Source organism: Scaptodrosophila lebanonensis, unplaced genomic scaffold (genome assembly GCF_003285725.1).
Source record: "Scaptodrosophila lebanonensis strain 11010-0011.00,11010-0021.00 unplaced genomic scaffold, SlebRS2 tig00000328-arrow-arrow-pilon, whole genome shotgun sequence".
Lineage (NCBI taxonomy): Eukaryota > Metazoa > Arthropoda > Insecta > Diptera > Drosophilidae > Scaptodrosophila > Scaptodrosophila lebanonensis.
In genome coordinates this window covers 23,124-95,212 of record NW_022060650.1, presented here as the reverse complement: position 1 = coordinate 95,212, position 72,089 = coordinate 23,124, and the positions used below count along the sequence as shown (strand labels likewise).

Genomic DNA, 72,089 nt, shown 5'->3' with positions numbered 1-72,089 from the left:
TGGAGAATTACACTTAGGTGAACTTAACGATAAGTTTGCAAGACTCGATCCGTATTGCTCGAACGAAAATATAAGACTCAACTCCTCCAAATTTCGCGATCGCTTAGCAAACCTCGGTTTAGAGCTTTCTTGGTCAAGAGCTTTTTCTCTTGACAATGAATTCCTTTGTTCAATTGGACTTTGGACTTTTGCTCGTCCCGAATTTGAGCCGCGTTGGCAATTGGACTTTGCTCGTCCCGAATTTGAGCCGGACTGGCAATTTGGTGAGAACATACATTTGTTTACAGCATGAAGTGTGGGAGCCAAATTGTTATTGCTATAAATTCTCGGGAGTCTGCTTAAAATCTTTTATGCACTATGATTTTATGTGTACGTGCCGCTGGCGTATTTGAAATTATACATAAGGTGCAAGAGTGGTGCCGTTGGCATATGTGAACTTATATGTGGGTGTATGGGTGTGATGCATATGTCACTTCCCCATCCTTAAAAAATTGGCCTGTCCTCAGGCTAACACTGTAGGGTACAACTTAGGGCTATTTCCTAGTGTTACAATTTCATTTTCCTGAAAGGCATTTGGATTTTCTATCTTCAATTGATCTATTTGTTTCTTATACTTAATCATAATTCTTTGTGGTATTGCCTTGTACTTGTAGGCACAGTACAACATTGCGATTATTACAATTATTGCAAGTGTTGTTAACATAATTATTTGAAAGGTATTATAATTTTTTGTATACTGTTGTACAATTTCCTTAGTTTGAATATATGATAGTGGTTCTAATTTTGTTACATTGTTGCTTACATAGATAGTTTGTGTATAGTCCAGCGTTGTGCCAGTGATTATTATTTCGTCAAGCCGCATGGAGCAGTTAAAAGCTTTCATTACATTATTTCCTTCAATTATTATTTCTCTATCTAGACAATTTTGGTTTAGAACTGTTCTAGGCAGGTTCCAGGTAATTATTATGCTAGGCTCGATATAATTTATTTCAAAACTCTTGTGGGCTTTCGTGTATCTACACTCAGTTGTGAGTTGGTTGAGTATTCCCGTAATACACCTGCTCGTAACAAGGTTTCTGGAGTTGGCCGTGTAGGCTTGGTTATCTCGAACGAAGTATTTGTCATGTATTATTTCAGTCAATATATTATTGTTTTCGTCTGGGTACGGTAGTACCTCGAAGATTGTCAGTTTAACAATTTCTCGTGGAATGTGGGACACAATAAGGATCTCATTTACGCTGGGGTTCAGCCATGTGGAGGTCTTTATGCTCAAGAGCTTGTCCGAGGTAATGTGAGTTATAGAGTCGTGTTTCAGTAACTTTGGATTGAATATACCGAGTGGTGTCAATTGCATGCCCAACTCTATGTCTTCAATGTACTCGGTGAACTGCTGCAAATTAAATATCAGCATAGCCAACCTTTGGTCGTTTTCGTTCACTTTACTCAACTGGTTCATAAGTTCCATCTCATTATTTATAGCGTCTATAACATGGTTCAGTTCGGATGTCTGCACGCTATTTTCCTGCAGGTAATTAATTTTGCTCTCTAACTCTTCTTTATCTTCCTGATCCAATGTGCCGAACAAGTATTTATACACCGTTCCCACGATGTTTACAAGGCCTCTTTTACTTCGCTTAACTATTCTTAGACCATTCATTTCTCTTTCAAGTTTTTTCCTAAGATACTGAATTTGTGTCAATGTTCCGAACTCCTCAGTTTGTCTAACCAGATCTTCATACGTCTGTTCGGTTTTTGTCAAGTTCACGGACAAACAATGATATTGATAGTTTACAGGCAGATCTATTGATCCTGTTTTAAATATAAGGTAGCCATTTTTCGCATGAATAGGGTTAACTTCCAGGCTTTGGCTTCGGACGGAGCTCATCAGCAAAAACAATACTATGATTGCTACCAATTTAGTTGGCAGCTGGCAGTTCAGCAGGGGACGATCTGGAATTATCGTATTTACTCTTGTTACCCTTTTTCTTTCTTTTAAACTTTGATTTATAGTGAATTATTTTTCTACCTCTGTTTGTTTCTTCAAAGTGATTGCTATCTATCTGTTTTAAGCCACCAGTTTTCTTAAATGGGGTTGTTGTTTTACTTCTTACAAGAGGGGATTCTTTATATCTTGTGTCAATTTCGTAACCATTTCGCTCTTCATTCAGTTTTTCTATCCGTTTTATCTTATTTACTTGGGTATCGTATGCCGGTGTTCCAACATATATAAAAATGTCAGCTGGCGTTCTGCCAGTCGTGTTATGTTTTGTTTTATGATTGTAAATATAAAGAATTGTCTCGAATTTGGTCATTCTGACCTCTGGATCGGACTCACTGTTGATTATTCTAAGTTTTTCATTAACTGTTTTATAAAATCTCTCTATGTCAGAGACTCTATTTTTACTTGTCAACTTTATGTTAACATCCTCTGTTTTTAACCACAGCTGTAATGCTGCGCACATGAATGCTGAATCTTTATCTGCTTTTATCTCTATGGGTTTTCCCATTTCATTGAACACTCTCAAGATTGCTCTCTTGGCCTCCAACCAATCTCTACCATTTACTTCTATCAATGATGCGAATTTAGAATAAACATCCACACACGACAGAAACTGTCTATTATCGACCATATAAAAGTCCATGACGTATTTGTCTCGGGGACTGAAAGTTTCAGGGGTTATCTCTAAGGGCAATCCTGTATCTCTGTGTTCAGTCTTTGCTATATTGCATATCTCGCATTCGTTTATAATATTTTGTATCAATTTTTGGTAATCTGGGTAGTAATAACTCTCTTTAAAGAGGGCCGTCTGCTTTTCTATTCCTGGATGCAAAAGATTCCTGTGTGTTCTGACAATGATTTCTTTGAAATCCGAATAAGTCTGTATGTAGACCAATTTTTTGCTTGTCTTCATGACCTTAGTGAGGTTATCCGGGCTAATTATCTCTACATAAGCGCTCTGGAAAACCAAAAAGTCGGCATCATTAGGAAAATAGACAACGCTCTTCTTTGCACACAGGTATTCCTTGATCAATTCCTTAGCATGCTCTGTAGTCATTTCTTTGTATGTGATTATAATTTTTGTTTTGTGAAAATAATTTATTAACTGGACTCCATCCGAGTCGCGTTTCACGAATTCTATCTGTTTATTATAATAATTTAAAGGTTTTTTCGTGATCGAAATGTGAGTTTGGTTGTCTTCTTGGGCACTATGCACTGTTGCCTGGGTTGGCAATGACACCTCTCCCAATACGTTTTCTTCTATTTTGACCCTTGACAGGGCATCTGCCACGCAATTTTTTTTACCGGGCAGGTACTTAATATGATAATCAAACTCATTCAACCTGATCCTCCATCTCTGTAACTTCATGTTTGGTTCCTTTATATTGTTTAGCCAAACCAACGGCCTGTGATCACTCAAAATCTCGAACTTCCTACCGAAAAGGTACAATCGAAAATACTTCGTCGCCCAGACAATTGCGAGCAACTCCTTCTCAATGGCTGAGTAATTTAGCTCATGTTCATTCAAGGTTCTACTTGCATAGCACACCGGTCTATGACTCTGAGAGAGAACCGCACCTATAGCAATGTTGCTGGCGTCCGTCGTGAGTGAAAACGGTTTACTGAAGTCAGGATAGGTCAATATTGGATCTGACGTTATGAGCAACTTGAGTTTCTCAAAAGCCGAATTATAGCTTTCTTCTGCAACATCTATTGTTGCTCCTTTTTTTAGTTTAGAGGTCAAGGGCTTTACAACCTTAGCAAAGCCCGGTATGAACTTACGATAAAAGCCACAAAGTCCAAGAAATGACTTAATTTCCCTGGCTGTTTTTGGAATAGGGAATTCAACGATTGCCCTTATCTTGTTAGGGTTTAGCTTTATACCTTCAGTTGTTATAATGTGACCGAGAAATTCAGTTTCCTTCCTCATGAACTCACACTTGTCAAGCTGAAGTTTTTAATTGACTTCTCGCAGTTTTGCGAAAACCTTTCTCAAAGACACAATATGTTCCTCCAATGAAGTGGAGTAGACTACTATATCATCTAAATATACCAAACAATCCTTATATATCAGTTCCTCCAATAAATTGTTCATGCAACGCTGGAAAGTTGCGGGTGCGTTTTTAAGTCCAAATGGCATACGAGTGTATTCGTAATGGCCATGTTTGGTGGAAAATGCGGTCTTTGCCATTGACCTTGGATCCATTTGGATCTGATGAAAGCCTTTGGCCAAATCAATTGTTGTAAAATACTGGCTCTTTCCCAGTTTATCCAATATCTCATCCATTATAGGAATGGGATATTTATCATCAACGGTTATTTCGATTGAGATTTTCTTTGGCACAATCCAAATAGGTGAGCAATATGGGGACTTAGATTTGCGAATAATGCCTTGAGTCAGCATTTCGCTCATTTGCCTATTGGCCTCTTCGTCGAAAGCTTGAGGGTACTTATATGGTCTCTTATAGACCGGGTCTTCGTGCTTTGTCTGAATTACATGCTTTATCGTGCTCGTGAAAGTCAAATTTTCACCTTCTCGATATTGGATATCGCGAAATTCTGCCAAGACCTTTTTAAGTTTTTCTTTTTCTTCGAGATTCAGGTGATCCAGCCTGAACTCGTTGGACTCTCTCAATTCGTTTTGGATTGAGAAATTAAAGGGTATGTCCCCTGTTAGAAGTGGGTTGAGACATTTAAAATTGTCTTCGTCTGTTTGCTGGTCATTGTCACTATACCTAATCATGAAAGGATAGTCGTTTAGGGTCACTGTCCCTGTTTTATAATCGATGCTAGCCTGGCACGCTTCAAGGAATTCTCTTCCTATTAGCATATCATAGCGATCGGAAAAATTGTGTATGTAGAATTGCTGTTCAGTCGGACACAGTTTACTGGGGTGGAACAACACTGCTTCATTTAACTCTATTGTACCATTTATAGTACGGACTTCTAACGGACAAGTTTTTGACGGAAAGTTAAAGAAATTCTCCTTTAACAAATTGATTGAGGATCCTGTATCTATTACACACCTAATTTCTTTACTATTCATCAGTATTCTGATGAACGGGTTCCTGTATCTGGCTCCGAGGCTACTTGATGAAAATTTTCTGAAGTGTCCATTTTAAAACAAGTCAGAACGCTACAGTCGAGGAAGCCCGACAGTAAAATAGCCTGTACTCTCCACAAAAATGAAAAATTAAAAAAAAAAATTTAAAAAAAATTAAATTATTAAAAAAAAAGAATGAATTAATTAATTAAAATAATTAATTTAATTAAATTAGAATACATGTTTATGTTCAGTTTAAACAGCATACATTTACATCACGTACCTATGCGTGTTTATATGCGTGTATGTATGCAGCACAAAGTTGAACAAAAGCAGCAACAACAACAACAGCTGCGGGCAGCGCTGCCGACAGAGCTGCAGGCAGCGCATGAGCAGCGATTTTACTTATGGCTATAACTTTCTTCAGAATTGACCTATCATGATGAAATTTGGCACACGGACACATTAGTACTAACTGGATGTATCTACCAAAATTGATTTTAAAATTCCGAGAATTACGGAAGTTATAAGAAAAAATACGAATTGCGGGGGAGTGGGGGGGTGTGTCAGAAAAAATAAACAAACTCGTTCTGCCTAGGGCTTATAGAACCTTGATACCAATTTTGGTTATCCTAGCTCTTGTGCTTACTGAGATCCTTGCGCTCATACAGACAGACGGACAGACGGACATGGCTATATCGACTCGGCTTCTCATCCTGATCAAGAATATATATACTTTGTGGGGTCTGCCACGCTTCCTTCTGTGTGTTACATACATGCGCACAAAACTAGTATAGCCTTTCATCCTTTGGGTACAGGCTATAATGACCACTAGTGCTTTCACGCTGCCTTTTGACTGGTGGATTGGGTGCACTCCGAACCTGAGCCGTCTGATGATTGACAGGGTTGTTTACTCTATCATGATGCAATTTTTGTTGCAATTCTTGATGAAATTGTTGATAATTCTCGGTTTGGTGTCTTGGTCTAGTATTATTGTAAGTGTTTGTATGTCTATGAGCATATGTTTGATTGGAATTGTTATTTTGATTCCCATAATTATTTCCCCCATTCGCACGATCATTGCTATGCTTTTGGTAACCTGAATTTTGGGGTTTTGATTGATTCATCGGACCATTGTAGTTTTTATTCCTATCGGAGAAGGTATTTTCATAAATTCCCTCTCTCTGAGCCACTTGTTTCAAGCCTGAAACCGTACTTATATCGTACCTTGCCAATACCATGAACAATCTATCTGGCAGTTTTCTTGTAATCACATCTTTTACAGTTTTGTTTAGGGCGTTTGTATATAATGCTGTGTTTCTACTATCATCTTCTAATGTAAACTTATTTGTAATCAAAAATGACTTATATTCTAATTCTTCCACAAACTTACGGTTCTTGCCGCTAAATTGTGTGTTGTAGAGCCGTCTGAGCAGCTCCTCAAAAGGGGTTTGCGTTTTAAATTCCGATATCAGGACCGCCTTCAGCTCGTGCCATGAATTCGGTGCCGCCAACTGAGATACTCGTTGTGCATCTCCTGTTACTTGCATTTCAACTGTTCCAAACAAGACGCTGCGCTGTCTTGGGTCTGCAGTCAAGGAGAGGCGCATAATGAAATCAATTCTTCTGATGAAAGCGCTCAACTCCTCCGTGGCTCCATTGAACATAGGCACCTGCCTAATCTGTCCGAGGGCTTGACTCAGATGTAGCTCTGTGAGAACGGGTGTGGATTCTGCACCCGTTGCCATTTTTGATGATTTTTATTTGATTGTGATTTTGTTGGTTTCACTTGGTTGATTTGTGGTTGAGTCTTTGACCTGGGACTTTAATTGTCCTTTAATGGTTGTTGATTGTGGTTGAGTTTTTGACCTGGGACTTTAGTTGTCCTTTAATGGTCGTTGATTGTATGACACTTAGTCCGATTTAGTTGTGATACTACACTCAATTGTGCGCGATGATCGGAAAGAATCCAGTCGTTTGGAATTCCTTTCTTAATTGATCATATCACTCACGAACTTTTTAAAGTCTTCGTTTACGAACTACACACGTGGGTTCTTCAGCGGATATATTTCAGTGAATCAATTTGTTCAATTGCGTAGAATGAACAGATGCTGCCCGAGCATTAGCACTATTAACATTCACAATGAATTTAGTTACCGGTTCAAGGATAATGTTAGAATCCTTACGTAGCGGTTATTTGTTCACCTTAGATATATCGTACCAGCTGCGCCAATTAAATATTCAACGTAACATCGATTGAAAAAAAAATGTTTTATTTAATATTCAACACGACATTTATTGACTTAATGGAGAATTACACTTAGGTGAACTTAACGATAAGTTTGCAAGACTCGATCCGTATTGCTCGAACGAAAATATAAGACTCAACTCCTCCAAGTTTCGCGATCGCTTAGCAAACCTCGGTTTAGAGCTTTCTTGGTCAAGAGCTTTTTCTCTTGACAATGAATTCATTTGTTCAATTGGACTTTGGACTTTTGCTCGTCCCGAATTTGAGCCGCGTTGGCAATTGGACTTTGCTCGTCCCGAATTTGAGCCGGACTGGCAATTTGGTGAGAACATACATTTGTTTACAGCATAAAGTGTGGGAGCCAAATTGTTATTGCTATAAATTCTCGGGAGTCTGCTTACAATTTTTTATGTACTATGATTTTATGTGTACGTGCCGCTGGCGTATTTGAAATTATACATAAGGTGCAAGAGTGGTGCCGTTGGCATATGTGAACTTATATGTGGGTGTATGGGTGTGATGCATATGTCACTATATAGATATATATATAATAATAGCAAAAGAAAATGAACCCGAAAAAATATGCCTCGAGATAAATAAGACAAATTTAAATAAACCCAAAATTAACCTATCCATATAATAACACACTAAATAAATATGCATTTGCATATAAATGTATGTGCATGGAATTAATCTGTACATAAAACAACGACAACACCTCGCTGGAGGGCCCTTCATCACTGGAGTCTGTACATAAGTCTGTATTTATCATTGATATCGCTTTTGTTTCTTACATACATACATAGATATCAATTTTAGTACAGAGCTTTTGCTCGACAGTTATCGCATGTCAATTTACTTTCGTCTTATACTAACTTTTTCTCTTATATTAATATGCCTTTGAAAGAACATATGACAATAACTTAAAATGCGGAGGTCAATGAACCCACAAAGAATGCGCTGATCTGCAGCAGTGACCTGCCACACTATCACTCATGTGAGCTTTTAGTTTAGTTTTGTTTTTTTCATTTAATTGCCATTAAATAAACTGCTGCTGATTCGGGTAGCTAAATTTTGAATCGACGTTACTTTAATGCATAAAGAATAACATGGAAATACACAATCAGTTCAACTGTCAATGTGACAAGTCGTGTTTGTTTTACGCTCCGTGAAAAAGTGTTTTTCGCTTTAATATAAACGTCTAGTGCTTAAAACCTTTACACCAAAATTCTGTGGCACTTATGCCTATTTGGCAAACATAAAGTGTCTTAATCTTTTAGTTACAACATCAAGTGGGGCTGTTCTGCCGATGCACATACGTCATCGAAGCAGAGTCAGCCCTTTTTTCCTTCCTTTTTCTTCCTAATCATTACCTACTCCGTCTTGAGCGATATCGGTATCGATAACTTAAACAATTAGATTATTTCGTTTACTAATCACCTGGTTAAAACAAAAACATTAACCAACTCTAATACAACCACAAGTGAAAAAGAAAACAACAATAAAATATTAACGGAACTACTATGGGTGACCCACCTGATCGGTGGGCTCAATCTACCACATTGCCCGCATCAAAGATCATAGACCATTCCATACTGTTAAAAATACCTGGCCCTAAATTCCTCAGCATAACCCGAATCGACAAAAATGAAAACCTAACAAACGTTTCGCCATTTCTTATCAAGAAAAAAATTGACTTTACCTGTGGGGGCAAATCGAGTTTTCCAATAAAACAAGAAATGGTACTCTAATGCTAAAAACGAAAAACAACATTCAAGCCCAAAAACTCCTTAAACTCACTACCTTCTCACCAACTATAAACATAACTGTTAATATTCATGCGACTCTTAATTACTCTAAAGGTGTTATTTAGCAAATGCAACTTTTAGAAGAGAACTTAGGCGAGCAAAAAGACAATCAATCCAAGATTTTTCTTCTGAAATTCATCCTAACTTTTCCTCCTCGAAAATATGGTCCAATATTAAAAGTCTCTTTTCATCTAAACACATACACGGTATTCTTAATCCCATAACTAACCAATTATCCATCGAACCTAGTACTATTGCCAATACTTTTGCTGAATTCTGGTCTAAAGAATCAGAAGACAACAACTTTTCTGAATCCTTTCATAATTTTAAACATCGTTCTATCGCTAATTTCCCTACCCATACTCCATCAAAATCAGCATTAGAAATTGAAACAAATATATCATTCTTGGAATTGCAGTCAGCGCTAAACTCATTAAAAGGTTTCACTCCTGGACACGACAGAATCTCATACTCGTTGATTAAAAACTCATCTTACACTTTTAAAACTCGTATTCTTAACCACTTTAACGATATTATAAATAGTCACATACCCCAAGTCTACAAAAACAGCATCATTATACCTATCCTTAAACCCAATAAAAATAAACCCGAAACCACTTCATACCGCCCAATCTCCCTCAACCCCTGTCTTGCTAAATTATTGGACAAAATAATAGCTAAAAGGCTATGGTGGTTTGTCACTGCCAATAATTTCATTGATAATAATCAATTTGGCTTTAAGAGAGGAAACCTGTTGCGGATGCTCTACTTTATGTAGATCATTTAGTAACCAACGCTCTTGCGACAAGAAGACACATATCGATCATATCTCTTGATTTTGCCAAGGCTTTCGAGAAAATTGGTATTCATTCTCTCATACGCCAACTGGAAATATGGAAATTAGGACCAAGAATGATATCTTATGTTACCCAATTCATGACAAATAGAAAAATCACTGTTAAAATCGGCAACATCCTGTCCACTCCTTTCCCCCTTCATAATGGTATTCCTCAAGGTTCCCCCCTATCGGTAATCTTGTTTCTTACAGCTTTCAATGCACTTACAAAAACTATGACCATGCACAAAGAAATAAAATTCTGTGCATACGCAGATGACTTTAATTTATTAATTGATCTAAAGAAATCTAAAAACAAAGTAATACTGCTTGATCGACTTTTTATGGACATAGAGGAGTGGTGCTCCTACTCAGGTGCTATTTTGTCACTAGACAAATCGCAACATATCCATATTTGCCGCAAACAACTGTATATGCACCCTTCGTACAAATAACGTTACCTTTCCCACGGTCAGTTCTATCAAAATTTTAGGCTTAACACTAAATAACAGATACAACTGGAACTCTTTTATAAATGACCTAGCAACTGCACTCTCTAAAAAATTAGCTATAATCTAACATCTCTAAAACTACAAATACAACTGCAACACATACACAATTATTCAAGTTGTTAAAGCTATTTTATTATCTAAAATAGATTATTGCCTACCTTTCTACGGCTATGCCCCCAAATCGCAACTTAGTAAAATAAAAACGATTCTCAACGCAGCTATCAGAACATCTTTGGGCGCCTTTCGTACAACGCCCATAAACAACATGCTTTTTGAAGCCAATCTTTCTTCTTTAGAAGAACGACGCGACCTCCTTACAGGAAAATTATTTAAGACTTTCTTACAGTCCCACAACAGCCCGCTTAAATTAATTATTAAAAAGCCAAAACAGATTAAAGCATATTTTAGAGTTATTGATAGAGCCCTGAATATCTGCAATGCCCTTGAACTACCCACATCACCAATAAAAACATTAAAATCAAAATTCATCAACTGCCAACAAGTTAAAGATTCAATAGACCTATCTCTCACAGCATTCAATAAAAATTCGACACCCCCAGTATATTACAACACTTTCTTGCTCTTAAAGCTTCATACGCTAATTATAATTTCACCTACACAGACGGTTCTAAAACCAAAGATGTTACAGGTTATGCAATCTCATCAGAAACAGAATTAATCCACTATGGGATTCTACCCCATTACTACTCCGTATTTTTAGCCGAATTCATAGCAACTCAAAAAGCAATCGCAATCTGGTGGTACGGACGGGCCTGGCTCCAGACGCCACGGGAGAGTTGGCCCGTGTCTGAACAGGTGACTCAGGACACCACCTTCGAGCAGCGCACTATACAGGCATATCTCGCGACATTGCCCAAAATGCCTCATTTCCTCGAGCGGTTCTCCAATCTCGGGAGAGCACTCAGGGTGCTGGAGTATCTCCGATGGATGGATGAATATTTGAAGGAGCTGCACAAGCGCAGCTAATGGCAACAGCCACGGGAGGACCTGCAACCACCTATCCAGGCCACGACACGAACGTGCGCTTCGTGGCGCACTGCCCGTGGCGTCATCCGACGGCCAGTCGCCAAGCCAAGTCACTAACATGCCTCACTTTCCTTCTATCAACCGCACCAGCTAATCGCCCTACTATCTATTTTTTAGGCCACACAATATGCCGTCTCGCCATCCAGCGAAAGCTCCTGCCGCAAATGCACCACCAGGGCTGGGCTCTTATCGATGCCGGCTGTGTCGCGGTGTGCACTCCGGAAGTGCCCAGTGAAACCGCTCGCCAAGCCGCAGCCGCACGCCAAGCTGATCACGCACGCCAAACCGCTCTCGCCGAGAAGCTCCCGCCCACCACTTTCCGTTCCGCCATGCTCCAAGCCATTGGCTTTCAATCGAGAGAGCATGTCGGCCACTTCGATAGCGCCCACAGCGTCGATCTACTCTACGGTGGACGGTGAAGGCAGTGCTACGCCCCGACGAGCTCCATTGACCGGTCCATGGCTAGAACACTGGGAATATGGACGCAGATCGTCGAGGGAGTCGAAGTGGGCCTGGTTACGGTGGAATCCAGGACGACCAGCTGGCGCCGCGAGGTATCGCTCGAGGTTGCCCCCGAACTTCGGCATCGGCTTCCTGCGCGGATCATCGAGAAACCGTCGCCCGGACACTGCGGAAACGTGCGTCTGGCAGACGACGACTGGCGCAGGCCAGCCTCCGTATTCGTCGTCCTAGGCGCCGGCGTATACCAGGAGCTCCTCATGCCGGGAATATTGCCTGCCAGCGACGGCTTCCCAGCGGCTCAACAGACCTAGCTGGGCTGGGTCATTTCTGGCGTTTGCCTTTAAATTTTTATTTTCTATATCCTCCGATTTTGTGATTTCATTTTAAATTTTTATTTTCCGCATCCTGCATGGGGGGGAGAATGTTGAAGTGGCAACGCTCTGCTAGCAACATTCGTCGTAGGCTAGTAACAGAGCGCTGCTGGCGTCAGCATGCTCTCTCCCACACACGTTAGTGAAACCTATACAAATGTAATTAGGTTAAGTCAGTACATGATTGCAAATGAATAGAAGTTCAAGTGCACGTACCACTGAAAATTGAGTTGCCGCCATTTTATTTCTCGCTTTTGGGGTTTTTGAAATTTATCCCCATTGCCCCACGTCAACAATATACTTTGCGGGGACTGCCACGCCTCCTTCTGAATGTTACATTTTTCAGCTCCCGCAAACATAATATACTCTTGTTTATTTCAAGTACAGAGCATAAAAACGTCCAGAAGTCAACCATCGATAACTATCACCAATGGGTATTGGTAACTGGCGTAGTCGTTTTTTTCTTCCCAAAACAAATCTCCCGAAGATGAAGAAATTAAATTAAATTTATTCGGTGTAAGCTTAAGGCACAAAACGCTATTAAAATGCGAAGCGAGAAGGGAGCAATCAAATATAACTCATTGTAGTAAAGTATAAGTGTAAAATAAAGTAGAAATGTTACACTAAACATGCATTTCTACGCGAATACATATGGATGTGGTCTCCAATTTTTCCGTAGTGTAGAAAACTACCAAGAGACGACGTAGTATTATTATGTTTAATAGTTTTTAATATTATAGGTTTATTTAGATGTAATAACAATGTTTGTTTGTGTGTGTATGTTTGTGTAATTATCTCTATATATATAAAACAGTTTGTCCTGACTGACTGACTGACTGACTGACTGACTGATTGGAAATCAACGCACAGCCCAAACGGTAAGAGCTAGGAAGCTGAAATTTGGACACAAGATCCCTCTTATAGTGAAAGTGAGCACTAAGAAGGGGTTTCGGAAAATTCGAGCTCCAAAAGGGGGAAAACGAGCTGCAACGTTTGTATGAAAAATCTACAATTTTTATCCGATTAACTTTTATCAAACTTAGTTTGTATACTCTCACAAATATTTTTCCTGCGGCCTGAATAATAATGATTTTCCGGTGGAAAATTCGGTAAACGAAAAGCTATGTGCAATCAACGCACAGCTCAAACGGTAAGAGCTAGGAGGTTACATGAGGAGGACACGTGTTGTCTTCAGTGGTGTAGGTGAGCACTAAGAAGCGGTTTTGGAAAATTCGAACGCCAAAGGGGGGGAAACGGGCTCCAACGTTTGTATGAAAAATCTACAATTTTAATCCAATTAACTTAGTTTGTATACTCTCAAAAAGAATACAAGAAAAACTATATACTTGGTTTTGCACCATTTTTCCTGGAGCATGAAAAAGGGGCGGTTTTCCGTGGAAAAATTGAAACACAATCAACACCCCACAGCCCAAACGGTAAAAGCTAGGAAACTGAAATTTGGGCTCAATTATCCTATCATGGTGTAGATGCGCACTAAGAAGGGATTTTGGAAAATTCGAGCTCCAAAGGGGGGAAAAGTAGCTCCAATTTTGTTTGAAAATTCTGCATTTCTGAATCGATCAACTTTAAATTTGGTTTTTATAATCTATAAAAGAATACAAACAAAACTGCATACTCGGTTTTTCGAAATTTGTGTTGGAGTTTGAATTATTGGGGTTTTAATATTTATTCATTTTTTCAAATGAAAAGTTTGTGTTATAAATTTAGTCCGATCGATTTCAAATTTGGGTAATATAATCTAAGTAACTAAAATTACAACTTTGCATTTAACGATTTTTAAAATATGCATTTTACAAATGCAGGCAGAAAACAAGTAAAAAAGCTAAAGTCGGGTGTCCCGACTTTGAAATACTCTGTACATATGTTTACAATAATTATAGAAAATAAAAAAATTAAGAAAATAAAAAAAAAAATTTGATCGATTTTACCTCTCTCGGTATTCGAACTCACGTAAAGGGTGTATAATTGCACATTTACATAGCAATTGCGTCTGTGTGAGTGTATGTATGCCTATGCGCATCAATTCGTGTATGTGTAAGCATTTTCGCAGTCAACCAAACAGCAACATCAACAACAGCCGCGGGAAGCGCTTGAGCAGCGCTGCAGCAGCGCTGCATCAGCAAATATATTTATGGCTATAACTTCTTGTTAAATTGGTCTATCATAATGAAACTTGGCATACGGACACATAATAACCAACTGGGGGTATTTCCATTATTAAAAAAAACTTTTATTCAAAGTGCACATCTTACAATCCCCCAAAACACAACATTTACAAATACCCGAACTGTACCATGGTGGAATAACGTTCTCGCAAAACTTAGAATCGATAAAAATCATAGTTCGCGTATTTTAAAAAGGCATATTAACAACGAAAACATAATAAAATTTAGAAAAGCAAATGCAACTTTTAGAAGAGAACTTAGGCGAGCAAAAAGACAATCAATCCAAGATTTTTCTTCTGAAATTCATCCTAACTTTTCCTCCTCGAAAATATGGTCCAATATTAAAAGTCTCTTTTCATCTAAACACATACACGGTATTCTTAATCCCATAACTAACCAATTATCCATCGAACCTAGTACTATTGCCAATACTTTTGCTGAATTCTGGTCTAAAGAATCAGAAGACAACAACTTTTCTGAATCCTTTCATAATTTTAAACATCGTTCTATCGCTAATTTCCCTACCCATACTCCATCAAAATCAGCATTAGAAATTGAAACAAATATATCATTCTTGGAATTGCAGTCAGCGCTAAACTCATTAAAAGGTTTCACTCCTGGACACGACAGAATCTCATACTCGATGATTAAAAACTCATCTTACACTTTTAAAACTCGTATTCTTAACCACTTTAACGATATTATAAATAGTCACATACCCCAAGTCTACAAAAACAGCATCATTATACCTATCCTTAAACCCAATAAAAATAAACCCGAAACCACTTCATACCGCCCAATCTCCCTCAACCCCTGTCTTGCTAAATTATTGGACAAAATAATAGCTAAAAGGCTATGGTGGTTTGTCACTGCCAATAATTTCATTGATAATAATCAATTTGGCTTTAAGAGAGGAAAATCTGTTGCGGATGCTCTACTTTATGTAGATCATTTAGTAACCAACGCTCTTGCGACAAGAAGACACATATCGATCATATCTCTTGATTTTGCCAAGGCTTTCGAGAAAATTGGCCAACGGAAATATGGAAATTAGGACCAAGAATGATATCTTATGTTACCCAATTCATGACAAATAGAAAAATCACTGTTAAAATCGGCAACATCCTGTCCACTCCTTTCCCCCTTCATAATGGTATTCCTCAAGGTTCCCCCCTATCGGTAATCTTGTTTCTTACAGCTTTCAATGCACTTACAAAAACTATGACCATGCACAAAGAAATAAAATTCTGTGCATACGCAGATGACTTTAATTTATTAATTGATCTAAAGAAATCTAAAAACAAAGTAATACTGCTTGATCGACTTTTTATGGACATAGAGGAGTGGTGCTCCTACTCAGGTGCTATTTTGTCACTAGACAAATCGCAACATATCCATATTTGCCGCAAACAACTGTATATGCACCCTTCGTACAAATAACGTTACCTTTCCCACGGTCAGTTCTATCAAAATTTTAGGCTTAACACTAAATAACAGATACAACTGGAACTCTCTTATAAATGACCTAGCAACTGCACTCTCTAAAAAATTAGCTATAATCTAACATCTCTAAAACTACAAATACAACTGCAACACATACACAATTATTCAAGTTGTTAAAGCTATTTTATTATCTAAAATAGATTATTGCCTACCTTTCTACGGCTATGCCCCCAAATCGCAACTTAGTAAAATAAAAACGATTCTCAACGCAGCTATCAGAACATCTTTGGGCGCCTTTCGTACAACGCCCATAAACAACATGCTTTTTGAAGCCAATCTTTCTTCTTTAGAAGAACGACGCGACCTCCTTACAGGAAAATTATTTAAGACTTTCTTACAGTCCCACAACAGCCCGCTTAAATTAATTATTAAAAAGCCAAAACAGATTAAAGCATATTTTAGAGTTATTGATAGAGCCCTGAATATCTTCAATGCCCTTGAACTACCCACATCACCAATAAAAACATTAAAATCAAAATTCATCAACTGCCAACAAGTTAAAGATTCAATAGACCTATCTCTCACAGCATTCAATAAAAATTCGACACCCCCAGTATATTACAACACTTTCTTGCTCTTAAAGCTTCATACGCTAATTATAATTTCACCTACACAGACGGTTCTAAAACCAAAGATGTTACAGGTTATGCAATCTCATCAGAAACAGAATTAATCCACTATGGGATTCTACCCCATTACTACTCCGTATTTTTAGCCGAATTCATAGCAACTCAAAAAGCAATCGCAATCTGGTGGTACGGACGGGCCTGGCTCCAGACGCCACGGGAGAGTTGGCCCGTGTCTGAACAGGTGACTCAGGACACCACCTTCGAGCAGCGCACTATACAGGCATATCTCGCGACATTGCCCAAAATGCCTCATTTCCTCGAGCGGTTCTCCAATCTCGGGAGAGCACTCAGGGTGCTGGAGTATCTCCGATGGATGGATGAATATTTGAAGGAGCTGCACAAGCGCAGCTAATGGCAACAGCCACGGGAGGACCTGCAACCACCTATCCAGGCCACGACACGAACGTGCGCTTCGTGGCGCACTGCCCGTGGCGTCATCCGACGGCCAGTCGCCAAGCCAAGTCACTAACATGCCTCACTTTCCTTCTATCAACCGCACCAGCTAATCGCCCTACTATCTATTTTTTAGGCCACACAATATGCCGTCTCGCCATCCAGCGAAAGCTCCTGCCGCAAATGCACCACCAGGGCTGGGCTCTTATCGATGCCGGCTGTGTCGCGGTGTGCACTCCGGAAGTGCCCAGTGAAACCGCTCGCCAAGCCGCAGCCGCACGCCAAGCTGATCACGCACGCCAAACCGCTCTCGCCGAGAAGCTCCCGCCCACCACTTTCCGTTCCGCCATGCTCCAAGCCATTGGCTTTCAATCGAGAGAGCATGTCGGCCACTTCGATAGCGCCCACAGCGTCGATCTACTCTACGGTGGACGGTGAAGGCAGTGCTACGCCCCGACGAGCTCCATTGACCGGTCCATGGCTAGAACACTGGGAATATGGACGCAGATCGTCGAGGGAGTCGAAGTGGGCCTGGTTACGGTGGAATCCAGGACGACCAGCTGGCGCCGCGAGGTATCGCTCGAGGTTGCCCCCGAACTTCGGCATCGGCTTCCTGCGCGGATCATCGAGAAACCGTCGCCCGGACACTGCGGAAACGTGCGTCTGGCAGACGACGACTGGCGCAGGCCAGCCTCCGTATTCGTCGTCCTAGGCGCCGGCGTATACCAGGAGCTCCTCATGCCGGGAATATTGCCTGCCAGCGACGGCTTCCCAGCGGCTCAACAGACCTAGCTGGGCTGGGTCATTTCTGGCGTTTGCCTTTAAATTTTTATTTTCTATATCCTCCGATTTTGTGATTTCATTTTAAATTTTTATTTTCCGCATCCTGCATGGGGGGGAGAATGTTGAAGTGGCAACGCTCTGCTAGCAACATTCGTCGTAGGCTAGTAACAGAGCGCTGCTGGCGTCAGCATGCTCTCTCCCACACACGTTAGTGAAACCTATACAAATGTAATTAGGTTAAGTCAGTACATGATTGCAAATGAATAGAAGTTCAAGTGCACGTACCACTGAAAATTGAGTTGCCGCCATTTTATTTCTCGCTTTTGGGGTTTTTGAAATTTATCCCCATTGCCCCACGTCAACAATATACTTTGCGGGGACTGCCACGCCTCCTTCTGAATGTTACATTTTTCAGCTCCCGCAAACATAATATACTCTTGTTTATTTCAAGTACAGAGCATAAAAACGTCCAGAAGTCAACCATCGATAACTATCACCAATGGGTATTGGTAACTGGCGTAGTCGTTTTTTTCTTCCCAAAACAAATCTCCCGAAGATGAAGAAATTAAATTAAATTTATTCGGTGTAAGCTTAAGGCACAAAACGCTATTAAAATGCGAAGCGAGAAGGGAGCAATCAAATATAACTCATTGTAGTAAAGTATAAGTGTAAAATAAAGTAGAAATGTTACACTAAACATGCATTTCTACGCGAATACATATGGATGTGGTCTCCAATTTTTCCGTAGTGTAGAAAACTACCAAGAGACGACGTAGTATTATTATGTTTAATAGTTTTTATACCCTGTACCCAAAGGGTACAAGGGTATATTAGTTTAGTGCGAGTGCACATGGAACACACAGAAGGAGGCTAGGTAGACCCCACAAAGTATATATATTCTTGATCAGCACGACAAGCCGAGTCGATATAGCCATGTCCGTCTGTCCGTCTGTCAGTCCGTCTGTCCGTCTGTCTGTCTGTATGAACGCAAGGATCTCCGAAAGTATAAGAGCTAGAATAACCAAACTTGGTATACAGATTCTCCTGAGACCGAGAAAGGACGAGTTTGTTCATTTTTTCTGATCCACCCCCCCACTCCCCCCCTATTAACGATTTTCTATAACTCCCGTAATTCTTGGAATTTTGAACTAAAATTTGGTAGTCACATTAGGTTAGTAATTATATAACCGTATACCAAGTCTCATTATGATAGAATGATCGGAAAGAAAGTTATAGCCATATAACCAGGCTCAATGCACACATACATACATATGTACAAGTACACAAACACGCATAGACACGATTCTGATGTAATTGTAAATGTATGTATGCATGCATGGAATATTTTATATTTAATTAGTTAATATTTAGTTAATTAATTAAATTAATTTAGTTAATTAATTTAATTAAATTAATTAATTAATTTAATTACTTTTTTGTGGGGTGGTACAGGGTATTTAAGAGTTGAGCCTGCTCGACTTTAGCATTCCTTTCTTGTTAATATTATAGGTTTATTTAGATTTAATAACAATGTTTGTTTGTGTGTGTATGTTTGTGTAATTATCTCTATATATATAAAACAGTTTGTCCTGACTGACTGAATGACTGACTGACTGACTGATTGGAAATCAACGCACAGCCCAAACGGTAAGAGCTAGGAAGCTGAAATTTGGACACAAGATCCCTCTTATAGTGAAAGTGAGCACTAAGAAGGGGTTTCGAAAAATTCGAGCTCCAAAAGGGGGAAAACGAGCTGCAACGTTTGTATGAAAAATCTACAATTTTTATCCGATTAACTTTTATCAAACTTAGTTTGTATACTCTCACAAATATTTTTCCTGCGGCCTGAATAATAATGATTTTCCGGTGGAAAATTCGGTAAACGAAAAGCTATGTGCAATCAACGCACAGCTCAAACGGTAAGAGCTAGGAGGTTACATGAGGAGGACACGTGTTGTCTTCAGTGGTGTAGGTGAGCACTAAGAAGCGGTTTTGGAAAATTCGAACGCCAAAGGGGGGAAACGGGCTCCAACGTTTGTATGAAAAATCTACAATTTTCATCCAATTAACTTAGTTTGTATACTCTCAAAAAGAATACAAGAAAAACTATATACTTGGTTTTGCACCATTTTTCCTGGAGCATGAAAAAGGGGCGGTTTTCCGTGGAAAAATTGAAACACAATCAACACCCCACAGCCCAAACGGTAAAAGCTAGGAAACTGAAATTTGGGCTCAATTATCCTATCATGGTGTAGATGCGCACTAAGAAGGGATTTTGGAAAATTCGAGCTCCAAAGGGAAAAGTAGCTCCAATTTTGTTTGAAAATTCTGCATTTCTGAATCGATCAACTTTAAATTTGGTTTTTATAATCTATAAAAGAATACAAACAAAACTGCATACTCGGTTTTTCGAAATTTGTGTTGGAGTTTGAATTATTGGGGTTTTAATATTTATTCATTTTTTCAAATGAAAAGTTTGTGTTATAAATTTAGTCCGATCGATTTCAAATTTGGGTAATATAATCTAAGTAACTAAAATTACAACTTTGCATTTAACGATTTTTTAAATATGCATTTTACAAATGCAGGCAGAAAACAAGTAAAAAAGCTAAAGTCGGGTGTCCCGACTTTGAAATACTCTGTACATATGTTTACAATAATTATAGAAAATAAAAAAATTAAGAAAATAAAAAAAAAATTTGATCGATTTTACCTCTCTCGGTATTCGAACTCACGTAAAGGGTGTATAATTGCACATTACCATAGCAATTGCGTCTGTGTGAGTGTATGTATGCCTATGCGCATCAATTCGTGTATGTGTAAGCATTTTCGCAGTCAACCAAACAACAACATCAACAACAGCCGCGGGAAGCGCTTGAGCAGCGCTGCAGCAGCGCTGCATCAGCAAATATATTTATGGCTATAACTTCTTGTTAAATTGGTCTATCATAATGAAACTTGGCATACGGACACATAATAACCAACTGGGGGTATTTCCAAAATTTTAGTACGAAATTCCAAGAATTACGGGAGTTACGATTTGCGGGGTAGAGGGGGGAGGGAGGGGAATTCCAAAATATACATTTTCTGCGTATTCACATAAGGCATCTGGGACTACAATTTGGTGTTCCTAGGTCTTATAGTCTCCGAGATATAGGCGATTATACGAATGGAAAATCGGGAAAACCCCCATAGGGGGGAAGTGGGGGGGGGAAAATCAAAAAAATAAAACAAACTCGTATAGCGTACACACATAAGGCACCTTTGTGCAAAATTTGGTGTCTCTATCTCTTATAGTCTCTGAGATCCAGGTGTTCATACGGACGGACAGACAGACAGACAGGGCTAGATCGACTCGTCTCGTCATGCTGATCAAGAATATATATACTTTGTGGGGTCTGCCACGCCTCCTTCTGCCTGTTACATTTTTCAGCTCCCTCAAACCTAATATACTCTTGTACATTTCATGTAGAGAGTATAAAAACAATACAAAATATCAAACAGTTGGGGACAACTAAGTATACATATACACACACACACACATAAACATACATACAAGCAGCTGTTCGTGTAGTTGCGTGCAAACGTTTGAAGTAGCCAAAGCAAAATGTGAGACACTAATGTGTGAATGTTCATTTGTACACATGTATGTACATACATATGTACAAAAGTACATTCGTCTTGCACTAACAGGGCAAGAAATGTTAATTACTTAAAAATTATGAACATTATAACATAAACATTTTGATGTTTTTTCTTTGTTTAGTACATTTGGCATAAGGGGTTTTTAGGACAACGGACTACAAGGGCGTACACAGGTTGGGCAGGGGGACATTGCTCCCCTTAGAAAGAATTTCGTATTATGAATTACACCAGCACCATATGTATTACATACGTACATACAGATGTACATACGTCTGTATGTATAGTATGTACATATGTACATCAATAAGTATGTATGTACGTTCATACATTCCTATATACATATTGATGAGTTAATTTTACAAGGATTTGCTTTATTTTAACTGATTGTACGTGCGTCTCACGTGGTGCCGAATTACAAGTGCCCCGATCATTCTCCAGTTCCGATGGTTCATTCATCGGAACCACTTAAATGCTATCGGAATTAAATAGAATCGGACTTAACTAATTGTCGGTTAGCTATCGAGTGCATATACAATCCAACAACTCGGCCAACCTGACAATGAGATCGTCCTCGATCATAATGCTTATAAATTAATTTAGTAAAGATAACAGTTAAATGAATGAATAAATAAATAGATAAATAAATTTATATTAAATTAATCGGAGCTATTTTCACACTGGTTACGCCAATCAGCCCATTTTCGAATTCGGCATGCCTCTACGATACCATCATACGGAATTTGACTAATTTGACAATTTTCAATGTCCGTGAGGACACACCTGTCGTTTGGTAAAACTTTTTTAATTGTGTATGGACCTCTATATTTAGGGACAAACTTTTTATTGGTACCAATTGTTGTGTCGATATTTCTCATTACAACAAAATCACCTTCGGAAAATTTTGCGTGTTCTTTGTGGTTTTTTTCAAAATACAGAGCACTTTTCTTTTGGTGGTGTTTAATCTTCTCAAAGGCTTGACGATTTGTTGGCGAATCAATTTGGTCTTCCAAATATTCTGTCAATGCGTCAATATCGCAACCTCTTTGCTGAATCCCAAACAATAATTTTGACGGAAGCTCACCTGTACCTGAATGCTCTGAATTATTTATAGCATATTCGACTTTAACAAGGAGTTTGCTCCAATCTGAATGTTGCACTGGCTCACTAATTTTAGCTAACATTGCTTTTATTACCCTGTTGACCCTTTCGACTTGACCATTTGCTTGCGGTGATGCTGTTGCTACTTTTATATGTTCAATATTATTTTCGAAAATGAATTTATCAAATTCTAAAGACGTAAAACATGAACCTCTGTCACTAACAATTCTACGTGGTCTGCTATAGTATTCGAAATATTTTGAAAGACATATGTTTACTTCTTTTGTACTAGTGGCGTTCACAGGAAATAATTTTACGAATTTCGTAAATCCGTCAATAACAACTAATATATGTTTCTTTTTTGAAATTATAGAAGGAAGAGGGCCAAAGTGATCAATATGTATGGTATCAAATGGGATCGATCGCTTGGGGATATTATGTAGGGTTCTATTATTTGCATGTGCAGGCACAGTAAACATAATGAATTTTAAGCAGTTTTGAATAAATGAATCAATTTTGGTTTTCATATTCGAAAACCAATAGTGTTTTGCTATTTCTTTTAAACATTTCTCGGTCCCTAGGTGGCACAATTTCTTATGAATCCTTCTTATTAAATGCGTTTCCATTTCTTCTGGTACATATAACAAGTCAGTATCATCTTTACCTTGTCTATATACAATGCCGTCACTTAATACAAAATTCTTAACAATACCATGCTCCAATTTATTTCTAAGCTCTGTAATGTTTCTATCTCGATTTTGTGTTAGTTGAATTTGAAAATTAATATCGTCACTGTCAATAACTGCAATTATTTTATCTTTGTTCACGTCTTCCTCAATGGTCACTGTTGGTTCGTACTTAAATTCTTGTTGAATAGCTGAAGAGTATCTACTTAAAGCATCCACATGTTGCATATATTTTCCACTACGATGTTTCCTAGTACAATTATAGTTAGCAATCTCCATAGCCCTTCTTGCTATTGCTGAATTCATTCCTCTTCGCTCAAGACATAATACTAGTGCATTGCAGTCTGTTACAATAGTAAACGGTATACCCTCTAAATAAATACGAAACTTTTTCAATGAATAGTATACAGCTAGTGTTTCTAATTTAAAACTTTCCATTCTCGATTCTTGTTTAGTTGCTCTCCGCGAAAAATATGCAATCGGATGAAATTTCCTGTCGTTTTGTTTCTGTAGTAAAATTCCTCCAAATCCGTCACTACTTACGTCACAGTGCAATTCAGTTTCTCGATTTGGATTATAAAGAGCTAATATAGGAGACGAAATCAATTTTTCTCTAAGGTATTCAAAAATTGCAACACACTCATCATTAAGTTCAAATCTCTTATTTATCCTCGTAAGTTCTTGCAATGGCTTCGCGACTTTTGAATATGCTGGAATAAATCTTCTAAAGTATGAGAATAATCCTAAGCACTTTTGCATTTCATGTCGGTCTCTAGGTAATGGAAGATGTTTTATTGTAGAAATGTGCTCGTTATTTGGACCTATTCCTTTTCCACTTACGGTATATCCCAAGAACTCTATGCTTGTATATGCGAATTGGCACTTACTAATTTTTATTTCTAGTCTATACTCTGCCAGAAGTCGTAACACTTTGCCCACTGTTTTGAAGTGGTCGTCAATTGACTTTGAACCTATAGCTATATCGTCCATATATACAACTACGTCACCTTCACGAATCAACGGCTGTAATATGAAGTTTATAAATCTCATGAAAACAGCTGGTGCATTCATAAGTCCAAAAGGGACTCTGGTGTACTCGTATTGGCCATTGGGCGTGACAAAAGATGTATACTGCACTGAAGTTTCTGCTACTCTTACTTGATGGTAACCACTTTTTAAATCTAATAGCGTGAAAAACTGGTTTTCTTCCATTCTTTCTAAGCAATCATCTATAAGGGGTAATGGATATCCATCTCGGATAGTTATTTTGTTCAATTGTCTATAATCAACACACATTCTTTTTTCTCCTGATTTTTTCTTTACCAGAACTATTGCCGAAGTATAGGGTGAATTGCTAGGTCTAATGTATCCCTTTGTCAATAAATCGTCAATTGTATTTTCAACTTCTTGCTTTTCTTGGTATGATAGCCTTCTTGGAACAGACCTTACTGGTTCAACAGAATTGAGTTTTATATTCATCTCATAACTATGATCAACAGCTGGAATGTTGTGCAAATCTAAATAATTCGATTTGATTAAAGCGATAAGTTTTTCTTTGTGTTCAACGTTCAATTTGGGGTCAATATTATATTCTTCAAAATCACATGTTCAATGTTATAAATATACGGAATATCTGATTCAATAACGTCTGTGTTTTCACAATTCACGATTTTAATATTTTCTTGTACCAGATCATCAATATTTGTTGACAATTTCGTGAAATTCAATGTGTCCTTTCTAATATCTTCTATTTCATTTTTTCTAAATGTGGCAACATCACTTTTTCCTAAAACACTGTTGGTTAAATAGTCATTAACAATCTCTTTACAGAGTTCACTATCACTATTGTCATTCAAAACACCACCTTTTAGTTCAATACACTTTTTAAAATTTTTTAGACAATTAATTTTATTCAATGTAATAAATCCTAACCCATAAGATTTCAAAAAGTTCCGGCCTAGTAATGCTTCGGTCACAATGCTAATGTTTGGAACAACATAAAAGGTAATATTCTTCACTTCGCCAAGAAAGAGTATGTTGAGCTTAATTTTTCCAAATGAAAATATAGTCGATCCATTCACACAAAAGTATTTTGTAGGTTTCAATGTAAAGTTAAAGTTATCATAACGCACTGCCGATTTTTGTATCAAATTAATGCAGCTACCAAAGTCGAGAAGGGCGGAAATATATTTCAAATTATTAATGCGATTTATACCAGTGTCAAAATAAATTCCTACCTTATTAAAAATGGGAATGAAATCATCGGCCTTCTCTTGGTCCAGCTGACCCGTGGTTCCAGCAACAAACTTGGACGGTTGTCCAATCTTCTGTGGGCAATTCTTGATCACGTGCTGAAGAGATCCACAGCGGAAACACGTTTTGGTGCAGTACAAGCAGAAGAATAATGCCCGTAAGCAGAACAGTTGTAGCAGCGGAATTCTTTAACTGGCGGTGGTTGTGGTGTAGCAATATTCTTACGGAGTGCTGAATACTTGGGAGCAATCTCTTTGAGTTGGTCGACAGTTTGTGCGGAGTACAATAAAGCGACACTAGGTGATTTGTCGCGCATACCATCAATAATGAACTGAACAGTTAGTTTTTCATCAATCCCGGCACGAGATGCTATTTCTTCCATTTTCAATATATATCCCAAAACGGACATTTTGCCGGACTTAAATATCGTTTCTTTTAGCAGCAATATAACTTCGGCCATTGAATTGCTGCGACCAAATGTCTTCAAAAATGATGCTTTAAAATCGTCATATGTTTTAGAACGATTAACACGTAAAAACGATTCAGCTTCGGTTCCTGATTTCATCAGCATACGTACGCATCGCAGTTTGAAGTTGTCGCTGTCATCAATGTCCTGGCAAGTACGCTCGAAATCGGAGATCCATTCGTTTGCCGTTTCCAAGCCATTGCCATAGAAAGGCGCAATAGATTGCTTAATCAGTTGGATATCTGCTGCAATTTTGTTTCCAGTAGGCAATAAACCCATAAGCGTCTTCTTCTTCTCTGCAATTCTAATGGCAGCGTCAATTAATGCTTCTTCTTCTTTCAAGTCGCTTAAAGTTTGGTTAGCTCGGGCCTCTCTGGACATGCTCTCACATAGCGACACAGTTTCCTCATGGTCCTCATTTTCTTCAATATCATCAATGCCGTCAATTTTGTTGTTTCTTGCAAGTATGCGTAGTTGTCTTATCGTTGCAGTAGCCGGAAAATCAATTCCATTTGAAATCAGCAACTCAATGATCTGTGCCTTGTTCATTTTAGCAAATTAGCAAAATTCTTTGGATGGATGAGCAGATTATTGTAGGCAAGTAGTTTACGGGGTGTCTATCCCACTTCTGAAGTTGATGAGTTAATTTTACAAGGATTTGCTTTATTTTAACTGATTGTACGTGCGTCTCGAGTGGTGCCGAATTACAAGTGCCCCGATCATTCTCCAGTTCCGATGGTTCATTCATCGGAACCACTTAAATGCTATCGGAATTAAATAGAATCGGACTTAACTAATTGTCGGTTAGCTATCGAGTGCATATACAATCCAACAATATATAGAGATAACGCAACGTTTTAAGATAATATCCTAATTTGAAATTCTCATTTGAGCCTTTTCGTGCCATATTGAGTCAATACGGTCACGCACAACCTCGGAATATGAAACACGGCACTCGTGTCAATGCCGTGCCGCGATGAGCCACGATCAAAAAGCATTGACAATTCTCATCTCAATTTGCTAGAGTAAAACTTTCGATAGTTGAAGCCACCGATACCATCAAAATATCGAAGTTTGAATGCAATAAGCAGAATATTTAAATAACAAAATCTAATTATTTATTGACATCAATAAGAACAAATCATATGCATTGCTCCGTTATTCGGTTTCTGCTTTACTATCGCTTAAGCAGTCGTTGCCTAGCGTCGGTAACTGTTAACTTTTGGCGTTTTGCCTTTGCAATTAACATTAAATGGTCACAACGAAAAAAGAAGAGCGAGCCAATGACTTGCAGTTGTTTTGTATGTACATGCTACATACATATACAGGCATACATACATATGCATGTACATATGTATGTATGCATGGGCACACATAGACACGAACTGTTGCTTGTTGTATGTATATGTCAGTGTGTGTATGTGATGTCCCCAACTATTTGATATTTGATAAGTATATGGCAAGTAAAAAACATATTGCTATATTTTAATCGTTGAATGCCAATTTGTTGATATAGTTATGTTGATTATTTTTGATTTGAAAACATAGAACACTATTTATTACAATTAAACAACAGTGTTCGATGGCCCACTGCATACATACAAACCTATATATGTATATAGGAATGTATGATCGTACATACATACTTATTGATGTACATATGTACATACTATACATACAGACGTATGTACATCTGTATGTACGTATGTAATACATATGGTGCTGGTGTAATTCATAATACGAAATTCTTTCTAAGGGGAGCAATGTCCCCCTGCCCAACCTGTGTACGCCCTTGTAGTCCGTTGTCCTAAAAACCCCTTATGCCAAATGTACTAAACAAAGAAAAAATAACATCAAAATGTTTATGTTATAATGTTAATAATTTTTAAGTAATTAACATTTCTTGCCCCGTCAGTGCAAGACGAATGTACTTTTGTACATATGTATGTACATACATGTGTACAAATGAACATTCACACATTAGTGTCTCACATTTTGCTTTGGCTACTTCAACCGTTTGCACGCAACTACACGAACAGCTGCTTGTATGTATGTTTATGTGTGTGTGTGTGTATGTATACTTAGTTGTCCCCAACTGTTTGATATTTTGTATTGTTTGTTCTGCCTGTATTTGTAAAATGCATATTTTAAAAATCGTTAAATGCAAAGTTGTAATTTTAGTTACGTAGATTATATTACCCAAATTTGAAATCGATCTGACAAAATTTATAACACAAACTTCTCATTTTAAAAAATGAATAAATATTAAAACCCCAATAATTCAAACTCCAACACAAATTTCGAAAAACCGAGTATGCAGTTTTGTTTGTATTCTTTTATAGATTATAAAAACCAAATATAAAGTTGATCGATTCAGAAATGCAGAATTTTCAAACAAAATTGGAGCTACTTTTCCCTTTGGAGCTCGAATTTTCCAAAAGCCTTTCTTAGTGTGCTCCTACACTATGATGGATACTATGAAAAGATACTTGAGTCCAAATTTCATCTTTTACCGTTTGGGCTGTGCGTTGATCACCAATTAGTCAGGACAAACTGTTTTATATATAGAGATAACGCAACGTTTTAAGATAGACGATTTGCAAAAAAGGGGGAATAATTATAAGGGTATATCCTAATTTTAAATTCACATTTGAGCCTTTTCGTGTCATATTGAGTCAATACGGTCACGCACAAACTCGGAATATGAAACACGGCACTCGTGTCAATGCCGTGCAGCGATGAGCCACGATCAAAAAGTATTGACAATTCTCATCTCAATTTGCTAGAGTAAAACTTTCGATAGTTGAAGCCACCGATACTATCAAAATATCAAAGTTTGAATGCAATAAGCAGAATATTTAAATAATAAAATCTAATTATTTATTGAGATCAATAAGAACAAATCATACATACATACATCTGCCCGCAATGCGAAGCAGAATATGCGTAGCTCCGTTATTCGGTTTCTGCTTTACTATCGCTTACGCAGTCGTTGCTTAGCGACGGTAACTGTAAACTTTTGGCGTTTTGCCTTTGCAATTAACATTAAATGGTCACACCGAAAGAAGATGTGCGAGCCAACAACTTAAAGTTGTTGTTGTTGTTTTGTATGTACATGCTACATACATATACAGGCATACTTGCATATGCATGTACATATGTATGTATGCATGGGCACACATAGACACGAACTGTTGCTTGTTGTATGTATGTGTGAGTGTGTGTATGCGATGTCCCCAACTATTTAATATTTGATATATGGCAAGTAAAAAACATATTGCTATATTTTATTCGTTGAATGCCAATTTGTTGATATAATGTTGATTACATTACCCAAATTTGAAATCGATCGGACAAAATTTATAACACAAACTATTCATTTGAAAAAGTGAATAAATATTAAAACCCCAATAATAAAATTAAATGCGATATATCGAAAATATCGATACTTGTGTTGATATATCGTAATACATGTCGAATACAAATACATCGAAAAACATCGTTTGAGAGTTATTGATTATAATACTGTTTTAATTTTTCTTTTTTGTGGAGAGTGCAGGCTATTTTACTGTCGGGCTTGCTTGACTGTAGCGGTCTCTCTTGTTTTTATTAAAAATCTGGACGTTCCGCCAAAATCGGCAAGTCTGGTAACGTTTATATGTACACTAGCAGGTATTGCCCGCCTTAACCCGGGTCAATTGTATTTATTTTGTGTGTGCATAACCTACCCATATGTTTTCACCTTATAAGTTACCAGTAGGAAGGCATTTAAGGTATTTAAATGAACATTTTCTGTTCTTGACAAAAAATTGTTCAGTAGTACGTTACATTTTTGTTCTTGCCAAACTATTTCGTTAAACGAACATGACCACTATAACTAATATTTTTTAAAGCTCGTTTTCCCCCTGTTGGAGCTAGAATTTTCCAAAAGCCTTTCTTAGTGTGCTCCTACACTATGATGGATACTATGAAAAGATACTTGAGTCCAAATTTCATCTTTTACCGTTTGGGCTGTGCGTTGATCACCAATTAGTCAGGACAAACTGTTTTATATATAGAGATAACGCAACGTTTTAAGATAGACGATTTGCAAAAAAGGGGGAATAATTATAAGGGTATATCCTAATTTTAAATTCACATTTGAGCCTTTTCGTGTCATATTGAGTCAATACGGTCACGCACAAACTCGGAATATGAAACACGGCACTCGTGTTAATGCCGTGCAGCGATGAGCCACGATCAAAAAGCACTGACAATTCTCATCTCAATTTGCTAGAGTAAAACTTTCGATAGTTGAAGCCACCGATACCATCAAAATATTGAAGTTTGAATGCAATAAGCAGAATATTTAAATAATAAAATCTAATTATTTATTGAGATCAATAAGAACAAATCATACATACATACATCTGCCCGCAATGCGAAGCAGAATATGCGTAGCTCCGTTATTCGGTTTCTGCTTTACTATCGCTTACGCAGTCGTTGCTTAGCGACGGTAACTGTAAACTTTTGGCGTTTTGCCTTTGCAATTAACATTAAATGGTCAAAACGAAAGAAGATGTGCGAACTTAAAGTTGTTGTTGTTGTTTTGTATGTACATGCTACATACATATACAGGCATACATACATATGCATGTACATATGTATGTATGCATGGGCACACATAGACACGAACTGTTGCTTGTTGTATGTATGTGTGAGTGTGTGTATGCGATGTCCCCAACTATTTGATATTTGATATATGGCAAGTAAAAAACATATTGCTATATTTTAATCGTTGAATGCCAATTTGTTGATATAATGTTGATTACATTACCCAAATTTGAAATCGATCGGACAAAATTTATAACACAAACTATTCATTTGAAAAAGTGAATAAATATTAAAACCCCAATAATAAAATTAAATGCGATATATCGAAAATATCGATACTTGTGTTGATATATCGTAATACATGTCGAATACAAATACATCGAAAAACATCGTTTGAGAGTTATTGATTATAATACTGTATTCGATTGTTCACTGTACACATATGTACATACATACATACAAATGTATTTGTGTGTGTACGGTAACTGTAAACTTTTGGCATTTTTCTTATGCAATTAACAGCCGTAAATTATCAAAACGAAAGAAGTTTTGCGAGCCAATAACTTGTTGTTGTTGTTTTAAAAATTTTGATTTGAAAACATAGAACACTATTTATTACAATTAAACAACAGTGTTCGATGGCCCACTGCATACATACAAACCTATATATGTATATAGGAATGTATGATCGTACATACATACTTATTGATGTACATATGTACATACTATACATACAGACGTATGTACATCTGTATGTACGTATGTAATACATATGGTGCTGGTGTAATTCATAATACGAAATTCTTTCTAGGGGGAGCAATGTCCCCCTGCCCAACCTGCGTACGCCCTTGTAGTCCGTTGTCCTAAAAACCCCTTATGCCAAATGTACTAAACAAAGAAAAAATAACATCAAAATGTTTATGTTATAATGTTAATAATTTTTAAGTAATTAACATTTCTTGCCCCGTCAGTGCAAGACGAATGTACTTTTGTACATATGTATGTACATACATGTGTACAAATGAACATTCACACATTAGTGTCTCACATTTTGCTTTGGCTACTTCAACCGTTTGCACGCAACTACACGAACAGCTGCTTGTATGTATGTTTATGTGTGTGTGTGTGTATGTATACTTAGTTGTCCCCAACTGTTTGATATTTTGTATTGTTTGTTCTGCCTGTATTTGTAAAATGCATATTTTAAAAATCGTTAAATGCAAAGTTGTAATTTTAGTTACGTAGATTATATTACCCAAATTTGAAATCGATCTGACAAAATTTATAACACAAACTTCTCATTTTAAAAAATGAATAAATATTAAAACCCCAATAATTCAAACTCCAACACAAATTTCGAAAAACCGAGTATGCAGTTTTGTTTGTATTCTTTTATAGATTATAAAAACCAAATTTAAAGTTGATCGATTCAGAAATGCAGAATTTTCAAACAAAATTGGAGCTACTTTTCCCCCCTTTGGAGCTCGAATTTTCCAAAATCCCTTCTTAGTGCGCATCTACACCATGATAGGATAATTGAGCCCAAATTTCAGTTTCCTAGCTTTTACCGTTTGGGCTGTGGGGTGTTGATTGTGTTTCAATTTTTCCACGGAAAACCCCTTTTTCATGACCCAGGATAAATGGTGAAAAAAGTATACAGGTTTTCTTGTATTCTTTTTGAGAGTATACAAACTAAGTTTAATTAATTGGATGAAAATTGTAGATTTTTCATACAAACGTTGGAGTCCGTTTTCCCCACTTTGGCGTTCGAATTTTCCAAAACCGCTTCTTAGTGCTCACTTTCACTATAAGAGGGATCTTGTGTCCATTTCCATCCGTTTCAGCTTTCTAGCTCTTACCGTTTTGGCTGTGCGTTGATTGCCAATCAGTCAGTCAGTCAGTCAGTCAGGACAAACGGTTTTATATATATAGATATATATAAATATAACCACACTTGCATAGGTTAGGTTAGGTTGAAATGGCTGGGGTGATAACGTTCACCCGCCCACTTAGGCCTTAAGGCCCGTTGTGGTACCATGTAATCCCTAATGGTGCTGGTCAGTCTTCAGCCACCCGGTGGTATTTAAGAATTTAACTAGATCCGCGAGCTCTACATTTTTCATTTCCGAGAGGTCGCTCAAGAATGGCTTCCCTAGGGTGCGTAGTCTGCGCCTGCTCAGCGCCGGGCAGTGGCAGAGGAGATGCTCCACACTTTCCTCTTCCTCTTCGTCTCTGCAGCTTCTGCAAAATCATTAAACGGGATGCATGGTTGCGCGTCAAAAGCCGAAAGGATGCTAACGGCATTCCCATACCTTCCCTATCGGGAAGGATGTTTGCGTTGGTTCCTTCCCTTGCCAGCTCGTCTGCTATGCAATTACCTTCAATATTATGGTCTCCTGGCACCCATATAAGGCTGATACTGACTAGTTGGGCCATCTCGTTGAGGGATCTGCGACAGTCAGTGATAACTTTGGAGTTGGCTACATTGGAGTCTAACGCTTTTAGTGCCGCTTGGCTATCTGAATATATATATATTGGTCTACCGCCTTCCATATCAGGGGATAGGTGCCTTGTGACCTCTTGTATCGCAGCCACTTCCGCCTGGTAGACGCTGCAATGATCAGGGAGACGAAATGACCGTTGTATCTCCAGGTCCGGAGAAAATATGCCACCTCCGACTCTCTGTTCCAGTTTAGAGCCATCCGTGAAAAAGTTTATGGCATCGTTTCTTCTGTGTGGTAGGCTATCCCACTCTGCATGAGTGGGAATCCTGACTGCATATTTCTTATCAAAACTAAGTTTTGGTACACAGTAATCCGTATGGGTCGGAACCCCGGGTTGAAGAAGGAGTATGCCTGCATGTCCTTTTGACGTGCTTTTCCAGGCAGAGGCCTCTCTTAGCCTTAGGGCTGAGTTTGTAACAAGTTCCTTTCCGACTATGTCTAGTGGGAGAAGATGGAAGAATATATTAAGAGCCTCCGTTGGTGTAGTACGAAGTGCCCCGCTAATGCATAATTCTGCCGATCTCTGCACCCTACTGAGTTGGGTGAAAACAGTTGATTTGTCCATCGCAGGCCACCATACTATGATTCCGTACAGAAGAATCGGTCTAACGATGGCCGTATATATCCAGTGTACAATATTTGGTGAGAACCCCCATCTGGTGGTTATGGCTCTCTTGCAGATGTAGAGTACATTTGTGGCTTTCTTCACCCGCTCTATTGTGTTGTCACTTCAGTGCAGTTTCCTGTCCAGGATGACTCCCAAGTACTTGGCACTGCGGCTGAATTTAAGAGGAACTCCTTTTAGTGTGGGCGGCTGGAGTTCCGGAATCTTGTACTTTCTTGTGAAAAGTACTAGCTCAGTTTTTGTAGGATTTACTCCTAGGCCGCATGTGGACGCCCATTGCGAGAGCGTCAATAGCGCCGTCCTCATGAGGTGATAGAGAGTCTGTGGGTATTTACCACTGCAGATTATTGATACGTCGTCTGCGTAGGCTATGACTGCATGGCCTTCCACCTCCATGCGTCGTAGCAGCTGGTTCACCGTCAGCAGCCACAGTAGCGGAGACAGAACTCCACCCTGTGGGGTGCCCCTGCTAACGAACTTGCGGCAGGATTGTCCCCCTAGTTCGGCACTTACAGCCCTGCTAGTGAGCAACTGACTGATGAAGCCTACCAGGGAGACATCTACCCCAAGGTCCGTCAACGACTGGGTGATTGCCGACGGTAATATATTGTTGAAAGCGCCCTCAATGTCCAAGAAGACTACCAGTGAGTACTCCTTAACGTGGAGTGAGTTCTCTATTCTAGAGACCAGGGAGTGAAGGGCAGTGTCAGATGACCTGCCCTTACTGTGAGTGTTGTGAGTTCGACAGCAGATCCGGGTTGATAGACTGTCTGAGGTATGTTTCTATTAGCCTTTCCAAGGTTTTAAGTAGAAATGAGGATAGGCTGATAGGCCTGAAGTCTTTCGGCGTAACGTGAGACGGTTTCCCGGCCTTGGGGATAAACACGACCCTTACCTCTCTCCAGCTTGCCGGAATGTGGTTGACTCTTAAACAACTTCTAAAAATTGTCAGAATCCAGGGCATAACGTGTCGCAGAGAATGTTGGAGTTGGGCCGGGACGATGCCGTCCGGTCCAGGAGATTTGTAGGGCTGAAAAGTCTTAACAGCCCAGCAGATGCGTTCTTCGGTAATGATATCTTCTATCAAATGGCTGGGTACCCCCCTTACGTGGGGGATAAGGGGTGTACTACTACTGTCGGTACAGCCCGGGAAATGTGTATTAGTGAGCAGATCTAGAGAGTCTCTGCAGGAGTCCATCCACCTGCCGTCTCCCCCTTGCAGAAGAGTTGGTGGAGAGGATGATTTGGCCAGCACTTTTCTGAGCCTCGATGCTGCAGACGTTGACTCAATGCTTGAGCAGAAGTTGGCCCAAGAGGTGCGCTTGGCTCTTCTGATGGCCGACTTGAAGGTGGCAAGTTTGCGCTTATACAGTACCCAACTGGGCTCTGTGCTACTTCTTCGTGCCTCGTTGAATTGTCTTCTACATTCGACCCGAAGACCATCCAATTCAGTAGACCACCAGGGCTGTTTGCATTTTTCTTTATAAACTGTACTTGGGCAGGCTTTCTTGAGCGCACCCGAGCAGGTTTTTGTGAAGGTATCCACCAACTTGTCCAATTTCTCTCCCGTATTGGGTTCAGAGCTTTGTAGGGGGGTAGTTTTCTGATAATAATAATAATCTTGATCATGGGCCATGTAGAAAGAAGCCATTCTAATGGTTGTATTTACCTCTCCATTTCTGACCCCCAGTCGTAGACTGATGGTGGTTAGGTCATCATCGCTGAATTGGGGGAGTAGAATGGCATTTAATTGTTTTTTAGCTAGAATACATGTTCTTAATTTACCCTTACCGCTTCCATAGAACAGGGTAAAATTTGGTGAGCCAAGACCCCGGATTGCGTTGTTGTTTATCCAGGGCTCTTGGATCAGGACTAGGCCCGCCTCGCCTGCTGCCAGACGAACCATTAAAGCAGCTGTTGCCACTTTACTGTGATGCAGGTTTATCTGGAGGACCTGCATCATCAGACTTGTCCGCCCTCTCCTCCGCGAGCGTCGCGTCGGCTTCTCCACTATTGTCTTCTAGAAGCTCACGCTCGGTATAGAACCGGCCCAACACATCTCCGTAGTTGGAGTCGGTCGAGATCTCGTCCTGTAGATCCCCGGAGGGTTCATCTACATCGACTTCCATCTCTTCCTCGCTGGGCGGCTCTATCGTGTTCCCATATCCCATACATATCCCATATCCGCCTTGTATATATTAAGCTTTATCTTGTCAAAGCCGTAGTTTAGTCGGCCTTCTGCCGCATTCAGCTGCTCTACGCATTCGTTGTTTAGCATGAGGACGACCTGCATAGATGCTCTTTTTGTCGCCTCTGTTTTTATTACCTTCCAGCCTTGAGTGTTAATCCTGGTATTGAAGAGCTGAATGAGTTCCAGAATCTTTTCCGGTTCTGCGGGCTTGGCCGGGATCCAGGCTCTGGCCCTCGGGCGGGATGGTATGTCCTTTGCGTCGACCACAGCAAGCTGTGCTCCCGGATAAACCTATCCCACCCTACTGATGGCTTGCTTATAAAGCTCAGCCGACCTTTCATCGTCGCATGCTATGAGCTTAACGCCTCTGTATGGGCATTTTATGCCTTTATACTTAAGTATAGATTTAAGTTTGTTGAAATAATCTGAATTTTAGATATAAGTTGTTTGAATTATCATTGAATTGTAGACATAAGCCGTTTGTAAGTAATTAGTTGTAAGCGCTCATAAATGTTAATTTGTAATAACAGCTGTTTATGTTAGTCTCTTGGTCGCTGTTAAGTTAATGTCCACATTATGTTATGCGTATGCTAAGCCTTGCATGGCTAGCAATAAAGCGCTTGAAAATTGGAAGTCGATTTGTGCAGTTTATTTGATTTCGTTTCGGTGCTTTTCAGTGCATACACAAGCCAGTGCGTTCGTGCATATAAGTACAAGGGTACTTATATACACACATACATCTTTGATTGGATCGTCGCGACGAGGGACCCCTTCACTTTGCCTACCGGCAACTTTGGATGATCTGAGCGATCATTTTGGCGCCCCCGGGTGGACTCATCGTGGTGACTTGTTCTACACTGGCATTGGGTCTGGAGTCATTCCTGCCATCTGGTTGTGTATCTGGAGATTTGGTTTGAAACTGTCCTATTTGCGGTAGCTGGCGATGCAGTGCCCAATTCCACAGGGAAGTTATACACAGGTAACGAGTGCAAATTAAATAGCGGCCAAATCTGTCTGATTGGAATGGGCACATACATATGTACATCCATATGTTAATTGTCTATAAAGGCACATATGTATGTGATTGTATGCGTTCAATGCTTTCGCATGACTAGGCCGCAATTTACATGTTGGCATTCGATTTGTTTTTACCATATACCATATACATACAGTAAACTTTTAAATAAATAACGTTGAATATACATTTGTTGGAACATGAGTGCATAATTTTCATTTGGTCATACATACATGCAAATTTGCCAACATACATACATGTATATATACACATATATATAAATACCTATGTATATACATTTGTGCTTGTACATATGTACATATAGCTGCTGTACTTTGGACATTTATTATACCAACGTACCGCAAGAATTTGAAAGCGCCAAAGTTAGAGTTCAGCGCGCCTTTCTTCTGTGCCGTTTGATTTTGGATTCTGCCTTTTGCGCTCTCTTCGTTATTGCCGCACTGGTCTAGCAACTGCAAGCTAGAGACAATTTCGCTTGCTTGTGCATTGTTGTTGCTGGACTAATTGCTAATTGCGCTGTGGTTCTTGTTGTTCTAATTGTTCTTTGCGCTGCTTGCTTTGCTTGCAAGTTCAGCCGTCGACGTGCGTCGCTCAGCTAGCGTCGACGTCATTCGTTTCCCTTACGGACATATTGTTGTTGCGTGGGTTCGCTGCTATCGTGCAGTGTGCATTTGTTCAGCATTAATTCTAACAGCTGCGCGTCTCTCGCCTCTGTTATTTGTCAGCTGCTGTTAACATAGTTGCGTACATACATAGGTTTATACGTGCGTACAGTGCTGGCCACAACTGTAGACATTACATTTATTTATCATACAAAGTTAAAACTTTGCGCCTGCGCTTTCTTGCTAATAGTATACAGTGTATACATTTGTGTATATTTTGTACATTGTGTATATTTTTCTGGACATAGTCCAATTATACATTTATACATTTTAGTCTTGTGCAAACATTTAAAGACTCGCTACAAACATGCCATCAAAACGCAGCAAGCAAACTTACGTCAAGCTGTCGGATGATTTGGAGTCGAGCAAGTTCGATGCATTATTGCAATCACACAACAATGTTGTCAGAGATATAGAACGCATTAAAGATTCCGTGCAAAATGCCACTAAGCCCATTGAGTCTGTTGAAATGGAGTGCCGGTTGAAAATTTTAACCAGATATATTGACAGAGCGTTCAATCTGCAGGAAGAGTTGGATCAAATCGATCCGGCCTTAGCCTCAAGAGCAGATTTAGAAAATTTGTACGTCACGACAGAAACGCTGCTCATGAGTAAAGGTGTTCGGCCTAAGCCTCATAGGGATAGCCTGGCAAACTCTACAATGTTTGGATCAGGTTGCCATAGCAAGCAGCTGCCGTCGATGAAACTCCCAAAATTCAGTGGTGATTATTCGGAGTACCAAAATTTCATTGGTTTGTTCGAAAACTTGGTTGACCATGACGCATCTCTGACGAACATAGAGAAATTTAATCACTTGCTTTCTTGTTTGGACAAAGAAGCGCTTGGCACAGTCAAAGCTTATCAAGTGACTGATGCCAATTATCCAAAGGCGCTAGCAGCATTAAAACGAGTGTATGACAATAGTTGCCTAATCGTTTTCGACAGCGTGTCCAACCTGTTCGACTTGCCCAAAATGCAAGGGCCGTCTGCTTCATCTTTGCGCTCCCTAATAGATAATGTAAGGGCAATTTATGAATCGCTGTTGTCATTGGGTGATGAGAAGCAAATAGCGAACGTCATTCTCATACATTTGGTTATGGGTAAAGTTGACTCCATCACTCGATCCAAATGGGAAGAGGGCCTTGACTACAGTCAACTTCCATCTTGGGAAGAATGCGAGGCCACTCTTAATAAACGCTACCAGCATCTGTCTGCTGAGGAGGCATCGTCTGGCCGGCCTAAGAAGCCAAGTTCCGATGGGTCAAAAAGGAATGGTAAAACGGCGTTGGCAGTAGCACAGCCAAGTCAGCCATTGACCCCTAAGTGTCCGTTTTGTCAGTCGAATGACCACTACATACAAGTATGTCCTCAATTTTCAGCGATCGCTAGAGATGAGGGTTTTAAATTTGTGAAACGGGTCCAGTTGTGCATAAACTGTTAGCGAAAAGGTCATACGACTAAATCCTGCAAGTCTGGTTGTTGCAGAGTCTGTTCGAAGCCGCATCACACGCTCTTGCACAAGTACGAATATAGTTCGAACATTTCGCAAGCTGCGGCTTCTAGTCACACGTTGGTAGCACAATCGGCAGTACCAACGCAAACGTCGGCGGTAAACCACGCCAAGTGACCAAGTGATCTTAGCAACAGCAATTGTTAAGGTAATGGACCAGTCAGGTTCCTACCAATTAGCCAGGGCACTTTTAGACTCTGGTTCGCAGGTCAATTTTATGACCGGGGACTTGGCCAGCGTCCTAAAGCTTAAGAGGGAGCGCAAAGACATTTGTTTATTAGGCATAGGCAAACGAAAGTCTGAACGCATAGATCTGCTACTTGGGGCAGATGCATTTTTTGATTTGCTACGAGAAGGGCAAATAAAGGGTACCAGTGACTCGCCGGCTTTGCAATTTACGGCACTTGGCTGGATTGTAGCTGGCCGTTGCCGTTCTGCGGGGTCAACTGAGCTGCCGTCAACATCGCTCGTGAGCTTAAATCAAAGCTCTGTGTCAAATCCAGAATGTCAGGAACTAGATAGTCTCATCCGTAAATTCTGGGAGTTGGAAGAAGTTCCAAATTTGTCCGATCAGAGTTTGTACACCCCAGAACAAGTGCTTTGCGAGAAAACATTTCTTGAATCGGTCAATCGCTTACCCTCGGGCAGACTGACTGTTTCGTTGCCATTCAAATCCAGTCCCAAAAGTCTCGGAAATTCGTATGAGACAGCCTTAAGGCGGTTTTTGGCTCTGGAAAAAAGAATGGCAAAGCAGCCTGATACACAGTCGATGTACGTTACCTTTATGAAAGAGTACATTACGTTGGGCCATATGAGTGCCATTGAGAACAGTGTACCGAGAGAGCCGCATTATTTTATACCGTACCAAGCACGCATTGGTCACAAAGCACATCAACAAAGTTGAGAGTCGTTTTCGACGCGTCTAGCAAGACGTCGTCACAATTGTCTTTAAATTACATCCTGATGGTTGGTCCAACCATACAGCCATGTCTATACTCAACATTGTTGCGATTTCGACTTCATCCATTCGCCCTGTCGGCAGACATTGCAAAAATGTACCGACAAGTCGAAATCAACGAATCGCATCGCAATTTCCAACTTATTATTTGGAGAAGCAACTCCACTGAACCACTCCAATTGTATCGTTTAATCACGGTAACATACGGTACTGCTTCGGCACCTTTTTTGGCAATTCGTTGCTTAAAGTACCTGAGTGAGCTACATGCGGTTTCCCATCCATTGGCATCAAAGTCGCTGGCTAGCGATTTCTATGTAGATGATCTGCTATCTGGAGCAGACACAGTGGAAGAATTGCGAATGTTACGGAATGAGCTAGTTTCAGTGCTCGAATCATTCGGTTTCACCTTAACGAAATGGGCATCAAATTGTGAAACATTTAAAGCGTCGCCTTCTGACGAAATGGTGATCGGCCATCAGGAGGATACGAAGACGTTGGGGCTCATTTGGAGCCCGCGTGAAGACGCTTTTAAATATTCGATGTCGAACATGTCGATAGACATTGCCCCCACCAAGCGCTCGATTTTATCGTTTATATCCAGGTTATACGACCCTCTTGGTTTACTTTGTCCGATTATCACTCGACCAAAAATTCTGATGCAAGAAATTTGGCTTCAAAAATCCGCCTGGGATGACCAAATTCCCGACCATTTACTGTCCGACTTGCAGTCAATTGCGCAGTCATTTTGTGAGATTGAAGCTATACGCATTCCCCGATATGTTGGCGTCACCAAAGGCACAAAGTGTCAGGTTCATGGCTTTGCCGACGCATCGACAAGGGCTTATGGGTGCTGTATTTACCTGCGAATTGAGCGAGAGCACACAGTAACTGTGAATTTGCTGACTGCAAAGTCGAAGGTAGCGCCTCTGAAGACAAAGTCGGTGCCACGCTTAGAATTGTGCGCAGCACAGTTGCTAGCAAATTTGTAGGAGAAAGCTCGGCATCTTCTCCATGTGCCTGTTGACCAAATCGTATTTTGGTCTGATTCAGAGGTAGTCCTGCATTGGTTGCAAACTCATCCTTCACATTTGAATACATTTGTCGCCAATAGAGTTGCTACCATACAGGAATTGACATCAGACGCCACTTGGCGCCATGTACCGACTGCAGAAAATCCAGCTGACTTAACTTCGCGTGGTTGTACCACTGCAGAATTGATTGATTCACATTGGTTTGGTGGTCCAAAGTTTTTACAGAATGACCAGAACCTTTGGCCAACTAATTCTCACATTAAGTTGACCAAAGAGCAATCAGTGCTGGAGAAGCGGAAGAATGCGACGGTTCTCATCGCGGCCGATAATGCTTCAAATCCAATTTTGGATTTAATTGAAAGGTCGTCGTCGTACTTAAAAATTCTCCGCATAGTGTCGTACATGTTTCGATTTATAAACGGAAAGGGGTCAGGACACTTATCGCTTGTGCCAACTTCGGCTGAATTGCACTTCGCCTTTTTAGCTATTGTGCACGTGATCCAGTATACTGCTCTCGCAGCCTGTATGATATACAGTTTTTAAACTAAAAGTGACTTATTCACAAATTGTTCCGTTGAATGCTATATGATATGTTGAGGCATAATAAGAAATCCGTAAATAGATTTCAATGAGAAAATCATAATGAACAGTATAGTTTTCTAAGATTAAGAGTGATTTATTCACCAATCGTACTTATGACAGTTATATAACATACTGCTCATATTGTGATGAACCTTCAGATTATTCTTAGGCATAATAAAAAATGCATAAATACACATTTTGGTGGAAAACTCGTAATATGATATACAGTTTTTAAACGGAAAGTGACTTATTCACAAATTGTTCCGTTGAATGCTATACAAGTATGATATGTTGAGGCATAATAAGAAATCCGTAAATAGATTTCAATGAGAAAATCCTAATAAAACATATAGTTTTCTAAGAGTAAGAGTGATTTATTCACCAAACATACTTATGACAGTTATATAACATGCTGCTCAGATTGTGATGAACCTTCAGATTATTCTTAGGCATAATAAAAAATCCATAAATACACATTTTGGTGGAAAACTCGTAATATGATATACAGTTTTTAAACTAAAAGTGACTTATTCACAAATTGTTCCGTTGAATGCTATATGATATGTTGAGGCATAATAAGAAATCTGTAATAGATTTCAATGAGAAAATCATAATAAACCATATAGTTTTCTAAGAGTAAGAGTGATTTATTCACCAATCATACTTATGACAGTTATATAACATACTGCTCATATTGTGATGAACCTTCAGATTATTCTTAGGCATAATAAAAAATCCATAAATACACATTTTTGTGGAAAACTCGTAATATGATATACAGTTTTTAAACTAAAAGTGACTTATTCACAAATTGTTCCGTTGAATGCTATATGATATGTTGAGGCATAATAAGAAATCCGTAAATAGATTTCAATGAGAAAATCATAATGAACAGTATAGTTTTCTAAGATTAAGAGTGATTTATTCACCAATCGTACTTATGACAGTTATATAACATACTGCTCATATTGTGATGAACCTTCAGATTATTCTTAGGCATAATAAAAAATCCATAAATACACATTTTGGTGGAAAACTCGTAATATGATATACAGTTTTTAAACTAAAAGTGACTTATTCACAAATTGTTCCGTTGAATGCTATACAAGTATGATATGTTGAGGCATAATAAGAAATCCGTAAATAGATTTCAATGAGAAAATCCTAATAAAACATATAGTTTTCTAAGAGTAAGAGTGATTTATTCACCAAACATACTTATGACAGTTATATAACATGCTGCTCAGATTGTGATGAACCTTCAGATAATGCTGAGGCATAATAAAATATCCATAAATACACATTTTGGTGGAAAACTCGTAATATGATATACAGTTTTTAAACTAAAAGTGACTTATTCACAAATTGTTCCGTTGAATGCTATATGATATGTTGAGGCATAATAGACAAGTCGGTGATCCTGCAACCGTCGTACCAAAAGCTTAATCCATTTCTGAGTCCGTATCAGTATGGAAAGCCAACTTTGATGTTGGTACGAGTTGGCGGCCGTTTACTCAAAGTGCCGTTGCCCCACAATGCGAGATTCCCATTACTCATGCCAAAGGGATGGCGATTTGTTAATTTATATCTGCGATACTCGCACCTTACCAATTGCCATGCAGGCCCTCGTGCGCTCTTGGCTATTCTTCGCCAGAATACTTGGCTGGTAAACGCAAAGCAAGCGTGCAACGCAGTGGTTCGGCAGTGTGTGCATTGTTTTCGATACAAGCCAATACTAGCCAACCAAATAATGGGAAATTTACCTGCTGATCGGCTACATGGATGTAGGCCGTTTGAAGTCAGCGGAGTGGACTTTTGTGGTCCAATTCCTGTCACGCTGGGGATACGTGGCAGAGCGCCAGTTAAGATGTACGTTGCCGTCTTTGTTTGTTTTACGTCCAAAGCTGTGCACATTGATATCGTTTCTGACTTGACTGCTAATTCCTTTATAATGTGTTTATCCAGGTTTGTGGGTCGCCGTGGAGCAGTCAAGCGACTATATTGCGACAATGCCACCAATTTTGTGGGTGCAGCGCGCTTGCTGGAGGAGTTCCGGGCCACTTTCATCAGCAACCAGGATGCCATCAGGTCGTATGCTGCCACGAAGGGAATAACGTTCCAGTTTATTCCCCCTCGAGCGCCGCATTTCGGCGGCCTATGGGAAGCGGCGGTAAAGTCGGCAAAGGGGCTTCTCCTCAAGGCAATAGGAAGCGCCAAGCTGCGGCAGGACGAGCTAGCAACCGTACTGGTAGAGGTGGAGGCCATCCTCAATTCACGGCCAATCGTGGTGGACGGAGTCAATCCCAACGACGGCGAGGCGATAACTCCAGCTCACCTACTCTTAGGCGGAACGCTCGTGCCGCTTGGCTTATTTGTCATTGTCTGCGTTGGCATTGTGGTCCGTGTGCCCGGGAGGCTTTTTGTTGTTTCAGTGGCCCAGGCGACAGAAGTTGTCACCTGCGATGCACTGGCAATGGCACGGAGGATAAGGTTTAGGGCAGATTAGGATAAATTTGTATCCAAAGAGGCATGTAGGAAGGTGAGATCTCTTCACAGTCATCCATCCAGATGAGGATGAATGGAACAGTGAATAAAGATCTCGCGATACATAAATAAAAGATGAATCTGGTAAAGTATGTAAAGCACAGAAAGGAGCAACTGGTGGTTCCGGTCGGAATTTCCCCTCATTGAATTAGTCAAACGTGAGAGTTTTTTTTTTATATGTTTTTTTGATGTTTTTGTTTGTAAGCTGAAATAGAAAGAAAAGAAGATAGCATTTTTTTTTTGTGTTGTGTAAATTTTGGGGAGTTTATTGGTTTAGTGCAGGTACATTTTTATGCGTATATACATATATATTTTTTGTTGTGTATAGTGCAAATTTTGTCATTTTTATATATTTTATTATTTATAATTTTTATTCCATCGTCTTATTTAAATATTTATTTCGCATATATCATATATATATTTTCTTTCGCATAATTTACTTTTGGTCGTTGGGTACAATTATATACAAATATCATTTTAGTTTTTTTTGGAATATAAAAATATACGTTGTTTTTGGTACACAAAATTTGACCGCAGCGGTTTGTTTTGCGAAATATAATACAGATAATAAATATAGAAATTATACAGGTAATAAATAATATAAAATGGAGCAGGACACGCAGCGCGAAGGGCGCTCGTATAATACGAGGGCGCAGGCAGCTCGAGAAGGTGGGCTGGTAGAGTTCGATGAAGGCTCGGAAGCGGGTGCTGTGGCGGCGCGGTCTGGCAGTCTGCTGTGAACACCGCCCAGACAGCATTCGAGGCAAGAGGATCGACGTGATGGCACACCGGGGCGCGTCGATAGCGAAGTGGCGTCAGCGGTAAATGTTGCCATTGCACAGGCCAACCAAACCTATCGGCATGCGCAGGTGGACGGACTAAACCAGGTGTTGCAGGAGGAGATTCGAAAAGGCTTTCTGGAATTAATGCGAGCTGTTAACGAGGCATTGGTACCGGTCAGAACAGGCGTGGACTACGTACCTGAATTGCGCGCCGAGCAGCAAGTGTCTTATTATGGCAGCAGAGGAGCAGTTCCGAAAAGGTCTGAGCCAAGGCGGAGCGCAAGCAGGGCCCAAATACACTACGGCTCGAGCCGAGAGTATAGGCGGCAAAGCGACAACACGTCGAGCAGCATGGACGGAGCGAAGCGGCTGCGAGGAACTGGCGAAATCCGGGGAGCGCTCAGCGGCCAAGGCGCGTAGATTTCCGGGGCCACGATGATGCGCAGCAGGCTGATCCACCCCACCATACGTTCAAGAGAACGAAAGTTGAAAAATGGGGCCTATCGTTTGATGGCGACAGACATAAAGTGGCTGTGGAGGATTTCGTGTTCCGTGTGGAGTTTTTAAAGCGGCAGTGCAGATGTTCCTGGCCTGAAGTTTTGAATAATTTCCATCTATTGGTGAGCGGCAACGCGAGAGAGTGGTACTGGCAATATGTGCGTGACCACAGGGCCGATAGCTGGCAGGAATTGAAGCGTAGCCTGATTGCTCGGTTTAGAGGCGCCGCCGATGAGTTCCAGCGGATGCAGGAGTTGCGCGAGAGGCGACAAAGGCCCACAGAAAGCATCGAGGACTTCTTCCACGCCATGAGGAAGCTGGCATCACGGTTGCAATCACCACCAGCCGAAATGGTAAAAATAATCAAAAAGGGGCTGAAAGTCGAAGTGGCGCGGTATGTTTACGCTCTTTGAATGTATAGCGTGGACCATCTGCGTGACGAGTGCGTGGAGGAGGAGGCAACGATGGAGCGGCAGGATGGAAAGCCTGCATACCGCAGTGGTTTTAGAGCTGGTCCTAGTGGGCGAACAAGGCCCATGGACGAGTTGGAGGCCAATTTTGGAGGGCCTGATGCAGCAGACGACGTAGCCGTAGAAGCGGCGCGAGTCACCAGGCGTGTGCAGCTGCAATTAAATTGCTGGAACTGTGGCCAAGCGGGGCATGGTTTCCGCGATTGCATGGCGCGAGAGCGGCATATATTTTGTTACCGCTGTGGACGACCAGATACGTATAGTCCGCAGTGTCCGAGCTGTACGGGAAACGGGCGGCGGAGTGCGGTACCGGTGGGCGAATCGCGTTCGGCAGCTGTGCCCACACCACTGGCCGGAGGTCGAGCCTAGAACAGAGCGAAGAAAATATTAATCCTAGGTGTAAGGGTAGTATTAGGGGTTTACCGATGGAGGAGCGGATGCGACCTTACCTAGAGGCGCAAAACAGGGTATTTCATCAGCATCAGCTCGCCGGAATGCGGATACTTACCACCCGCGTTGCGAAGGCGAGGACGCGGTTTAAGAAAAGGCGTCAAATGAAGCGACAAGTCGCGGTCGCTAGGGTATTTGCCGAGGTCAAGGTGAAAGGCCGCCAGATACTAGGTCTGCTGGATACCGGCGCGTCGGTGAGCATTCTTGGTAAAGATAGTCGGGAATTGCTGTAGGAGCTGGATTTACACGTGAAGAAGTATGCCTCACAAGTGCGGACAGCATCGGGTGAAGACCGGTCCATTATTGGACGCATCCGGGTGCCTGTGGAGTATAAAGGTATGATTAGAGAAATAACATTCTATGTGTGCCCCTATGTACCTGGGAGTCGATTTTTGGCGAATTTTCGAGCTGGCTCCAGCGTGAATCTGGCAACGCTAAAAGCTGCGTAGATGAGATTTTGGCTGAGCGAGTGGCGCACTACGTCGATGGCGAAGACCCGAAGCCAGAGCCGGAAATGGGACCTGGAAGATTGGCAAAAGAAGGTTGTGGAGTCGGTAAAGGAGGAGTTTCTGACATTTGAAAAGGCAGGATTGGGAAAGACCACAGCAGAGACCCATAAAATTGAGCTGTCACCCGCGATGAAGGAGCTGGTGTATCGGGAGGTTGATAATATGTTGGCGTTAAGGGTTATCGAGGTAAGCAACAGCCCGTGGAGTAACCGCACCACCGTAGTGCGACGGCCGGGTAAGAACCGCTTTTGCCTCGACGCCCGAAAGCTCAACAAACTCACGGCTAAAGACGCGTATCCACTCCCTTGTGTAGAAGGCATATTATAGGGACTGGATCAAACTTTTTATATTTCTAGCGTCGATCTGAAGTTCGCATTCTGGCAAATTGAGTAGGACGAATCCAGTAAGGCGTATACGGCATTCACAGTGCCCGGGCGACCACTGTACCAGTTTCGAGTGATGTCATGCGGTCTGTGTAACGCAGCACGGCTGATGGACAGGGTCATTCCCACAGAGCTCAGGTCGAACGTCAAGGTGTATTTGGATGACCTCGTCATATTCGCGGCGGACTTCGAGACACACATGGACTACCTGCGGAAAGTAGCAAAATGCTTGAGAGAGGCGAATTTGACCATTGGACTACAGAAGTCCAAGTTGTGCTTCAAATCTTTAAAGTACCTCGGGTATATTGTGGGAGGAGGCACGTTGAGAACGGACCCAGAGCGGTGGTGGCAATACAGCGCATTCCAGTACCGCGGTCGGTGCGTGAGGTGCGGTCGTTTCTAGGCACCGCTGGCTGGTACAGGAGGTTTGTCAAAAAGTTTGCTTGCGTGGCCGCGCCGCTTACGGATGCACTGAAGAAACGAGCCGGAGGACGATTCGCGCTGGATGATGAGGTCAGGGATTCACTCGAGGCACTGAAGAAGTCGTTGATAACGGCTCCGGCACTCGTGCATGCCGATTTTGGCCGACGATTTTTTGTGCAGTGCGACGCGTCGCAGGCGGGCGTCGGAGCGGTGCTATTCCAGCTGGACGACGAGCAGAATGAGAGACCAGTAGCCTTCTTTTCGGCCAAATTCAACAACACCAGAGCAACTATTCCGTGACGGAGAAGGAATGCCTAGCGGCGGTCCTGGCGGTGCAGAAGTTTCGGCCATACATCGAACTCATGCCGTTCACTGTCATAACAGACCACGCCAGCCTGAAATGGCTAATGACGCTAAAGGACTTGTCCGGACGATTGGCGCGGTGCTCCAGGGCTACGACTTCGAAATCCAGCATCGTAAGGGGTCGGAAAACGTGGTGGCAGACACGTTATCCAGAAGTTTGGGCGAAGAAGCGGTGGATGAACTGGCGCAAGCTCCAGGTGGAATTCTAGGCATGGAAACGGCTGAATTTGAATCGGAGGGATACCGAGAATTGGTTAAAGAAATTGAAAGAAATAAGCCTTGCTTACCTGACTTGCAAGTCGTGGACGGTGTCATTTACAAACGGACCGCATTCAACCGCCTTGAGGAACAGCTGGACGGAATCGAGTGGAAGCTGTGGGTGCCCAGCGCGTTGACAGGGGCCCTGATTACGAGAGCCCATTGCGAGGAAACAGCGGCACACGGAGGAGTGGCGAAGACGCTGGAAAATCTACGGCGGTACTTCTATTGGCCGAGGATGGCGTGTCAAGTCCCGGATTTTGTGCGAGGCTGCCAAGTCTGCAAAGAGACCAAGGCGGCAAATTTTAAAATGCAGATCAGTATCGGTGCTGAGGTGGTGACAGGGCGGCCTTTCCAGAAGCTATATGTCGATTTCCTAGGAAAATACCCTAGATCTAAGCAAGGCCAAGCGTTTATATTCATCGTCGTCGATCATTTTACGAAGTTTACCTTCTTGAAAGCGATGAGGAAGGCTACGTCGGAAAATGTGGTGGAGTTTCTGGTGAACAACGTCTTTCACACATTTGGAGTGCCAGAGGTGATCCATTCAGACAACGGGCGGCAATTTACATCAGCGACGTTTGCGGAGATGATTGGTGCATACGGGATCAAGCATCTGAAGACTCCGGTGTATTCGCCCCAGAGCAACGCCTCGGAACGGGTCAACCGCACAGTATTGGCAGCCATCCGAGCGTACTTAGAAGAAGACCATAGGGAGTGGGATTTGCATCTGCCGAAAATCGAGGTGGCGATTCGAAACAGCGTGCACGCGGCAACAGGAGTGACGCCGTTCTTTGCACTCTTCGGGCAGCACATGATGTTGCATGGGTCCCAATATGACTTGGCGAGAAAACTGAAGTCGATGGGCGACCACGAGATGTCAGTATTAAATAAAAGCGACAGACAGAAACTGGTCCAGGAGAAGGTGCAAAGACAACTGCATACCGCGTATGAGCGAAGTAGAGCCCGCTTTGACCAACGAGCGCGTAAGTTCCATGCTGTCCCGGGCCAAGAAGTCTACCGCCGAAACTTCGTACTCAGCGACTTTAGCAAAGCCTTCAACGCGAAGTTTGCTAGGAAGTTCCTGAAGTCGAGAGTGGTCCGAGCCGTTGGAAGCAACGCGTACGAACTTGAAGATCTGCAAGGAAGGCCTCTGGGAATTTTCCACGCAAAAGATTTGCGCTCCTAAGCGCGAGCGAAGAGTGGGTGTGGCCTACGTTGGGCGCTTCGGAAGGATCGACAGCCGAATTCGCGCATCGGCGGAAATGATGCGCGCAAAGGTTGCAGCATTCCGGATGGCGTCATTCGCACCTTTGCGTTGGTGTTACATCGGATAATTATCGGCCGCAGTTTCTGGCAACGCCGGCATACATGGGTCGCCTCAACCGGTTACCAGCGCCACCTTGCGGTACCGGCAAGTGACAGTGTGAGCTGTTGCGGACGCAGGGCATGGTTGTTTGGCGTAGAAGTATGAAAAGGATAAACGAACGTAAAAAGGATTGGGAATTATCACGCGGTACAGGGAATGGAGCCGACGCGGTAATCGACATTTTGCTGAGGATATTGGAAGAGTGCGGTTGTGCAGTGGGACTCTGCTGTCGTTTTTTTGTTCTGTTTAACCTGCAAATTGGTAAGAGAGCAAGGCGTGTAGTTGTGGAAAGAATGAACATTTACTGATACATTATATACGTCTACAGAAGTTGTAGACCCAGCAGCAGATGAATGGCCGCTGGGTCTCTTGATTAACTCTGGCCGTATAAACCATCCACGGATTTTGTGGCCCCTATCACATGCCACATCGTCTCGCCGACCACCATTTCAACACTCGTTGAGGCTGCATGTTCTTGCCCCATCGTGACCCACTTTCAGAGGAGGCTGTAGCAGAGTAGAGGTGTTAGGCTGGCCGACATCAATTGTAGGGCCGATGAGAAAGTGTTGTTCATTTAGAACTGAAATGTTAAATAAAATAATCGTTTGCGTATACATAGGGCGTATAAATCTTTATATGTATGTATGTACACTGACGCGTATTCAGTGTGAATAGTGGAATTTTATACAAAGCAATCGCATGTACATGGAAGCATAGAGATCAGTGTGGACTCGTGCGGCTAATGGAAAAAGAAGGAAAACGAGTAAAATAGTGAATGTCCGGCCATAAAAAGGTAATCAATAGCAGTGCCCCTGACCCGTAAGAGCTCTTAGGGGGGAAGGTGAATTGCGCCCATAGCTTAACTGTCGTGTAGGCCTACGATTTGTCTCGCGCTTTCGTTCCACTTCTGTTGGCTTGTATGAGTTTCGGTCCTTGTGCACATGTCCATGTTGAATCTGTACATACTTAAATATCACATATAGCACAACATTCATATACATATCACAACATTATACGCACATTTCGCAACGTTTATATATATACATACATAAATAACACAACATTTACATACATGTCATTTATATACATATCACATATATATATATATATATAGTATATATATATATATATAGTATATATATATATATATATATATATATATATATATATATATATATATATATATATATATATATATATATATATATATATAGCATATATATATATATAGTCACACTTGCATACATATCACAAAATTTATATACATATTACAACGATGATCCATTCAATTAACATCATCTACACATTCATGTACATTCATATACGTGCCGCGATACATAGTTTGTTAGTTTATATTTGTAAATTTGGCTTTGCTGCTCTGAGCATATTATAACGTTTCAAAAAAAAAAGAGATAATGACTGGGCATATATATATATATACCACTCTTGTTCTCAATATATTTTGTCGAAAACGTTCATCACGTTCATATATATATATATATATATATATATATATATATAATATAATATATATATATATATATATATATATGAACGTGATGAACGTTTTCGACAAAATATATTGAGAACAAGAGTGGCGCTGTCTCATATGAGAAACACGTTTATTAGTTAGTAAAATTAGGATATACCCTTATAATTATTCCCCTTTTTTGCACATAGCCTATCTTAAAACGTTGCGTTATCTCTATATATAAAACAGTTTGTCCTGACTAATTGGTGATCAACGCACAGCCCAAACGGTAAAAGATGAAATTTGGACTCAAGTATCCATCATAGTGTAGGAGGACACTAAGAAAGGCTCCAAAGGGGGGAAAACGATCTTTAAAAAATATTAGTTATAGTGGTCATGTTCGTTTAACGAAATAGTTTGGCAAGAACAAAAAAGTAACGGACTACTGAACAATTTTTTGTCAAGAACAGAAAATGTTCATTTAAATACCTTAAATGCCTTCCTACTTGTAACTTATAAGGTGAGAACATATGGGTAGGTTATGCACACACAAAATAAATACAATTGACCCGGGTTAAGGCGGGCAATACCTGCTAGTGTACATATAAACGTTACCAGACTTGCCGATTTTGGCGGAACGTCCAGATTTTTAATAAAAACAAGAGAGACCGCTACAGTCAAGCAAGCCCGACAGTAAAATAGCCTGCACTCTCCACAAAAAAGAAAAAATTAAAACAAAAAAAATTTAAAAAAAATTTAATTATTAAAAAAGTGAATTAATTAATTAAGTAATTAAATGAAATTAGAAGACATGTTTATGTTCAGTTTTAACAGCATACATTTACATCACGTGCCTATGCGTGTTTATATGCGTATATGTATGCAGCACAAAGTTGAACCAGAGCAGCAACAACAACAACAGATGCGGGCAGCGCATGAGCGGCGATTTTATTTATGGCTATAACTTTCTTCAGAATTGACCTATCATGATGAAACTTGGCACACGGACACATTATTAATAACTGGATGTACCTACCAAAATTTATTGACCTGGCTAGGACTTAGGGGAACCTCAATATCAAGTTTGGTTATTCTAGCTCTTGTACTTCCTGAGATCTTTGCGCTCATACAGACAGACGGACGGACGGACAGACGGACAATGCTATATCGACTCGTCTTGTCATCCTGATTAATCTCTGTATATATAAAACAGCTTGTCCTGACTGACTGATTGGTGATCAACGTACAGCCCAAACGGTAAAAGCTAGGAAGCTGAAATTTGGACTCAAGTATCCTTTCATAGTTAAAGTGCCCACTAAGAAGGGATTTTGGAAAATTCCAGCTCCAATGGGGGGAAACAGGCTCCAACGTTTGTATGAAAAATCTACAATTTTCATCTGATTAACTTCAAACTCAGGTTGTTTACTCTCAGAAAAATTCCAATATAAACAGCACTGTGCCTGTTAATAGTTTGAAATCGGTTTTTTTTTGTTTAAATTGTTGTTTATTTTTGGATTTTTTGTGAATGTGAAGGTGAAGTACACTAACTAATGTGTATGAATATGGGTAGACCTAATAAACGTGTTTCTCATATGAGACAGCGCCACTCTTGTTCTCAATATATTTTGTCGAAAACGTTCATCACACTGTCTGTCTGTCGTCTGCGAGTATCTTCTGTTCTGATTTGTTGAGTTGCGGCTCTTGTTGCAGTTTGTTCTTCTGACTTTTGAGCTTTTAGAACGCTGGGGTCGTGTATTTTTGCTGCACTCATTGTTACGGTTAGATTTTTCCGACGGCATTATACTGAAATTGAAATTCTATTTCACATATCTCATTTAAATTTGACACTCATCTACCGGGTGCCTTCGCATGATATCTAAAACCCATGTTTTAATAATTATATGGATTTCTCATGGACGCCACTGTCTAAAGTTCTGAGGTAACAATGAACAATACAGTAGAATTGAGAACGTCCTCGTTTGCAGAACCTAACCAAACTCTCATTGAAGTACCCTTAAAGTACATCCTTTCCAATAAAAAAAGAATCATCGAAATCGTGATATAAAGTTTTTGGAAAATTCAAGCTCCAAAGGAGGGAAAACGAGCTCCAAAGTTTGTTTGAAAATTCTGCATTTCTGCACCGATCACCTTTAAATTTTTATAATCTATAAAAGAATACAAACAAAATTGCATACTCGGATTTTCGAAATTTGTGGTAGAGCTTGAATTATTGGGGTTTTAATATTTATTCACCTTTTCAAATGAAAAGTTTGTGTTATACAGACGGACAGACAGGGCTTGATCGACTTGTCTCGTCATGCTAATCAAGAATATATATACTTTGTGGGGTCTCCTCCTTCTGCCTGTTACATTTTTCAGCCCCCGCAAACCTAATATACTTCTGTACATTTTATGTACAGAGTATAATTATTTAACATTTTTAAAAGTAATATTTTCTTTGTTTAGTTCATTTGGCAAGGATGTAGGCAGGTAGGTATTTCGATATAAAGTCGACCACATGTTAACTATCATGACGTACTTATTTCGCCTTAATCGTGCACTATTTAATTTTGATTTTTTGGCGCCCCTTTGGTAAAAGCTGACTACTCCCTTGACATTTGACATTAGGGTTTTTATTAGTAACTTTATGCAGCAACAACAAATTACAAAGAACGGAAATATCAAATAGTTGGGGACATCGTGCATATGTATGCATATGTACATACATATGTATGTATGTATGTCTGTGTACGTACATATATATCATGTATGTGCATTCTTATGTATGTAGGAGTGGTAGAATATAACACAGTAGCCCTGCCATACTGCAGCCCTGGTTAGGAAATGACAGTTGGCATATGCAAAAGCGAAGAGAAGGAAATTAAAGAAAACGAAGTAACAGCATAAGTAGCATCAGATCAGTCAGTCGGGCCTGATTTGTTGAGGCAGAAAGAGGTATTGAGTGTGCTTGTGCTAAAATCAAACGATGAATTAAATAAATGTTAAATAATAAATAACCTAACAGACCTACATTCCTAATGTTAATTATACAATAAAATAATTGAGAAAACTAAAGTGAGTGTATAATTTAATCGGAGTGAGGCCCTCGACAACCCATGCCCTACATGTATGTATGGATGTATACATTGTGAAAAATCGCTAGCTTTTTAGCGATCGACAAATGAAGTTAATTAATTAACAGAATGAGACGCGGAAATCTTTCGATTATTAGTATAGCTTTAATGGCTTGGATAATTGTACAAGCGATGTTCACAGTGCCGATATTGCAAGACAAGTCATTTTGCTTGCTGCCGCTACAAGTCAGCGGACCAGCACAAGAAAAACATACAAAGAGAGCACCACAGAGAGCACAGTAAAGGGCGCAATAGAGAGCGCAAAAGAAAGACTAAGAAGCTAAGTAGGGTGCTCCAAGACATTGGACAATCGAGCACTGTTGTTTGATTGTAATAAATAATGTTCTATGGTTTTAAATCAAATTTTTAAAACTTAAAACAACAACAACTGCAAATCATTGGCTCGCGCTTCTTCTCTCGTTTTGATGCCTGTTAATTTCAAAGGCAAAATGTCAAAAGTTTACAGTTACCGTCGCTAGGCAACGACTGCGTAAGCGATAGTAAAGTAGAAACCGAAAGCGGACTTACGCATTTATTTTTCTTCACGTTGCGGGCAGATGTACATATGTATGTTTGTATATGATTTGTTCTAATTGATCTCAATAAATTATAAGATGTTATTATTTAAATTTTCTGTTAATTGTATTCAAACTTCGATGGAAGTATTGATTGTATCGACGGATTCAACTATCGATTGTTTTAAAGCTCTAGCACATAGAGCATCCGACACATGCCCATCTCTAGCATCTCAGCTGATCGCATATTTACAGCGATTTACCGTTTTAGTGTTAGCTAACAACGCTACAAATGTATTCTGAACAAATCTGAGAGTCATTTACCGCCTATTTTGTGAGTGTATTCATGCGATTTACAAAAGCAGAAACAACACACCTTTTACATTCACAACAATCATATTTGGAATTGAAGACACAAATTAGTGTTGAATTAAAAAATTTAATACATACTTATACATGTGTGTATGTACACTTTCCCGCATAACTCTGCGTACACGCAAAAAAATACACAAATTTTAGCTTTAAATGTGAATATCTTTTAATATATACAACTTATTGATGTAAATGTTTTTGATTTGCTTAGATTCGACATTTTTCTTAATAACTACATTTTTTTAATATTAATATAACAATGAATATATTTTAATTCTATTTTTTAACAAAACCTTTTTGAAAAATGGACCCGCAAAAGTCTGCGTACAAGCAGACTAAACTGTGTAGAATAAGAGAATATGCAATTACAGTTATCTTAGTTGCACTTTTTCTTTTGTTTGAAGTTTGCAAAAGACTTTTGCTATGCATTGAAGTTGATTTTGATCAATCACAACCATGGCGCCATCAGGAAAAGAGATCGACACTGACCTTCGAAAATTAATAATTAATTTGCGTGTCCAGGGCAAATCTTAGAGAGAAATTGGGCAGGTGGTGGGCAGAACTCATTCATCATGTCAGAGGGTGTTTAATAATTATGTTTACTCGGGTTCGGTGTTATCAAAGCCACGATCTGGGCGTCCGTCTCTATTAAGAAAGCGAGAGGGAAAGCGTATCGTTGCTCTAGTTCGCTTAAACCCAAGGATGACTGCTCAGCAGGTGCGACTTGAGGTGGAAGAAAGGTTCTCCAAAACCATATCTGAAGACACCGTGCGCAGAATTATTAAAAAAGCTGGATATCACAGCCGAGTTGCACGTAGGAAGCCTCATATTTCAGAGGTGAATAAGAAAAAGCGAATGGAGTTGGCAAATGAGCACGTGTCGAAGCCTGCTGAATTTTGGGACAAGGTCATTTTCTCGGATGAGAGCAAGTTCTGCATTTTTGGCATAAAAGGCAAGAAATTGGTGTGGAGAAAAACTGGTACAGCCTTAAATAAAGAAAATTTAGTGCCAACTGTCAAACACGGCGGAGGAGGAATAATGGTTTGGGGGTCCATGGCAGCTAATGGCGTTGGGAAGCTGGAGTTCATAGACTCGATAATGGACCAAAAAGGCTATATCCAAGTTTTGAAGGACAATTTGCTCGCAAGTGCCCAGAAGTTGGGGCTGGAAAATGATTTTTATTTCCAACAAGATAATGATCCCAAACATACATCGATTTTTCAAAAAGGTTTTGTTAAAAAATAGAAATAAAATATTCATTGTTATATTAATATTAAAAAAATGTAGTTATTAAGAAAAATGTCGAATCTAAGCAAATCTAAAACATTTATATCAATAAGTTGTTTATATTAAAAGATATTCACATTTAAAGCTAAAATTTGTATATTTTTTTGTGTGTACGCAGAGTTATGCGGGCAAGTGTATGTATATAGGCGGATTACGCCTGCATGAAAAATTTAAATGTATGTACATATCAGCTTTGCCGAACGCTGCAATTTTGGCGGGACGTCCCGATTTATAAATCAAAATTAAATGTCCCGCGTCAGACTTTTCGGGGATAACTCGACCATGCGTACAACGTGCTGAGGAAGCACACAGTAAAGTCAGGACTGGCAGTCCGCCCAGAGAAAAAAGAATATCATATAGTAAATAAACTTATAATTATAAGCACTTTTTACTTAGCCCAGCAAAGACGGGCAAGACCTGCTAGTAATATATATACTTTGTGGGGTCTGCCACGCCTGCTACTGTGTGTTACATACATGCGCACAAAACTAGTATAGCCTTTCACCCTTTGGGTACAGGCTATAATTAATTGCCACGCGCGAGACAGGCGTAGTCCCGTTTCTTGGGGATAAGGCATATATATATACATAGAGAGAAAGCGCCAGCATGAAAAGATAAAATGTAAATAGGTATATTGTAGTATGTATGACCAGACACAGGATGTGTTGTACTATATGACCTAGATCTCGGAAGTAGTAACTTGCTATTGGCAGAGTGTCGGAAGAGAAATAGCATAATGTAAATGAACTTATAATCGTAAGCAAAAAATTGAGCCCATCAACAACGAGCAAGACTTGCTAGTATTAAATAATAAAATCAAAATTTATAAATAGAACTTTTTTCTTTCCATGCTAGCCTACGAACTTTTCGGCCTTCCTGTTATGTATGTACATGGGGTTTTGTTTTATTTCTCTTTACTATTTTAACTGTTGCTTGTTATGTGTATGCCAATTGGCAAACAAGAACTTCTTATTAAAATCGTATATCTACTGTCAATTAAATCAAGGCTAAGATTGTCTGCCAGGTGTTTAAACAAAGGTATTGACGTGACATAATTGTCGAATTGCAGTCGAATATGTTGATGCCAGGGTACTCCTATGATGCCAGGTCCCAGATAAATTTGATGCCGAATCAAGTTCTGGCTCGTGAGGCAAGACCACATCTTCGTTGTCAGTGTTAAAAATGAATTTGTAGCAGATCACTGACAAATCAATAAGATTTTCAATAACTCTTGCAATTCTTTCAATTTTTAACTCAAAGTTGGAAAAAAACATCTTGTTAGTTTCTGTCTATTCCAAAAATTAATCTCGATAGGTCATTCTGGAAGAAAGTTGTAGCAATAAATGTAATCTCTGCGGAAGCTCTACTAGCAACTGTTGTTGTTTTTGCAGCTTTGTCTCGACTCTATACACCGAAATGTACACAATTCTTACACATGTAGAGGGTATATCAAAGTCGGTACTCCCGACCTGAGCTTTACCACTTTTGTATGATTAAACAAATTAAAAATTATATATTCTCCAATAAGGGTATTAATTTTCTTTTTTTTTACAGTTGAGGTACTTCAGGGCTTAAATACTCAATTAAGTCAAGTCGATATACAGCGAATTATTAAAGTTTTGCGTAATACTCACTCAGTATACATAAAGCAAATTGATGAACTCATACTTGACTGTAGACACGAAATGGAGGAGGCCATGTCAAATATTAAATTTTTGCATATTCTAATAGAACCTTGTAGACGAATAGATAATGCAGATAACCCCACATCTCTAACCGAACTTATACCAAGAATTATTCACATTATTCGTTATATTTGGCTAAATTCGGAGTACTATAATCGGTCAGATTTGATAACAGGCCTCTTTCGTAATCTAAGCAACCAGATCATAAGATTTTGTACACAAAAGACTAACATGAAAAAAATACTCTCAGGATGTTCCAGATTCGGTATTAAAATGAGTAACATGTCTATTGATTGCTGCTTGACTTACAGGGGCATTTATGAGCGAATGGCTAAGGATCATGAATTTCAAAAATGTGACATTTCGTGGAGTTTTGATACTGCGATGATATTTAACCACTTAGATGCATTTATGGAACGTTTGAACGATGTTATTGATATATGCGAATCGATGATTGTGTTTGGAAGACTTGACGAAACCGAAACTATACCTAAGCCTCAATTTGGTGGCACCAGCGGGCCGGAGTTTGAAAAAATTGCTGAGAGCGTTGAGTTCAATTTTTTGTCTACATTGACGATGCTTAGTACCGATTCCAAAGAGTTAATTTTAAATGTACACAAGAACGAATGGTATGAGGAGGTACTTAAATATCGGCGAACCATTCAAAGCATAGAAGAAACCGTGCAGAGGCTGATGTCCAACGTTTTTCAACATGTATGCAATGTGGAAGAAGCAATTGAATGCCTTAATGTAATGCTATTTTACTCTTACCGAGGCAATTTAAAAAAAACGTACTTACGTCAAGTTACTAGCACTTGGATGCTGTTTGCTAACGAAATGGATTTAACCTATGGTATGCTAATGGATCGCAGTAAATTACATGAGTCTTTGGTACCGTACTATGCATCTCGTGCCATCAATTATCGCCTCAATCTTGAGAGACTAACATGGTTGCGAAATCGCTTGAATAATTCAGAATGGCTGCCTATTGTATCTGAAACATCTATGGTGTTATTAAGATTTGAAATGTTAAGGAGAGATTTTGAGATAGAGATACGCCATTCTTACGAAGAATGGCAGAAAAATTGCTGTAGTTCTGCTTTAACTCAAAAGCTTGATCGGTTTTTGCTTATACGCAGCAAGAAAAAAAAGGGTCTGCTTGAGTGCAATATTGATCGTACTGTAATCACCATTTGTGAACAAGTACTGCATTTTGAGCAACTTGGGTTTTCGGTGCCTGGGTCAATCCGAAAAATATATGAAAAATACGATGTACTTAGATTTGTATACAATAGTGTTGTCCAAGTGTGTCTCAACTACAATCACATTCTTTCCGCTCTTTCGGAACAGGAAAGAAAACTGTTTCGTGCTCTTATTCAGGCATGTGATCGTAAAATAGCGCCTGGGGTGTTTAAGCTTACATATGGAGGCGAGTTTAGTGACGCTTATATAGCCGATTGCGCAAGACATACAAGTAAACTTCAGGATACTATAGATATATACAAACGTGCGAATCGTCAAATAGCTCGCATGTGCGAGAAAATATGTGATACTCCAATGCTTAAGTTTACTTTAAACTGTGCTTTGCCTATTTTAATATTCGACCATCAATTATCAAGTTACGTACGCCGAATTACTAATATTTTACGAGGATATTACAACTCAATTATCGACCTTTTATTTGCTGTTTTCAAAGAGTTTCAGTCTGTAATCGAAGATGTAAGTATAGCAACCCTATACCCACTCCGACAAAAAAAAAGTGTACCCCAACTACAAATAGTGCAAAGTATGTAAGATGTAGAAGGAGGCATCTCCGACCCAGTCTGGATGAGCGCAAGGATCTCAAAAACTATAAGATCTGAAAAAAACAATGTTGGGTTCCAAATTCTCCTAGATCCGAAAATTGGCGAATTTATTTTATTTTTTTGAATTCTCCCCCCTTTTCCCGCTACTGAATTTCGTCAATACCTTCCACATTTCCAATGCAATACATACATAAACAATGCCATCATCAATGTCTATATAGTAAACTACTTTTTTTAATTTTCATTTAAATCTAAGTTATATGCGCCCATAGCAGAAACAAAAAGAGGAAGAAGAAGAGCGAACTTGTTGCTGCAGTTTGGGGGGGTTGTACTGGCGAGAATTTGTTTCGCTAATAACTTTTCTTAGAATTGACCGAATTGAATAAAATCATAAAATAAAAATTAAACAACAGTATATAATTATGTATATAGTAAATTATGTATGCAAAGTTTGGTTTAGGTAGTATTTGAAATGTGGTAGCGTTGACGAAATTCTGTAGCTTGGGAAGGGGGGGGGAATTAAAAAAAAATAAAATAAACTCGTCCTTTCTCACACCAAGGAGAATTGGATACTAACTTTGGTTATTCTAGCTTTTATAGTTTTTGAGATCCTTGCGTTCATCCTGACAGACAGACGGACGGACATGTCTAGATTGATTTCCCTCGTCATGCTGATCAAGAATATATATATAAGTACTTTATGGGGTCGGTGGTGCTTCCAGTACTATGAGCACAAACTGGGCACATTCAGTGCCAGATGTTTGGCTGGGTACAGGGTATTTTACTGTCTGACTTGCTCGACTGTGGCAGTCTCTTTTAATTTTAAAATTAATAAAATCTAAAGCAAATAACGTAACAATCTCTTCTCTATAGATGGCAGCAGAGTGGTATAGTTTTGTAAATGTGTTTGACGATATGTTGGCCACTGCACTTTTAACTAGTGCTCGAAATTCCCTGGTTATGATGCACACAGCCCTTCATCGTGATGCTAACGTGGTGGCTGCATCAATACTGGTTATGGAATCAGACATAAAGGAATGCCAAATAACTCTTAGTCCAAAAATGGATACTATTGCCAATGTATTAAATGGCAACATTCATCGAGTTCATAATATTCTTGATAAATTTCCAAGAATTGGAAATAAATTAAAATTACCTGTTGAACAGCAATATGAACCATTTACTAAAATATTCTGCGAAGACTTAGAATGTGTTGATCTTGTACATAATATTAAGGCTGAAATTGAACATCAGCGTGACGAAATAGCCCGCTATATAGTTTTTTGGAATGGTCATCGACCTATATGGGAAACTACGGAGAACGATTTTATAAAACACATGAGAGCCACTACTATGACAGCAGAGGTTTTCAATAGCAGCATTGAGTATTACAGCGCTATGGCTGATGATATTTCTTTTATCGATGCTATTTATCACGTTTATTTTATATTGATGAATCAGAATAATTTAAAGTGCTCTATTCTAGACTGGATTGAGAAATGGCAAGCTTTAAATATTAAATTACTATTAGATCATTCATTATTTTTACTACAAGGTAAACCACATGTTAATGTTTTAATCCTATATATAATACAACAAGTATATTTTCAGGTATTTATCGCTATATACGACATAATGAGCGCAAAATTATGATGGTTCCGCGAACCCTTAAGGAATCTTTAATTGCTAAAGAATTCTTCGAAAGGAAAATAATTGAAGCTCCAATAAAACATGCAACATTTCCACCAATGCTGGAATTATTTGCAGTTTTAGATAAATATCAGGTGGAAATTTCAGACGAAACTACTGAGCAAGTAGCTGGTCTGGAAGCGGCTTGGCAGCATTACCTAAAAAAATTAGCCGAAGCTGATGAGATGTTGGAAAACAATCGTGAAGAATTTAAAAAAACCCTTTTACAGCAAGCAGAAAAGTTTAAGATGATTCTTAAAGAGTTTTTATTTGATTTCTATTTAAAATTACCTACGGCATCAAATATGTAAATAATAATTTAATATTTATATATCTTTCACATAGAGCATAACGGTATATGTAATTTTTTTTTTCAACCATAACTTTTTTAGACATTACTGACCACTATTTCGTTTTTTATTTACTTAACGAATTATAACAAATATTACGTGGGGGAAAAAAGTTATTTTAAGCCGGTTGTGAATGGTATATAATTAAATTCGGCGCCGCCGAAGAAAATTTTTAGCTTATAATAATTTGATTATAAATACTCTTTTTTACTATACAGAAATCCTAAAATAGCATTAAAGTTTCTCAAGATCATAGCACTTAAGGTAGAAGATTGTTTTAAGTTTGAAGAAAGTTTGATGCGTGACTTGGCCGTTTTCAACGTTAATCAACCGGAGAGCTTTGATTTACAAAAATTAGATTCCGAAGTTAAAGTGGTTCAGAATATTTGGCAGCTTATACTAGAGTGGCAAACAAACTGGGATGCTTGGCGCAAGGGTAATTTTTGGAAAATTAACATAGATGAAATGGAAGACACTGCCCTTAGTCTCTACAAAGAATTTAGTATTTTAAGCAAAAAGCACTACGACCGACATTGGGAAATGCTTGAGGTAACTACTAAAAATTTGGATGGATTCAGGAGAACTTTGCCATTAATAACAGCGTTAAAAAATCCATGCATGCGCGAGCGGCACTGGAACCGTGTGCGTGATATTATGCAGGTGTAAGTTAAGTCCTTTTCTTGTTAAACTTTAAAGTATAATTGGTACCATTACAGTGACTTCGATGAGAATTCAAAGAAGTTTACTTTGGAGCTAATTATAAATTTGGACTTTCAGGCCTATTCAGAGGATATACAGGATATTTCAAACGCGGCGACTATGGAGCTTCAAATTGAGAATGGAATTAAAAACATTGCGGCAATTTGGAAGAAACAAGGGTTTGAAATGGCGTTTTACCACGATGGTATTTATCGTATAAAAAGTGTTGACGAATGTTTTCAATTACTTGAGGAACATATGGTTCAGATTTCAGCCATGAAATCCACTCGGTTCGTAGAGCCTTTTATAGAAATTGTTGATTACTGGGAGAAAACACTCTCCTACATAAGTGAGACGTTAGAAAAGGCGCTGAATGTTCAGCGGCAGTGGCTATACTTAGAAAATATTTTTCAAGGTGACGACATACGAAAACAGCTGCCAGATGAAGCAAAACGATTTACTGCTATTACAAATGAATTTCGGACTATCTCTGGAAAAATGTTTCAAGCTAAGACTGCTGTTAAAGCCACACATTTACGACCTCCGCCATTTTTATTAAATCGATTTAATCGAATGGATGAACGACTCGAATTAATTCAACGTGCTCTAGAGATTTATCTTGAAACTAAACGCCAGTTGTTTCCTCGTTTTTACTTTATATCTAACGATGACTTGTTGGAAATATTGGGAAATGCAAAACGTCCTGATCTTGTACAAATTCATCTAAAAAAACTTTTTGATAATTTATATAAACTTGAAATAAAGCGTGTCGGTAAGACCTTAAGCCGTTGGCAGGCTAGTGGAATTTACTCCGATGATGGCGAATATGTTGAGTTTCTACAAGTACTTTATATCGATGGACCATCCGAACGTTGGTTAAAGCAAGTCGAAGAAGACATGTACAATGTTATGAAAGAGCAACTCAAGCTTACACGGGGTTCACTTAAGAAGCTTATAAGTAATCGCGAAAAGTGGATATCATTATGGCCAGGCCAGATGATCTTAACAACAGCACAAATTCAATGGACAACTGAATGCACTCGCAGTTTAATCCATTGTAAAATGGTTGACCAAAAAAAACCATTACGAAAACTTAAAAGAAAACAAAATAAAGTTTTAATGAAGCTGTCTGAAATGAGTCGCAAAGAACTAACAAAAATAATGCGTCTTAAAGTGAATACGCTTATTACACTCGAAATACATGGACGTGATGTCATCGAACGAATGTACAAAGCAAACTGCAAAGATACTGGTCATTTTGAATGGTTTTCCCAATTACGATTTTATTGGCACCGCGAATCAGAGCTCTGTGTAATAAGACAAACCAACACTGAACACTGGTATGGCTATGAGTATACTGGAAATTCTGGTAGATTAGTTATAACACCTCTGACGGATAGGTGTTACATTACACTGACCACTGCTTTGCATTTGCATCGTGGCGGAAGTCCTAAAGGTCCTGCAGGTACAGGCAAAACGGAGACCGTGAAAGATCTAGGTAAAGCCTTAGGCATGTGGGTGATAGTTACGAACTGCTCAGAAGGACTAGACTATAAAAGCATCGGGAAAAATTTTTCAGGCCTAGCACAAAGCGGCTGTTGGGGATGTTTTGATGAATTTAATCGAATTAACATAGAGGTACTTTCAGTAGTAGCACAACAAATTATGTCTATAATGGCGGCATTGTCAGCAAAATCGGTAGAGTTTGTCTTTGAAGGACAATTGATTAAGCTGAAACATACAGTCGGACTGTTCATTACCATGAACCCTGGCTATGCAGGACGAACAGAACTTCCAGATAATTTAAAGTCTATGTTTCGTCCGATATCAATGATGGTACCGGATAACATCATTATCGCTGAAAATCTCCTTTTCTCAGACGGATTTTCCAATACGCGAAATCTAGCCCGAAAAGTATTTACTTTGTATGAGCTGGCAAAGCAGCAGCTTTCAAAACAGTTTCATTACGATTTTGGACTTCGATCTATGGTGGCTTTATTGCGTTATGCTGGCCGGAAAAGACGTCAGCTTCCTAGCACTAATGAAGAAGAAATCGTATATCTTGCAATGAAAGATATGAATGTTGCTCGCTTAACGGCAAATGATTTACCTTTATTTAATGGAATTATGTCGGATATATTCCCAGGTGTCACATTGCCAATTATCGACTATAGCGAGTTTAATGTAGCTATAAATGATGAATTTAAAGAACATGGCTTACAGACAATATCCATAGGAGTAAAAAAAGTTATTGAACTTTATGAAACAAAAAATTCACGACACTCTGTAATGATAATAGGTGACACTGGCACAGCGAAATCAGTGACATGGCGAAGTCTCCAAGGAGCTTACTGTAGAATGAATTCACAACATATGCTTGGATGGGAAGCAGTCGTTGTTCATCCTATAAATCCAAAAGCTTTAAATTTGGCTGAGCTTTATGGTGAATATAATTTGGCCACAGGTGAGTGGTTGGATGGTGTACTAAGCTCTGTCATGAGAATTATTTGTGCCGACGAGGATCTTACTCAAAAATGGTTGTTGTTTGATGGACCGGTCGATGCTGTCTGGATTGAAAATATGAATTCAGTGATGGATGACAATAAGCTATTAACTCTAGTTAATAGTGAACGTATTACTATGCCTATGCAAGTGTCACTTCTTTTCGAAGTTGGGGACTTGGCCGTTGCTTCCCCCGCAACAGTATCACGCTGTGGAATGGTATATAATGACTACAATGATTGGGGATGGCAACCATTTGTTCATTCATGGCTGCAACGGCAAAAACTTAAGGAACATGCTGATTATATGCGACAACATTTTGAATCCATTCTTACTAAGCTACTTGAGTTTAAACGAACGCGTTGTAAAGAACCTGTTAAAACGAATGAATTAAATGTAGTGATTTCGTTATGCAAATTGCTTGATGGATTTGCAACAAAACAAAATGGAATCAATATACACAACTTAGAGCTCTTAGAAGAAATGACGAAGCTTTGGTTTATGTTCTGCCTAGTATGGTCTGTTTGTGCAAGTGTTGATGAAGAAAGCCGTTTAAAACTAGATGCTTTTATACGTGAAATTGAGAGCTGTTTTCCTATTAAAGATACCATATACGATTATTACGTAGACCCCATTGAGCGAACATTTCTACCATGGGAAAGTAAGCTTTCGGACTCATGGCAATATGACGAACAGTGGGTTTTACTTCTTTTTTTTTTTTCAATTATAATAGTAATAAAATATATTTTCCAGATTGCCATTTTATAAAATCATTGTACCGACAGGTGATACTGTGCGTTATGAATATATAGTATCTAAACTTTTATCAGAGGAGCATCCAGTTATGCTTGTAGGTAATGTTGGAACTGGTAAGACGTCAACGGCTACAAGTGTCATGGACACGTGTGATAAAAATAAATTTTGCATACTATCTATTAATATATCGGCACAAACAACATCGGCTGGTCTACAGGAGTCCATAGAAAATCGAACGGAAAAGCGAACGAAAACTCAATTTGTGCCAATTGGCGGAAAGAGGATGATTTGTTTTATGGATGACTTTAATATGCCTGCAAAGGATTCATATGGCTCACAGCCGCCACTGGAATTAATAAGACAGTGGATAGATTATAAATACTGGTTTAATCGAAAGAGCCAACAAAAGATATATGTTCAAAACACATTACTTATGGCTGCCATGGGCCCACCGGGAGGGGGTAGGCAAATTATTTCTCCTCGCACTCAAAGCCGATTTGTTCTGATTAATTTAACTTTTCCGACTCAAGATACAATTGTGCGTATTTTTGGAACTATGATCAAACAGAAGCTTGCGAATTTTACAAACGAAGTGCGCGAGATGTGGCTTCTAATTACCCAATCTACTATTGCTCTCTACTCAGCTACAATTATAAAAATGCTCCCTACACCAAACAAGTCGCACTATCTTTTTAATCTAAGGGACATTTCAAAAGTTTTTCAGGGTCTTCTTCGAGCCACACCGGAAATACTAACGAAGAAAAATTTTTTTTTACGGCTATGGATACATGAAAGTTTTAGAATATTTTCCGATCGCCTAGTTGATGACTTAGATCAGAGCTGGTTTTTAAATGCAATTAACGAAACGTTGGGGAAGTTTTTTGAGGTAACCTTCCACAGTTTATGCCCGTCAAAACTTCCTCCTCTTTTTGGAGACTTTTCCCATCCTCAGGGATTCTATGAGGATTTGCAGATTGATACACTGCGGTCATATATGATCAACCAACTCGAAGAATACAATAATTTTCCTGGAATGACTCGTATGAATTTAGTATTTTTTAAGGAGGCAATTGAACATATTGTTAGAATATTACGAATTATATCTCAACCCCGAGGACACATGCTTAATATGGGCATTGGCGGCTCGGGCCGACAGGTACTTGGAAAACTTGCAGCATTCATTTTAGAAATGGGTATATTTCAAATTGAAGTGACAAAGAAATATAAGACTGGCGAGTTTCGTGAGGATCTAAAAACCCTTTATAAATTAACGGGTGTAAAACAACGCTTGACAGTATTTATTTTTAGTAGTGAACAAGTTGCAGAGGTCTCATTCCTAGAAATAATAAACAACATGCTTAGTACCGGTGAAATAAATCTATTGAAATCAGATGAGTTCGATGAATTGAAGACAGAATTAGACCGGCCCGCTAAGAAAGCTGGTGTGCCGCTGACCACAGAAGCTTTGTATACGTTCTTTATGTTAAATGTTCGTGACTTTATGCATATTATATTATGTTTTAGTCCTATTGGAGAAAAATTTCGTAGTTATATTCGCCAATATCCAGCACTATTAAGTGCTACAACTCCAAACTGGTTCCGATCCTGGCCCCAGGAGGCACTCCTTGAGGTAGCATCGCATTTTTTGCATGGCTTTCAGCTGAACGTTCCGACACCAGGAAAGGAAGATGAAAAACACCGCGATAGCCTTGTCATGACTACTGAGAATGTTTTGCATCGTGACATTGCTCAAGCATTCTCTATTATACATTCTTCTGTAGCCAAAATATCTGAAGTCATGTTAATTGAAATGAAGCGACACAACTATGTGACATCACCTAACTACCTACAATTAGTTAGTGGATTTAAAAAGCTCTTACAAAAAAAAAGGATTGAAGTTTCAACTGCAGCTAACCGTTTGCGTAATGGATTATCCAAAATTGCTGAAACTCAGGAAAAAGTCACCTTAATGTCAGAAGAATTAAAAGTCAGTTCTGAGCAAGTAAAAGAACTCGCTATAGAGTGTGAGGACTTTATTGCCATGATTGAGATTCAAAAGGCGGAGGCAACTGAACAGAAAGAAAAGGTCGATGCCGAAGCCGTTATTATTAGGCGCGAGGAAGTTATATGTTTGGACTTGGCAGCAGTAGCTCGAGCAGACTTGGAAGTGGTCATGCCAATGATTGATGCTGCAGTAAAGGCTTTAGATGCACTTAATAAGAAAGATATTTCAGAGGTTAAGTCATATGGACGACCGCCTATGAAAATAGAAAAAGTTATGGAAGCCGTTTTAATACTTTTGGGCAAAGACCCTACCTGGGAAAATGCGAAAAAAGTACTTAGTGAGTCTACATTCTTAAACGATCTAAAAAATTTCGACCGCGATCATATATCAGATAAAACTCTTAAAAGAATTGCGAATTATACAAAGAATCCTGAACTCGAGCCTGATAAAGTAGCTGTAGTATCTCTTGCATGTAAATCACTAATGCAATGGATTATTGCTATTGAAAATTATGGAAAAGTGTACCGCATTGTGGCACCCAAACAAGAAAAACTTGATAATGCGATGCGATCATTGGAGGAGAAACAGGCAGCTCTTGCGGCTGCAAAAAAAAAGTTAGAAGAGCTACAAGCAGTAATTGAGGAGCTGTATCGTCAGTTAAATGAGAAAAGTGCACTTTTAAATGAACTAAGAGCAAAGGAGGAACGTCTTAGAAAGCAGTTAGAACGTGCTATTATTCTTGTAGAGTCACTATCGGGGGAACGTGCACGTTGGATTGAAACCGTATCCCAATTGGATCTTGCATTTGAGAAGTTACCAGGGGATTGCCTTCTTTCAATTGCATTTATGTCTTACCTTGGTGCGTTCGACACGAAATACCGAGAGGAACTTCTCATGAGATGGGCTCAATTAGTTAAAGACTTACTTATCCCAGCAACGGCAGATCTAAAAATAGCACTGTTCCTTAGTGATGCAGTTTCTATTCGGGAATGGAATATACAAGGCTTGCCTGCTGATGATCTGAGTACAGAAAATGGAGTAATTGTAACGCAGGGCAGCCGCTGGCCACTAATTATTGACCCACAAATGCAGGCTAACAACTGGATTAAAAATATGGAAGAGCACCAGCAGCTAATGGTAATCGATTTTGGAATGAGTGATTACCTAAGGCAACTAGAACGTGCCTTAAGGGAAGGATTACCGGTTCTTCTTCAAAATGTCGGCGAGAATTTAGACCAAGCCATAAATCCTATTCTGCGACGTAGCTTTACTATTCAAAGTGGAGAGAAGCTTATTAAGTTTAATGATAAGTACATTTCTTATAACAATCGTTTTCGATTTTATATCACTACTAAGATATCAAACCCACATTATCCACCCGAAATATCATCGAAAACGATTATAGTAAACTTTGCCCTAAAGCAAGATGGTCTGGAAGCTCAGCTCTTAGGAATTATAGTCCGCAAAGAAAAGCCAGCACTTGAAGAACAGAAGGACGAACTAGTGGTAACGATAGCTCGCAACAAACGCACTTTAATTGATCTAGACAATGAGATTCTGCGATTGCTAAATGAAAGTCGTGGATCATTGCTTGATGACGATGAACTTTTTTCTACCCTACAAAAATCCCGTCAAACTTCCATATTGGTAAAAGAGTCCCTAAGTATTGCCGAGATAACAGAGGTCGAAATAGATTCTGCGCGTCAGGAATACAAACCTGCTTCAGAACGTGCTGCTATCCTATTTTTTGTATTAATGGATATGTCAAAGATTGACCCAATGTATGTCTTCTCCCTATCCGCTTATATATTACTGTTTACACAGTCAATTGAGCGCAGTCCCCGGAACCAACTGATTTATGAGCGGATACAAAATATAAACGACTATCATACATACTCCGTATATCGAAACACCTGCCGTGGACTTTTTGAGAAACATAAACTTCTGTTCTCCATTCATATGACTGCAAAAATACTTTCCAATGCCGGAAAACTAGTAGAGGAAGAATACGAATTTATTCTTAAAGGTGGAATAGTAGTAGATAAGCAAGGCCAGGCTCCTAACCCAGCTTCATGTAAGTTATCTCTAGTTTTCACAAAAAACATCCTTACTTCAAAACCAGATCTGATTTTTCAACACTAGTTATTATATCTTTTATATTGTTCAATAATTTAACAAATGGTAGATCTCAAAATTCATGTTCATTCACGGATATAGTTAATACATATATCCGTTGATATTCAAACTTAACTTAATATCAGTATATATAATTATATAATTGGAAGGTCCCTTAGAGAGAGTCTGGATAATTATATATACTGATATTAAGTTAAGTTTGAATATCAACGGATATATGTATTAACTATATTTTGAGGACACAGGAATATTGGAACTGAAATGTCCCCCAAATTATGCCTGGGTATACACATACTATATATTCATTAATATAAAACCAAGTTTGAATTTTAACGGTAACATACATTTCATTATACTCAATATATATATTGGAAATGAAATATGTCCCCTAAATTTATATATATATATATATATATATATATATATATATATATATTATTCTAGGCTCCGAAAAATATACGTTAAGCATATATATATATATATATATATATATATATATATATATATATATATATATATATATATATATATGTAAAGTTATGTTAAGTACAATATATTTAAATAATGATACAAATTATAACAATAGTTCAATTAATTCAGTTCAATTCAATTCAATATGATTAATATGTTCACGACGGTTGGCGTTGACAACTTCTTCGACTGACGACCATTCACGACGACTCTCTGCAACGACTGTTCTCTCTCGACTGCTTCTAACGACTTGCTCTTCTCTTGTGTCTGTTGTCCCTCCGCTTTGTAGCTTTGTCGCTTTTGGTGTGTCGCCTGATCGCCTGTAACTTGCCTGCTTACATTCGGCCCTCCTGATTCTCGTCATCTGTCCCAGATGACAACAGATCCTCGTTTTCAGCCACATACCTCCATAACTTCATATTGTCATCGCTTGTAGCCGTAACATTTGGCCCTTCGACGTTTGCTGCTTTCTTGACTTCATAACGGCCGTTTCTCTTAGCCTTCGTTACCTCGTACGGACCCAGGAACTCTGTGGCTAGCTTGCGACCGGCAACAAACTGCGTTCTTTTTACTGCAACAAGATCGCCGACGCTATAGCCATGCTCTCGTTTACGCTTTTTGTCGAAATTGCGCTTATAGGTTCGTTGTGCATCTTTAATGTTATTTTTAACCAGCTGACGCAATTTTAGGCGCTCATCATCGAACTGCTTGATGTTGTCTTCATTTAGTATCTCCAAAACGCGATCCTCGACTTTGTTGTTCATCTTTGTACCAAACATGACTTCAAACGGAGAAGCCTTTGTGCTTGCATTCACGTTTGAATTAATAGCTTTCTGTACTTGCGCCACATGTTTGAACCACTTCGACGTTTCATCAATCGACAATTTTGTGATGACTGACAAAATAGAACGATTAACGCGCTCTATCTGCCCGTTCCCTCTGGCTACTCCTGTAGTACAACGCACGTGGTCAATCTGGTATTGGTTCAGAAACTTGCTGAATGCAACTGATGTAAATGCCGATCCTCTGTCGCTTACAATGCGCTTTGGAAACCCAAAAACATCAGACCAACTTTTCAGCTTACGTACGACTTCTTCTTGTCCAGTAGATTTTGTGGGAAACAGCCATACAAATTTTGAAAAAGCATCCACCATTGCGAAGATATATTTGTACTGTTTAGACGTCGCATCCAATGGCCCCAAGTGGTCAACGTGCAGCGTATGGAGGGGCGTATCTCCTTTGTCTATACAGTACAACAAGCCTTCCTGCTTTCCCAACTTTCTGTTACTTATTATGCACTTTATGCAATTGGCGACGAACTTTGCAACTTTATGCTCCAAATGTGGGATCCAATACTGCTGTTGAATATAGTGCATGGTTTTTTTGCGCTGCGAAATGACCAACTTCGTGAGCTTCTTGTATTACTTCGCGCTCCATCCCTTTTGGAACTACGAACAGTTCATTTCCGCTGACGCACTTGTAGAGAATGCCACCTTTCAGCTTG

General features: G+C 39.4%; 1 protein-coding gene across 1 annotated transcript; it reads left to right on the top strand.

Moving 5' to 3' along the window:
* Positions 1–45,217: 45,217 nt before the first annotated feature.
* LOC115630113 (dynein heavy chain 2, axonemal) lies at positions 45,218–70,052 on the top strand (the record flags this gene model as incomplete). Its single annotated transcript, XM_030526726.1, has 8 exons — positions 45,218–45,397; positions 52,890–52,989; positions 58,042–59,891; positions 60,851–61,532; positions 61,589–61,973; positions 62,235–62,678; positions 62,733–65,912; positions 65,971–70,052. Coding segments are annotated over exons 1-8 (10,903 nt in total), but the record flags the coding sequence as incomplete, so codon positions are not given.
* Between the last annotated feature and the right edge of the window lie 2,037 nt (positions 70,053–72,089).